General features: G+C 44.5%; 2 protein-coding genes across 3 annotated transcripts in view; both read right to left on the bottom strand.

The window, feature by feature from the left end:
- LOC311132374 (cell adhesion molecule CEACAM20-like) overlaps positions 1–15,349 on the bottom strand; it is a 23,603-nt gene extending 8,254 nt beyond the window's left edge. Inside the window, exons 1-7 of the mRNA XM_084165630.1 lie at positions 15,228–15,349; positions 14,618–14,947; positions 9,678–9,962; positions 8,772–9,038; positions 5,321–5,599; positions 4,789–5,043; positions 4,481–4,601 (exon numbers count right to left, since the gene is read on the bottom strand). Of these exons, the coding sequence (XP_084021756.1) occupies positions 4,481–4,601; positions 4,789–5,043; positions 5,321–5,599; positions 8,772–9,038; positions 9,678–9,962; positions 14,618–14,947; positions 15,228–15,276 (1,586 nt within the window). The 5' untranslated portion in view covers positions 15,277–15,349. The remainder of the gene's footprint in view (positions 1–4,480; positions 4,602–4,788; positions 5,044–5,320; positions 5,600–8,771; positions 9,039–9,677; positions 9,963–14,617; positions 14,948–15,227) is intronic.
- A 3,802-nt stretch (positions 15,350–19,151) lies between these two features.
- On the bottom strand, positions 19,152–57,152 carry LOC311132206 (glutamate receptor ionotropic, kainate 5-like; the record flags this gene model as incomplete). 2 transcript variants are annotated; one of them, XM_084165431.1, is made up of 19 exons in its annotated part: positions 57,029–57,152; positions 54,425–54,589; positions 52,986–53,083; positions 49,837–50,002; positions 47,866–48,044; positions 46,638–46,691; positions 45,670–45,831; positions 43,902–44,054; positions 42,487–42,591; positions 42,127–42,234; positions 41,254–41,457; positions 33,625–33,738; positions 29,409–29,518; positions 28,967–29,140; positions 25,208–25,373; positions 24,660–24,885; positions 22,830–22,958; positions 20,617–20,783; positions 19,152–19,805 (listed from the first exon to the last, which is right to left on the bottom strand). In XM_084165431.1, the coding sequence occupies exons 1-19, from the start codon at positions 57,135–57,137 to the stop codon at positions 19,152–19,154; spliced, it is 3,243 nt and encodes a 1,080-aa protein (XP_084021557.1). In that variant the 5' UTR covers positions 57,138–57,152. The 2 variants fall into 2 exon arrangements, with proteins under 2 accessions (XP_084021557.1, XP_084021558.1); XM_084165432.1 differs by having other exon boundaries at positions 20,662–20,783.
- Between the last annotated feature and the right edge of the window lie 14,937 nt (positions 57,153–72,089).

Genomic DNA, 72,089 nt, shown 5'->3' with positions numbered 1-72,089 from the left:
GGAGATGGACTGAAAGAGAGAGAGAGAGAGACCTGTGCAGACACGACGGTGACATTCCAACCATACTCTCAACTCAGCCTATCCCCAGTGACTACCCTGGGAAGGAGGAATTTCCCATTGACGACGATGAAGAGGAGCATAGCTTCCCCTTACCTAATCATTGTTCCACTGACTCCATCTATGTCCACCTCTCTAGTCCATCAGAAATGAGGAGAGGGGCTTAAGTTCAGCTGGAAGGGTCCGTTCCACTGCTCGAGGGCACCAGGCCCCGACAGCTTGTTATCTTAAAGGGGATTCAGAGAGGAGCGAAAAGAGGCGGACCCCACTGTTGAGATGGAATCTTCCGCTCCTGAGTGTGAGGCTAGAGAGTGTTGGAATGTGGGCCGACTGTTTTCAAAATACTGAAACCCACAGCGTTGATCCAGGCTGACAAGGCCGGGCAGAATGAATAGAGAGAGCCAGGATAAACACACACACATCTTTGGAAGTGGTTTATCTGTGACCTATAACACGTATCTACTGTATACATGTTGTCATGGTATTGCTCTAGCCAATATCAACAGAATCATATCTTAGTTGCTTAAATCAGTCTTGGATACTTTGAAAAAGTGTCCAGTAACGTATATGAGAACATAGTTAAGCAAATTGAAAAACCTGAGACAGACATCTATATCCTCTACCGGTAGAAAAAACTCTGCTCACTATAAAGACAGTGACCTTTACCAGAAACCTACACTATTGGCACCTGTAATCGCTAATCCTCATCTTACATAGGGGCCTACTGTGCACCCACTTGCCAGTCACAAATCACACTAATCAGGAAACAGTATCTGTGTTTGGGTCTTTGCACCCGCCAGTTCCTCTCCCAATTAAACAAGTGTGCAGCTGTGTGTGAACCCAGTTGTGCACACAAGGTGGTCTAAACCTAACCAACCAGGTATCTGCTTTCAACAACATACTGCATTCCCCTTGTTCACTGGCTGTCAACATGGCAAACTTTTTTATCTCTTGCTTTTTTATCTTTTGCTTTGTGTCAGCTTGTTAGTTCTCCGGTAGGAAGTCTGCACTTTTGGTGAAACAGAGCAAGAGGATAAAAATGCTTGCTATGCTGGTTGGTTATCTGGAGGCTTATCTTCCTGTCTGGATGAAGGCGGTTGGGCTCACATTTGCATCAGAAATCCATGTAGCTTTATTTCCCTTTCCTTGTTTTTAACCTTTACATACACCTCTATTCTTTATTTTCTACTGCCACAAACACAAGCTGATGTACTTAATGCTACTAATGAAACAACAACTATTTCAAGGAATGTATTTGCAGGCACGCTCTGGAAATCTGCAAGGTAAATGTGAAAAATTAAGTGAGCAATATAATAGTTCAACTTCACTTATATACAGTGGGGGAAAAAAGTATTTAGTCAGCCACCAATTGAGCAAGTTCTCCCACTTAAAAGATGAGAGAGGCCTGTAATTTTCATCATAGGTACTTGTCAACTATGACAGACAAATTGAGATTTTTTTTCTCCAGAAAATCACATTGTAGGATTTTTAATGAATTTATTTGCAAATTATGGTGGAAAATAAGTATTTGGTCACCTACAAACAAGCAAGATTTCTGGCTCTCACAGACCTGTAACTTCTTCTTAAAGAGGCTCCTCTGTCCTCCACTCGTTACCTGTATTAATGGCACCTGTTTGAACTTGTTATCAGTATAAAAGACACCTGTTCACAACTTCAAACAGTCACACTCCAAACTCCACTATGGCCAAGACCAAAGAGCTGTCAAAGGACACCAGAAACAAAATTGTAGACCTGCACCAGGCTGGGAAGACTGAATCTGCAATAGGTAAGCAGCTTGGTTTGAAGAAATCAACTGTGGGAGCAATTATTAGGAAATGGAAAACATACAAGACCACTGATAATCTCCCTCGATCTGGGGCTCCACGCAAGATCTCACCCCGTGGGGTCAAAATGATCACAAGAACGGTGAGCAAAAATCCCAGAACCACACAGGGGGACCTAGTGAATGACCTGCAGAGAGCTGGGACCAAAGTAACAAAGCCTACCATCAGTAACACACTACGCCGCCAGGGACTCAAATCCTGCAGTGCCAGACGTGTCCCCCTGCTTAAGCCAGTACATGTCCAGGCCCGTCTGAAGATTGCTAGAGTGCTTGGAGGACAAAGAATGCTGAGTTGCATCCAAAGAACACTATACCTACTGTGAAGCATGGGGGTGGAAACATCATGCTTTGGGGCTGTTTTTCTGCAAAGGGACCAGGACGACTGATCCGTGTAAAGGAAAGAATGAATGGGGCCATGTATCGTGAGATTTTGAGTGAAAACCTCCTTCCATCAGCAAGGGCATTGAAGATGAAACGTGGCTGGGTCTTTCAACATGACAATGATCCCAAACACACCGCCCGGGCAACGAAGGAGTGGCTTCGTAAGAAGCATTTCAAGGTCCTGGAGTGGCCTAGCCAGTCTCCAGATCTCAACCCCATAGAAAATCTTTGGAGGGAGATAAAAGTCTGTGTTGCCCAGCGATAGCCCCAAAACATCACTGCTCTAGAGGAGATCTGCATGGAGGAATGGGCCAAAATACCAGCAACAGTGTGTGAAAACCTTGTGAAGACTTACAGAAAACGTTTGACCTGTGTCATTGCCAACAAAGGGTATATAACAAAGTATTGAGTAACTTTTGTTATTGACCAAATACTTATTTTCCACCATAATTTGCAAATAAATTCATAAAAAATCCTACAATGTGATTTTCTGGATTTTTTTCCCTCATTTTGTCTGTCATAGTTGACGTGTACCTATGATGAAAATTACAGGCCTCTCTCATCTTTTTAAGTGGGAGAACTTGCACAATTGGTGGCTGACTAAATACTTTTTTCCCCCACTGTTTTTCCTGTTTTTCCACTGACAACCTTACAAAAATTGCCTGCCATTGATCCAAACCTGACATTTTTTGTCAATGGAGACAAACATTTTCCTGTCTAAGACATCCAGGAGTGCGAACGCCGTCAAGGAACAATATCCTCAAACATCCATTTCAAGGTTGGCAGATGATGACAATGAGGAGCAGGGAGACAAACTCTGAGCCTTGGAGCGGTGGTGGTAGACCATGCTCTCCAGGTAAGCTTGACCTCCAGTGACCTCTGTCACGTCAGGTTACTTTTTTGTCTGCTCTGTAGTGCTGAGCGATTAACTGAAATGTTGGTTATTTTTCGGTTTTTAAACAACTAATTGACCAATATCGGTTCAATTATTTAAATTCCATCTCCTTCTATTTTTTTCTGTGAGCTCAATGCGCACATTGTGTAGTTTCTCAAGAGATCAATCAGATCAAGCCGAACTGTGCGATGTAGTAAGGAATTGTAGTTTCCAACAGGACAAAATTCTACATAGTTTAGGGCAGCAAACGTGGTAATTAACTACAATGGCCATAATCCATTGCGACGTATCTGTACCTGAAAATACATGATCTAAGTGATTGATAGTTTGTATTCAGCAGTCATAAAAGTATGCCTTATTTACTTTGAAGATCTACTAAAATAGGGATTTTGTCAGACAGCATAGGCAGTAGCTCTATAGAGATGAGATGATGACTTGGAATGAAATAATAAAGTCATCAAAAAAACAAATGTAATATACACAACAACTGAAATATTTTATTAAAGTAAAGTAATGTGATGGTTAATAAGTGATAAGCAGTAATGGGCAGTCACTACCATCATGGGACTTTTATTAATTGTTTTATTCTGTGTTGTTACAGCATTCAACTCACATAATGCATAGTGCATTTAATGTTTAAAAACATAATCGAAAACAGTGATTATTTTTTAATAATTGAACCGAAACCGAACAAAAAGCACGAATCGCTCAGCACTACTGCTCTGCCTGACAACACTCTTATTAGGGGGGAATGAAAACATGAACGTGTACTACAACAAGCTGGAGTTCCAATGAGAAAAAGGGTTTTGATGCAAAATCATGAGCAAGGAAACCTGTGGTATATTTCTCCCTTTCTGGTTTGTTCAGAACTTCCATGACTCAAAAGGGGTGTTTTTTATTGATTTCGATTGCCAAATGCTGGAATGTACGAGGCATGTCAGCCAGTGTCTGCTTTAACTAAACTGTGTTCTTTGCTCTATGTCCAATACAATCAGTACATTTATCTGTGTTGATGCACATGAAAAGCTACAAAGAGTTTGCTGAAACAGGGCTTTGGAAGTGCAGAGAGTTTGGATGCTATGAATTGAGTAAAGACACTGTACTTGGTAACAACCGGGCGTACAAGTTCTAGGATGCCAAAGAATGAGAGAAATGAAGCGAGGACTGGAGATTCACAGGAAGGGCATTTAGAGACGATGACATATCGTGTATCATTACACACACCCGCTGTGTCTGCAAAGGGAACCATACCGGCTTCCATAGAATTGCATAAGTGGATCAAAAGTAAAACCAAGAAAACTCACGGTGTTTTTTTCTTTCTCATGTATCTGACTACTACGATGATGAGCACTAGGGCGATAAGCACGCCGATGACGATCCCAGCGATCTGCCCACCTGTCAGACCATCATCCGGTGTTCCCTCCTCTGCGGAAGCACAAGAACAATCAATAATTTATCATCAGAACATCTCAAAGTACTGCAACAGCTTCATATGAGATTGACGTGGACAGTTTTTATAAGTAGAAGATCCCTACAACAGTTAGGGTGAGAAGACATCCTATGAACCATGGTGCCAAATGGTAGAATACTCGTATAGCCTCCACAAGCAAACCTTTGACGAACAGCTTGTGGGCAACGGCAGTGCTCAGCCCGGTGACGGTGTTGCTGGCTTCACAGGTGTAAATTCCATTGTCCTTGTACACAGCGGCTTCAATTATGTACTCGGCTGTCGTCACACCGGTCAGCGTCCCATTGAATTTCCAGATGTAGGTGGCAGCAGGGAGAGAGACTGCGGCACACTTCAGCGTGACAGGTTCTTTCACCTTTACGACACTTTCCCCCTTCACGGACACAGTCTCAGGACCAACTGTGACATGGAAAGGAGAATTTTAGCTTTTCCTTTCTTTAAGCTTTATACCTGTAATTCACCTGGATTTGGCCATTCTGACCTAAATAATACTACACAGTAGCATACAGGCAGTTTATCATGGATTTGGGTAAAATACAAAGCTTTTCTTTTTGGATACTGTAACATTATGAACAAAGTAAACAGTAGAATATAACGTTAACTTGTTCAACCTTGATGGGTCAGGGTTGCGATTGGTGCTAATGGTCAGTGAAGAGGTCAGGAGGCCTATACTCACAGTTGACCACTATCTTGAGGCTGGCAGAGTCTGTGTTCACAGCATTCGTCAGCTTGCATTGGTACTCCCCACTGTCTTCCTTCTGCACTGGCTTTATCGTGACCGAGCTCTTGTCTGCCGAGACCATGACCCTGTTGCTAGGAGACAGTGCCACACCATTCTTCAGCCACACTCGGGTGTCGGCAGTGCCGGCGGTTGCCTGGCAGCTCAGGTTGGCCGTGCTGTTACCTGCGACAAGCGTTCCATTGGGGCCTGTGATCTTAGTGCCGGATATGGCCTCTACAAACACAGAGGACAAATGGAGTTAGGGTTTACACAGATCCAGATGATAACACTCTGAAAGGCAGCTTGTTTCACTTACAACTACCAGATTTCAGAGTACTATAACCACAAAATATTTAGAACATAAACACCATATGAAGCTTAATTAACTATTCATTCGATTTCAGTTGGATGGATTGGACGATGCCTACTAAATTAGAAGACATTGTACTTTCATTATACCTTAATGACATTACATCTAACCACTGGTCACACACTGGTTGAATCAACGTTGTTTCCACGTAATTTCAATGAAATTACGTTGAACCAACGTGGAATAGACGTTGAATTGACGTCTGTGCCCAGTGGATAGCTACAGTGGGGAAAAAAAGTATTTAGTCAGCCACCAATTGTGCAAGTTCTCCCACATAAAAAGATGAGAGAGGCCTGTAATTTTCATCATAGGTACACGTCAACTATGACAGACAAATTGAGGAGAAAAAATCCAGAAAATCACATTGTAGGATTTTTAATGAATTTATTTGCAAATTATGGTGGAAAATAAGTATTTGGTCACCTACAAACAAGCAAGATTTCTGGCTCTCACAGACCTGTAACTTCTTCTTTAAGAGGCTCCTCTGTCCTCCACTCGTTACCTGTATTAATGGCACCTGTTTGAACTTGTTATCAGTATAAAAGACACCTGTCCACAACCTCAAACAGTCACACTCCAAACTCCACTATGGCCAAGACCAAAGAGCTGTCAAAGGACACCAGAAACAAAATTGTAGACCTGCACCAGGCTGGGAAGACTGAATCTGCAATAGGTAAGCAGCTTGGTTTGAAGAAATCAACTGTGGGAGCAATTATTAGGAAATGGAAGACATACAAGACCACTGATAATCTCCCTCGATCTGGGGCTCCACGCAAGATCTCACCCTGTGGGGTCAAAATGATCACAAGAACGGTGAGCAAAAATCCCAGAACCACATGGGGGGACCTAGTGAATGACCTGCAGAGAGCTGGGACCAAAGTAACAAAGCCTACCATCAGTAACACACTACGCCGCCAGGGACTCAAATCCTGCAGTGCCAGACGTGTCCCCCTGCTTAAGCCAGTACATGTCCAGGCCCGTCTGAAGTTTACTAGAGTGCATTTGGATGATCCAGAAGAGGATTGGGAGAATGTCATATGGTCAGATGAAACCAAAATAGAACTTTTGGGTAAAAACTCAACTCGTCGTGTTTGGAGGACAAAGAATGCTGAGTTGCATCCAAAGAACACCATACCTACTGTGAAGCATGGGGGTGGAAACATCATGCTTTGGGGCTGTTTTTCTGCAAAGGGACCAGGACGACTGATCCGTGTAAAGGAAAGAATGAATGGGGCCATGTATCGTGAGATTTTGAGTGAAAACCTCCTTCCATCAGCAAGGGCATTGAAGATGAAACGTGGCTGGGTCTTTCAGCATGACAATGATCAAAAAAAAAAAAAATCTCATTTTGTCTGTCATAGTTGACGTGTACCTATGATGAAAATTACAGGCCTCTCTCATCTTTTTAAGTGGGAGAACTTGCACAATTGGTGGCTGACTAAATACTTTTTTCCCCCACTGTACTACATCACTGTCCAGCTTATATCAGGCCATGTTTCCGTAAAATGTGACATCAAATAAAAAGTTATTATTTTACAATGAGTCTTTGAATGCGCCGATGTACCAAAAACTTGTCAACCAAGCAAAACCAAATTACCTACATTAATAGAAAATGCAATTAACATGCTCACTGTCATGCTAGACCACTTTTAAGCGGGACTAAGGCCAAGCTTGCCTTTTTGTTTTGGACAACATGTGAAACCACTGTCTTGTTAATCTTGATATCTCCTTTCCAGACTAATGAGTGTTGGAAAACGAATGCCAAGATAATATATTTTAAACACAAAGTGAATGGCCCTCAATGGCGACTCACAACTGCCTAACCAATACTTTGGCCAATTATTGTCGTGTCAGGCTTGATGGCAAACATTTTCGGGGGCATATTCCTATTTCCTCAGCTTTAGTCAGTCATTAAAAGTAAAATGTGTAACTCTATGATTCATGATGGAATAATTGGACTTAAATTCAATACTGTTTACCAAGTACAGGGGAACATTCATAGAATAACTGAAAGGACTGCTAAATGGGCAACAATCACCACCCCATCCCCCAGCTCTCTTCTATAAAACAACACCCGACTCAAGGACTCCTGGCATTTTGAAAGACCATCCCCCAACTAAGCAGGTTTTAGTCACTCACAAAATGGTAGACTGTCTGTCTCCCGTTGTAAACAGTTTCAGTACACACAAGGGCCATGCACTCTTTGTACTGTATGGCATGCAGCACATATTTCACAAGCTTTAAAAACCTATGAGTGAACATACAAAGTTGCCATGATACGAGGTCACTGGGCTTGAAACTTGTACTGCATGCTTCAAAATCATATGAAATCCATTCAGTGTTCGGTGTTATGCCTTCGGGGCGCCAAGCCAGGAAACAGGTTTCAATCTGTCTGTTCATGGTATCACCTTAATAAGGATGATGCAATCTCTTTGAGACAGGGCTGTAGGTCTAACGGCAAATTCTTTATCTTACAGATAAAGAAACTGTGTTAAAACTGTTCTGTAGCTCAGCTGGTAGAGCACGGCGCTTGTAACGCCAAGATAGTGGGTTCGATCCCCGGGACCACCCATACACACAAAAAAAAATGTATGCACGCATGACTGTAAGTCGCTTTGGATAAAAGCGTCTGCTAAATGGCATATTATTATTATTATTATATTATATTATAAAAGTGTTTAATTGGCTGTAACAAACCTTTTCCAGGCAATATTCACCATTACATGTAGAAAGGGTAATAACTTGCAATTAGTACAACAGTTCAACAAGAACACGTCAGTCTATACGTCCCAAAAAATGTAATGAGTGTAACATCTAAAAAACATGTTACTTCAAGAACCTCTGTAGAATCCTGTAGCTTAATTGAATGCAACAACCAGTTTCACTATTTTGCATTCCATTAGAGCACTATTTGCCTCTAGGTCTCTCTACCAGTATACTGTACATGACTCCCTTTTGTATTCACTAAAGCACCCTTCCTATCCATGTATAAAACCTTGATTTCTCATTGGCTCTTGTGGTTCCTCTCCTACTCACCTACTACAGTGAACTTGGATGTGGTGGATTCCAGGTATCGCAAGGTTTTGGCGTTGCTGGCCATGCAGGAGTAGTTTCCACTCTGTGCCTCGACAACGTTGGCCAGTACCAGCTTGGGGCCAATCACATTGAGCGGGACTCCATTGTGGATCCACTGAAGCACAGCCGCAGGGCTAGACTGGGCTGAGCAGGTCAATGTAATGTTGGAACCCTGCTTTTGGACCTCAGCGGTGGGGGTGACTGTCATGGCGATGTTTTCTGGCCCATCTGCAAATATTTTGGAAAAGAGTTAGGTTCAGCTGTTTTTAATGTAGGCCTAAGGCTGCAAACCAAAATGTAGCAGTTCATTGAAATCTTAACGAAAACAAGCCTCGAGAGGTCTATCCCTTCCCAGGTGTTCTATTCAGAGGGGCTATGACGAAATGTGGATCTTATCTGAACTGCATTTTCCTGTTGCCTGCATTGTACCAGCCTGAGCTGGATGGCTGCAGCCGCTCACTGTTACAATATAGAAAATGGCTGGCATGACTTATTCTAAAGCCAGCACACAAAATAATTGATCTACTGCTCAATATCATATCTAAGTGTTGATCAAACTGAAGCTAGGAATGTTGGTGTGATTTCAGCATAACCATCAGACCACAGGCATGGCATAAACAGAAGAGGAGTTTGGGTGTAGAAACCCCTACAGGGAGTGTCCCATGTCACACAAAGCCTCCTAAGACTCTAAACTAAACTCTACCTGAACCTTTCAGATAGCCTGGCAGAGACGTGAGTGGAATCAATGGATAAGAATATTAGCCTGGTCCCAGATCTGTTTGTACTGTCTTTCTAACAATGACCATAGGAGTAGGCGAGACATCACAAACAGATGTCAGACCAGGCTATAAGAACATATGTACTTACAGGTGACAGTGAGGTTGAAGGGGGCACTGTTGTCGCTCTCTAGTTTGTTGAAGGCCGTGCAGTAGATGGGTCCGACCAGATCCTTCCTGAACACTCCAGCCACGGTCAGCACTGTGGAGTTTGCACTCAAGGTCACATGCTTCCCGTCGGCGACCAGCGGGGCGGTGCCGTTGAGCCACTTGTACATGAGGAAGGAGCCTTTGGCCGAACAGGTCAAGACCACAGTGCTGTTGAACTCGACCGCTTCGTTCAGGTTGGACGTGATGGTCACGACGGAGACCGGTTCTGAAGAGGGGAGGGCGGAGGTAGAGGAGGGTGAATGGGTGGATGAGGTGAAAGCATTAAACTCCTGAATAGTAAACAACAGGTTGTCAGCAAAGACTTTCTGAATATGTTGTGAACCGGACAAGTGCTCATTCAATGGCTGTGATGTTATAGACTAAACTGCAGTTTAACAGACCAAAAATACACAGGGGTCATTCTAATCTGACCTGATAAAATGGTATATGACCTTTTAGTGGTTTTACACTTTGCCATAACCTGAAAGACATTTTTCCCTAGTTACCTAGTTCTGACTCATCCTTCAAGCTTTGAATATGTGGCGCAGCACGTGAACGGGGGCGGATGACGGACGTTACTACTTTACAGGAGAGGCATTTCAAAGTAAAAAACAAACATTTTTGCATCAAAATGCTTATTTTTACATTGTTATGCCTTATTGAAACATGTGAAGTTTCATGTGCCATAATAACAAACCAGTGTGCGAAGTGTAACTACTAATAAAAATGTTAAATCACAAGCACAGAAAAAGATAGGAACCTTCCTACTAGCCATGATTGGTTGAAATAATGGAGGAGCTGGACATGCAAACGGATGAGTTCTGATTGGTCTGCCATGTCACAGGCTGCAACAAAACCAACGCGTGTCCAACTATGGAGCAAAACAGATGGGGCTGGCTTAGATTGTTGACAACATGTAAACTATATTTAGTTTACAAATGTTTATTGAAAACATAATTACATTTGCACAATGAACACTTGGTGTCTCTCATATACATTGTTTCAGTTGTTGGTTAGCTAGGTAGCACATTTTTTCCATATTAGGATTGACATGAAATCAGTAAAGAAAAACTCTAAACAACACATGGTATCAAGAACAAGATAAAACTATCTGAAATGAGCCACCTACGATTCCCCACATGGCAGCTTCTTGTCATTGTTGCTAGCTATCTGACCGTTCAGAATCACAACTTCATTTTTGTGACGTTGTCAGCCAACCGTCTGTAGACGGACACCTGTCCCTATGTGAATCCTTAATGCTGCAATATGTAACTTTTTGGGCGACCTGACCAAATTCACATAGAAATGTGAGTTATAGATTTGTCATCCTCATTGAAAGCAAGTCTATGAAGCAGTAGATCTGTTCTATGTGCGCTATTTCTATCTTCCCGTTAAGTTTAGTTTTTGCATCTTTTATATTCAGTTTTGTACACCAGCTTCAAACAGCTGAAAATGAAATATTTTTGGTTATGGAAAACATATTTTGCAGCAATTTAGATAGTACAATGATTCTCTACGTTATACATGCTTGTTTTGTCACATAAACTGAAATTAGGCAAACTATTAGAATTTGAGCAACCAGGAAATAGTGCAGCTTTAAAGAGATTGGTGGGGCTAAGGCTTAAGAGGGTGTGAACAATGCTGAATGGGCGTAAACAAAGAACAGCTCTCTAACAACTGTGAAAAACTTTGAAAGGCTTTACCTCAAAACTGGGTATACAAGATTATCAACTTTTAAAGCAGCATAGCTTTCCCATAGATTTCTCCAACTGTAGTTTATGGTACAGTGAGGGAAAAAAGTATTTGATCCCCTGCTGATTTTGTACGTTTGCCCACTGACAAAGAAATGATCAGTCTATAATTTTAATGGTAGGTTTATTTGAACAGTGAGAGACAGAATAACAACAAAAAAATCCAGAAAAACGCATGTCAAAAATGTTATAAATTGATGTGCATTTTAATGAGTTTAGAGGGAAATAAGTATTTGACCCCCTCTCAATAAGAAAGATTTCTGGTTGAGAGATTGTAGAAAGATTTTCTTTCTACAATCTTGTCCCTGACATCCTTGGAGAGCTCTGTGGTCTTGGCCATGGTGGAGAGTTTGGAATCTGATTGATTGATTGCTTCTGTGGACAGGTGTCTTTTATACAGTTAACGAGCTGAGATTAGGAGCACACTCTTAAAGGGAGTGCTCCTAATCTCAGCTTGTTACCTGTATAAAAGACACCTGTCCACAGAAGCAATCAATCAATTAGATTCCAAACTCTCCACCATGGCCAAGACCAAAGAGCTCTCCAAGGATGTCAGGGACAAGATTGTAGACCTACACAAGGCTGGAATGGGCTACAAGACCATCGCCAAGCAGCTTGGTGAGAAGGTGACAACAGTTGGTGTGATTATTCGCAAATGGAAGAAACACAAAATAACTGTCAATCTCCCTCGGCCTGGGGCTCCATGCAAGATCTCACCTCGTGGAGTTGCAATGATCATGAGAACGGTGAGGAATCAGCCCAGAACTACACGGGAGGATCTTGTCAATGATCTCAAGGCAGCTGGGACCATAGTCACCAAGAAAACAATTAGTAACACACTACGCCGTGAAGGACTGAAATCCTGCAGCGCCCGCAAGGTCCCCCTGCTCAAGAAAGCACATATACAGGCCCGTCTGAAGTTTGCCAATGAACATCTGAATGATTCAGAGGAGAACTGGGTGAAAGTGTTGTGGTCAGATGAGACCAAAATGGAGCTCTTTGGCATCAACTCAACTCGCCGTGTTTGGAGGAGGAGGAATGCTGCCTATGACCCCAAGAACACCATCCCCACCGTCAAACATGGAGGTGTAAACATTATGCTTTGGGGGTGTTTTTCTGCTAAGGGGACAGGACAACTTCCCCGCATCAAAGGGACGATGGACGGGGCCGTGTACCGTCAAATCTTGGGTGAGAACCTCCTTCCCTCAGCCAGGGCATTGAAAATGGGTCGTGGATGGGTATTCCAGCATGACAATGACCCAAAACACATGGCCAAGGCAACAAAGGAGTGGCTCAAGAAGAAGCACATTAAGGTCCTGGAGTGGCCTAGCCAGTCTCCAGACCTTAATCCCATAGAAAATCTGTGGAGGGAGCTGAAGGTTCGAGTTGCCAAACGTCAGCCTCGAAACCTTAATGACTTGGAGAAGATCTGCAAAGAGGAGTGGGACAAAATCCCGCCTGAGATGTGTGCAAACCTGGTGGCCAACTACAAGAAACATCTGACCTCTGTGATTGCCAACAAGGGTTTTGCCACCAAGTACTAAGTCATGTTTTGCAGAGGGGTCAAATACTTATTTCCCTCATTAAAATGCAAATCAATTTATAACATTTTTGACATCCGTTTTTCTGGATTTTTTTGTTGTTATTCGGTCTCTCACTGTTCAAATAAACCTACCATTAACATTATAGACTGATCATGTCTTTGTCAGTGGGCAAACGTACAAAATCAGCAGGGGATCAAATACTTTTTTCCCTCACTGTATACCATTACGAAGCTCTGTATTTTTAAGCAATGTAAAAAGAAAGCAAATTACTTAAAGCGGCAATCAATAACAAAGCATTCCCCCAGCCCCGTTTTGGTAAAAAGCTGAGGGATGGGGCTGGAGAAATGTAACCACTCTCAAATTCATAGACAGAGCTATGGATGCAAGGGCTATAATTTTAACAATGTTTTGTGCGTATATAGTGTTTGACATTTACTTTGTTTACAAACATTGTAGTACAACAAGCTTATATTTTCGATTCTGATGGGGAACAACAGTTAAACTAAGTTGTATTCTTCAAGAATCAATGGTACATATCATTAATATATGAGTCCAAAAAATGTACTGATTGCCCATTTAATTTGACATAGCCCACAAAGAGAAATTGCGTCACATAGTATATGTGTCTAGCTGAGATATGGCAAAACTCATTTGTGATCCTGGCATGGATAAGCATCAATCCAGGAAATGCCTTGTGACACCACGCACCCACGCACCCACGCACCCACGCACCCACGCACCCACGCACTGCTAAAGATAGGCCTAGCTCTGTAGCAGTTAGCCTAGCGGTTAAGAGTGTTGGGCCAATAACTGAAAGGTTGCTGATTCGAATCCCCGAGCTCACTAGGGTGAAAAATCTGTTGATGTGCCCTTGAGCAAAGCACTTAACTCGAATTGCTCCTGTAAGTCGCTCTGGATAAGAGCGTTTGCTAAATGACTAAAATGTAAATTATAAACTGGGCGGTTCGAGCCCTGAGTGCTGATTGGCTGACAGCCATGGTATGTCAGACCCTATACAATGGGTATGACAAAACATTTATTTTTACTACTCTAATCACATTGGTAACCAGTTAATAATAGTAATAAGGCACCTCGGGGGTTTGTTGTATATGGCCAATATCCCACGGCTAAGGGCTGTGTCCAGGCATTCTGCATTGAGTCGTGCATAAGAACAGTCCTTAGCCGTGGTATATTGGCCATATAGCACACCCCCTCTGGCCTTATTGCTTAAATGTAGCATGCTGGTGACATCACTCTATCCCATATTGCTAGCTGGAGCGTGGTAGTAGGTTAGAAGGTTCCTTTTCCAAGCTATAGGGCCACGCCCTAAAGATGGATATAAGACCCTGAGCCTATAATCTTTGTTAGGCAATTATACATCAAAAGGTATTTGTGCAGAGGGGCATACCTATCATCCAGGTAGGGCCTACTTGGGAATTAATAGAATAGACGAAAACAGTTGGTTGTAAATAACAATAAAGTTGATTTTGGCAAACATATGCCAAAATGTGTAGGGTACTTCGGGTCATTTACGCATTCAATTAACGTTTTACGCATACGTGCAATCAACGACTTTCTGTACTCACCTAGAACTCTGAGCGACGTTGTACCTGTGCGCTGTACTGCAGCACTAGTGACCAAAGTCACTGCATAGTCCCCGCTATCTTTTGCAGTCAATGGTCCCAGCTTCAATACGCCAGTGGATGAATTCAGTGAGACTCTTCCTGCGTAACCAACGCCAAATGTTTCTCCTTTGGGCGCATAAGTGACAACAGGTACAAGTCCGTTGAAATTCCAAGATACTGTGATAAAGTCGCCCACATCTGTGGGGATGATAATGGTTTCGAACGTGATGTTCTTTCCCTGTACTCCCTCCAAGGGGCCCGGTGGCAGTGCGCTCTGCCCCTTGCAGCAACCTGAGAGAAACCGGTTTGAATGCAGGTGTTCACTTCAATATACAAGTGTGTGATAGACATCAAGACAGAAGCAAGCTATATGCAATGGACTAGCGAACAGCTATAAATAATGTTTGTTATGGTAGCCTATTATTGGCCTGAAAAAGGCATTCTACTAGTACAACGTCAATGCACCTCCAGATGCAGCTACAAAAACAAACCCAGCCAACACATCTCAAACTATTTTGTATTCACTATTAAATGTAGACCTAACAATAATGAATATATTCATTAATCTTACCAACAGCTGACAGCAAAATGACAAGCGACCTCAAATTAAACAAATCCATTCCAGATATCTGGAACCCTTCTTGCGACAGAGAATAATGCGGGCTACCTGTCGCTTTAACGAACTGAATGAGTACACTCACTCCCTTAAGGGTACACACCCAGTAAAGGTGTCAACATCAGAAAACCCGCCTTTTTGAATGGATTTATACCCATTGACATACCACACTCTATTTTGACATACTACCAACTATTAGTACCACTGAGAATGAACAAATTGACTAAAGGATCGTGTCTAGTTATTTCAAATAGCCAAACAATGTATGACAAGTCATCATATCCGCTCATAGAGGCTACTATTGCTGTACGTTTAGCAATTCAACCATTAAGAAACTCTAAATACAATGTATTGCTCGAAAAGTAGGAATTACTATAGCTTTCCAATTTCTAAGACAAATTTATAGGAAAAAAAATGCATGCATTATTTCAAAAGATATTCACCCCAAACCCTAAAAAACTTTGTAGGCTAGTCTACTGTAATTGTTTTAGGTAAAGGTTGATTTGCCATCTGCCTTGACAGGGCTGACACCCAGTAGAATACGCTAGACAAGGTTTCAGCTTGATAGTTCAGTTGTACAGTGGGCAACATGTTTGGGTCTTTGATAGTCGCTTTAGGCAGACGGGTTGCCTCCCACATTAACCATGTTTCTAGGTCTGGAATTTCCGAGACTAGGTCTTGGAGGCATAATATCAGACAGAAATAAAGAAAAAGTCTGGAAAATAAAGTATATATTCTACTTTACACGGTACATCGTTGAGGTCTCTCATGGCCTGTATAGATGTGCCAGTACAGTGCACTACATCCTATGTAACAGATCACCAACACCACAGCTAGAGACAGCAGGAACTGGAATCTTTCAGATTCATATGAGTTGCGTTACACTAACCTAACAATTGGTGAAACGTCTTATAACCTGTGACTTAAAGGGGCAATCTGCAGTTGCTACATCCATGTTTGGACAAAATTAATTTATGTACCCATTTATTCTTGAAGAATATAACTTATAAATGCCTCATGAGCTTATCTAAACTGTCGTACCACATCAGAACCCCAAATACAAGCTTGTTTCACTCCAATGTTTGTAAACAAAGTAAGTGTTCACAAACACTGTATAGCCTCAAGACATGGTTAAAACTATACTTTTGATATCATGGATGGTCAGTCCTTGCATCCGTAGCCTGTCTATGAATTTGAGAGTGGTCACATTTCTCCAGCCCCATCCCTCAGTTTTTTCCTGAAACAGTATGCTTTGTTATTGTTTTAACTGTCGGTTGCCCCTTTAACCAGTCAGGTGAATAAAGAACACGTTTACATATAGAGTGCATTTCCCTGTTTGCCTCTAGGCCTTGACTATACTGACACCCTGTGGCAGAGGTTAGCATAACATACTCACCCTAGTGAGCTCGGGGATGTATTACACTGTTAGCTGATCCTGTGTCAGATTAGTATTGACCTCATACTGTGCGAGATTGTGGCTGTGGTAAGAGAAGTTGAAGGTTGACAAAGGGATGTTGGACAGTGAAAATCTATCAAATCTTTCTATCCCAAATAAAAATATTTTTGCACACAAAAACAAATATAGTACTTTGTCTATAGTTGTTTTTATTCCAAATACTTTAGTGTCTATGTTCTAAATAGTTCATAATTAAGTTATTAAGTTCATAATACTTTTAATAAGCACTGTAGTAAGGTAGTACAATAGTTCAGTTACAGTCTTTCTGTGTGTGTGTGCGTGTGTGTGTATGTGTGTCCCCTGAACATCTTCGGGACTTGTGGGATAGTGCCAGTGCAGTGCCCAACATCCTGTGTGACAGACCACCAACGACACAACTAGAGATAGCAGGAACTGGTAACTTTGCGATTTGAAATCACTTGTATGTCCATGCACACATAGGCACGGACATATGCAAAGACACCAGATTCAGAAGTTTGTATACAGTTTTTTATTCCAAATAACTTTGTGTGTCTATATATTTAACATAAGAGGGCTGCGACCCTCCCACAGTACCCCACACTTCAATAGTAATGATAATAACAATATAATCATAATAATATACATTTGTCATAATTTTCTTATTATAAACTGGGTGGTTCGAGCCCTGAATTCTGATTGGCTGACAGCCGTGGTATATCAGATCGTATACCATGGGTATGACAAAACATTTATTTTTACTGCTCTAATTACGTTGGTAACCAGTTTATAATAGCAATAAGGCACCTCAGTGGTTTGTGGTATATGGCCAATATTCCATGGCTAATGGCTGCATCCAGGCACTCGTTGTGTCGTCCATAAGAACAGCCCTTAGCCGTGGTATATTGGCCATATACCACACCCCCTCGGGCCTTATTGCTTAAATAATAAATTTAGCACTGGTATAGAAATAAAAAATTAAAATGAAAAGCACTCTGACCCATCCTTTCCTCTGTACGTACGCACTCACACACACAAACTTATGACACCCATATGAATCACACAGAACACACATTAACACAGGTTTCCTCTTAACATTGGCCAGACAGAACTGTGCATTACATTTCTCCTGTTCTGCTTTGTATAACTATATATAATCATCATTTTGTCTCTTTTGTCATTCCCTTAACCTTGCTCTTTATATCCAGTTTCTTAAATTCTGATCTGTTTGAAGGATTCACAACGTATCGTGCTGTTAAACTGTGCTCTGTGGCTCTGTTGCTCTGTAATGTGATGGGGCACCGATACACTAACTCTGTCGTTAAATCTCTGTGGCAAAACAGGCTTGTTGTTCAGTGGAAAGCAAAGTCACACACTGCTACTGTAACCAGCCAACATGGACTGTAATATTGAGTCATTTGATCTGGGGTGTACTGTCAATATATGTTTCAGAGATGGCCTCGGTTGACTATTGACCTTTGAACTTTGTTCCCGGGCTTGTGATTGGTGGGAAAGTGACCTCATTTGGTCATGATCTCCACATTGGCTTCTCGAGGATCTTTAATGACAAACCAAAAACATGAGTGAATAACTGCACAGTGACCAAGAAACCAATGTCGACAATAAAAATATATAACGAAAGAAAGAAAGATAGAAAATAAATTAGGCGAGTTAAACTCTGAGAGAAAGCAAATCGAGAACACAAAATCTTTTTTTTTTAATCCTCTGGTTTTACACGTCCCAGAATTCCAAAGTTCAATCTCTTACAGCAGCTCTGGGAAAAAAGATGCATCTTCTTGCGAGAACCAACTTCTCTAAGCGCAAGAGTTTCTGTGTACGTGTGTCTGTGTGTGAAGTTTCTATGGTCCCCTGAACCTCTCCGGCGCTTGTGGGATAGGTCAAGTCTTCCCACCAGATCCCAGTGAAAGAGAGAGGGGTCAAAAGCCAAACCGGGCAGCTTGAACACACCTATGCATACTGTGGAACGGTCACCACATGGTCTCTCAATGCACCGTAGGCAGCTAACGGTCATGTGTGGTCAAAAGTCATTTTCTACTCCATAGACAGCCTGTGGCATAGCACATCAAAGTGGAGACCATCGGTTGGTTTAGCATGCCCATCTCTCTACAGACTTGGAGCTGTGGCAGAAGAGCATAGACCAGCGAGGGAGCAACAAGAGGGCCTCTCCTGATGTCTCTCAGTGTCTGAATATACCATCTAGTCCAGTTTGAACCAGTCTCCTGTTTTAGCAGGACTCCTGGTTTAAGACGACTGTGTTGGTATCTGGAGAATAAACCCTTTGCCACCCCCTCAAACGGGTCAGTGTGGTTTGATCCTGACGTATCAATACACTACAAGCTCACAGCCCCCTCCGCTCCTTGTTCCTACGCGTTTCTCTGTAAATACCCTGACCTTCGACTTTTAACCCTGGACTCTTGTCACATGTCTGACCCCTCCGTCCCTCCTCAGTCTTGTTTCCCGAGCAGCAGGTCTGTGGTGGGCGTCTTGGCCGGGGGTAAGGGCCGCGGAGGGGGTGTAGGCTTAGGTTTGGGCCTCCTGGGGCTCACTGTGCCGCAGCCGCCACCCTCGCTGTCGGTGTTGGTGGAGGAGGGGGGCGGGGGTGGCGGGAGGCGGGGCAGGGACAGGGAAGAGTGTGGGCCGAGGTGGGGCGGGATGCGTGAGCAAGACGATGCAGACCTCAGGTTCTGGATGCGCCGGCACTCCTGGCAGATCCGCACGTGGGCACAGCTCCGGGAGGGTGGCGCCGTGGCAGCGGCGGGCGGGGGAGGGGGCGGCGTAGTGTTGGCGCCCAGATGGTCCTCCAGGAGGCGTGGTGGCCCCGAGCCCATGTCTGAGGCCCCGCCCCCTACGGCACCGCACGCCCCCCCTACTGCTCCACCTCCGCCCGTCAGGGGGCCCGAGCCACTGTAGAGCTTGCCGTTGCTGAGGCGCATCTCGCGGACTAGGCGGATGGGTCTTGGGACACCCAGCTGGAGGCGGGTGGGGTGGCGCAGGACGCCACCAGTGCTGGCCAAGGGCCGACGCCGCCGAGAGCGTGAGCTCTTCTTACAGGAGATGGCGTTGCAGAACTCGGTCATCATCTCCTGACACACTGACACCTAGGAGAGAGAGAAGAGAAGTGTTAGAGAGAGGAAAGAGAGAGAGCGACAGAGAGATGGAGAGGAGGGATAGGGAGATAGAGAGAAAAGGGGATGATAGTGTGAATGTGGTAGAGCAGAACGAAAGAGAGAACGAAAGAGAGAGAGAAATCGTCTGAGGTTAACTAAACCTGTTGCACTGTTCAAATGCAGTGTGACCTCTGGGCAATGGAAATATGACTCATGAGTAGCTACCTCCAGTGACACTGACACATATTCAAAAGGATCTCAAATAGAGAATGAAGATAAAGATGGAGAGAGGGAGACAACTGAAACGGGAACCACAAAAACAAACAAAGCAGCAAGCGGAGATAAAGCAGGAAAGTCACAAACAGCATTTTACCCAGACGCCAATGAAATAAAAACGACACAAAGGACTAGCGGGCGGAATAACAATGACAAACACAGAGAGAGAGAGAGAGAGAGGAGTGAGGGATAGAGAACGAAAGACATGGGGAGAGAGTACTGAATCACAGACGGCCTAGAGAGAAAAACAAGTGGAAAAGAAAGCTACACAGGCCCCATGGCGCTTGCAACGCCAGGGTTGTGGGTTCGCTTCCCACGGGGGGCCAGTATGAAAAAATAAAAAATAAATACAATGTATGCACTAACTGTAAGTCGCTCTGGATAAGAGCGTCTGCTAAATGACTAAAATGTAAAAAATGAAACGCAGACATCGACCATCACCCTCTGTTTGCTTGCAGCCATTTACACATCAACACGACGACGCCAAAGCACAACACCCGGGAGGTGTGTTGCCATAGTAACCTACTGGAGGCTTTCTGTGGTTTCGGCCGGGGCAGGAGTGAGGGCGTACCTCGTCTGTCTCTGCCGAGCGGCGGTTGGACCAAACAAACTCCATGATGGCCACGAACACGGCGATGATGAGGCCACAGATCAACACCACGAAAATACCCCCGATGTTCTCCATGCCCAGACCTGGGGAGGAACGGATGCATTATACACGCAGTTCTAACACACCGATAGAGGGGCAATGGTAGGGCTGTGTGTAGGCACATACACTGGCACACACATAGGGGAAGCACAGGCAAATGTGCACAAAGAAGCCTCCACAGGATCATCAGCTCCCTCTAATACTCTCTATTCAAAGCCTAAGGAGGAACCTTGCAGCATAATGTCCCCACAGAGAGTGGTGTGTGTGTGTGTGTGTGCAATTCAACGAGTCTGCATTAATTGACTTAATAAGCAACCACAAGAGTCACCTTTGGCTTTTCCTGTTCTATTTTTCAGACAGAATATTCAACATGAAGGTTTTATGTTTCTTATCTTCAAAATGTCTCATAAGGATGCTCTGAGCAAGTACCCTTGTTATGTCGAGTGTTTCAGACAAAGGCTCAAGTCTCACTGTTTTAACCTGAGGGCCCTTATTTATCCCATGGATGACTCAATATAAACTCGTACCACTGTGTCTACGTCCCAAATGGTGCCCTATTCACTATATAGTGCAATACTTTTGACCCATCGGCCATCTGGTTGAAAGTAGTGCACTATATAGGGAATAGGGCGCCATTTGGGATGCACTCTATGTCTTATTGTAGGCTGCCTACGGTGCAACACACAAACAACATATAGCGTGCTATGTCTTCTTCTGTATCGTCCAGTCTGTTGCTTGTAGCTATCTAAGCATTTTTTATGGGAGAAAGGGTTGCAGATGTCAAAATGAAACTGCAGAAATGAAAATAAGAAATATTTCGGAAAAGGGGAAATGTCTACCACACAGGCAAGGAAAATATGTTTTTATATTATATGCTTACACACACACACACACACACACACACAAACACACACACACACACAATGTAGACACTGATATCCCCCTGGTAAAAAGCAGTAATCATAACACTAATTAAATACATCTTCCAAATTTGGTTTGTTCTTAATGCCAAGTCCGTTTGCGATATTACAACAGCAAAGAAGTTATTGCAAACAACGAACACTGTTTTTTCCCCCTCAGATATCATTGCATGCGTGATAGAACAGGCGATTATGTACAGCACTTTTTTTTTCCCACGTAGCACTAGGCTCGTCACCTCTGCTTCGTCAACAAAACAAAAACAATAATAACGGTGGTGAGGTGGACAGTGACGCCGTTTCCCCCTACATCGGATTCCATCTTTAAAGTTGAGGCAAAATAAACCCGACATATTCACACACATAATCACAATTAGATCAAGTACACACATATCTAACAAATTGAATTTCCAACTGTGAGACATTGCGATGGGAATAGAATGGGCTACATTTACAGATTCACTTGTGTCCACTCTTCCGTGACACCAAAAAACATTGACTTTATCTAAGAAACAAGTGCTTACTACTACTTGAGGAAATGTTCACATTGTATTGTGTACAAATTGTATTTTGTACATAGTGTGCATTCTAATGTGACTGCATAGGAGCTGGTTTGGAACAAATGAACATTATCTCAGCAATTAGTATAGATTCTAATGGCAAAGTTTAAATGATGGTTGCTGGGAGTGCTGGGCGCTCATTAAAAAGATGAATGCGGGTGTCATTATAAATGTTTTAGAGCACCTCCAACACTAGGACCTGACGGAGATCCCTTCCTGGATGGAAATGTTGTGTATTTATTAGTCTAATTCAAGGTATGAATAATAATGCTGGGTTGTGAGGGTGTGTGAGGGTTAGTGTCCTACTTCCCCCCCAAGTGTTTCATTGGAGACCACTAGCCGTATGTATCAAGCGTCTCAGAGTAGCAGTGCTGATCTAGGATCAGGTGCTCCCTGTCCATGTCATCTTATTGTTTATGATCAAAAAGGAAAAACTGACCCTAGATGAGCAGTCCTACTCTGAAACGCTTAATACATAGGGCCCCTGATCATTAGCGCTGGTACTTTGACACGTCTCCCTTGCGAAAGAAGTCTTCTGACCTCAATGGGACTTCCTGGTTAAATAAAGGTTAAATCAAATAAAAACTACTGGCACAGGTGATGCTGTAACTACCCTTGGCTCGGTGGTCCTCCTCCTTGGGGCACTGCCCCCCCTCCCACCACCTCCTCTTCAGGATCTCCAGCCTGTTGTTCTCTGCCAGCTGCAACACTCCCAGAGTGATCTCCTCTTTAAACGGTGAGCCTGGGGAAGAGGTGGAGAGAGATAGAGGGTGGGAGGGAGAGAGAAAGCGAGAGAGGGCGGGAGGGAGGGAGAGAGAGAGAGTTACAGAGTGGGAGGAATGGAGAGAGGGAGAGAGAGAAACAGACAGATGAGGAAGAAGGGAGAGAAGGAGAGAAAGAGAGAGAGAACAATATTACTGTATTGTTAATTGTATTTACTATTAATTGTGTATCACCATGTCCTCATTATTGATTTAACTTCCTGTGTCCTTGCTTGGCAATAAAAGATAGTGACTTATCGTGACAATAAAGTTCATTGAATTGAATCAAATCGAATCAAGAAGGAGCGAGGAAGCAAAAGAGGATTGGGAGTAAAGAGGGCTTAACAAAGAAGTAGAGAGCAGGGTGATGGAGAAAGAAAGTGAGGGAGGGGGTGAGTGAGAGAGAGAGAGAGAGAGAGAGACATTTGTATAATTGGAACTCTGCACTACATGTGAGCCAACTGTAACCTTAGAAGATGGCATCCATGCTGTTGTGTCAATGCAGCAAAAACCAATTATGTAAGTAGGAGGTTGTAAGGTAGGCCAGCCAGATATACTGTTAATATGCAGTAATAGGCTAGTTAGCTGGGGTGGAACCTGGGGAAATCACTCTGGGAACTTCACAGATGGATCTCTGCTAACAAAGCTAACGAAATGTTAAATGTCAAAATGTTCCCCTTGAGATTTTGACTTTGGGACCTCTGTTCCAAAGCGTTCCACCCCAATTCCCCGCCTGGCTAATAGGGAAGGCGAAAGAGTTCACACATAGCTGGAGTAAAGACATATATATATATATATATTTAAAAAAAGGATCCAAGTCTGTCCTTGAGTCTATTGTTGAGAACCACCTGCTTGTGTAACATCAAGGTTGCAGAGGAAAAATCAACCGTAGCCATGGCGATGGTAGGTGATGAGATGTGTGTTATTTCTGACCTTTGGGCTGGAGGGCAACTTAAAGGCATGTTGATAAAAGAAAGAGGAAAAATGTATCCCTGGTCAGTCCTTGAGCGAAATGGAATATCTTTGAGGCCTACTTTGATGTTTGGAAATTCTGGGAATTCTTGGGGGAAAAAATTATTTTCTATGGATTGGAATTCTTTGATGATGGTTTAGAGGGCTTAACAGATGAAAGAGATGAGGGATATGGTGGGAGGCTAAAACAGAGTGACCTGTCTGGTCATTTGCCCCAAGGCTATAATATGTAGCCAGGATTCAATCTGGGCCATGTGGGTTTGATATTAAAGTGGGCCTCCAGCAAGAACATGCAAGGTTACATTTGATCATCAAAATGAAATGAGACAGCGGGGATAAAGTCAAGGTGTAATAACATGGTAAATTAGATGGAATTGCATCAAATAAGATGAGAGCTCTTGGTGGTTTGGGTCGTAGCCCTTGGAGTCCAGCATGCCTTCTATCTGGGTGAAATACTCTCTCTCTCCCAGATCTATAATATAATAATATAATATGCCATTTCGCAGACGCTTTTATCCAAAGCGACTTACAGTCATGCGTGCATACATTTTTGTGTATGGGTGGTCCCGGGGATCGAACCCACTACCTTGGCGTTACAAGCGCCGTGCTCTACCAGCTGAGCTACAGAGGACCACAAGACACCAAGATCTACCCCATCCCTCTCTCCTTCCCTCATTCTCCCCCCCCCACCACACTCCCTCTCCACTCACCCAGGGGCATGCCGATGCCGTAGCCCTTGGTGTCGAGCAGACCTCCTATTTGGGTGAGGTTACAGTTGAGGCGGCGGTGGTACTCGTTCATGGTGCTCTCCAGCAGGAAGGCGTATTTAGAGTTGACCACGCGGGCGATGCCTTCTTCCGTGCTCTTCACAAACACACTGGGCTGCTTGGAATGCATGTAGTTCCACATGCGCTGGTACGTCTGGTAGCGGGAGTTCTGTTTATATGTGTGTTGAAGGTTGCCATGGCAAGAAAAGAAGGGGAAAAGTCCAAACGTTTTGTGATCCAGTGCGTCACAAACACACGTACCCCCACCAAATACACATGAACCCCCATCTTTCCTGCACCTCTCTCACACACACACACACACACACACACACACTTCCTGCAATTCTACACATATCGCAATGGGGCAGAGAGAAAAAATGCAGTTTTATAACTAATATTATGCTATTCTTCACATTTTGCAATGAGGCTAAGAGAATTTTGCATTTTGAAAGGGGGGGTTGGGGGCGCCCACATACACACACAATCCCTACCATAAAGAAGGTCATGGTGGAGCCTCCTTGTATGGTCCCGTACTGGATGTTGGTCTGGTCAGCCAGGTCGTCAGGCGACTCGATGGGCACCTCCATCCTCTGAACTGTAAGGAAAGCTGCCAGGTTGGCCGTGTAGGAGGAGATGATGATTAGAGTGAACGCCCACCTGGGAGGGAGGGACAGAGGACAGGCATATTATTACAAGTTACACTATGGAAAAGTTAAGCCTACTCCTGGGCTAAAAAGCCTATATGGTCTTAGTTGTTAGTCCAGAATAGTGTGGCAGAATTACGGTAGCTTTCTCAAAATTTGCAGGTTTTCGAGAAATCATGGTTGCATTTCCTGCTTATTCACTCCTTATTCCCGACTGATTCTTGGAATCTTCCACCCAGGATTTCTGAAAAACCTAGGAAAATTGGGTAAGTTACCAGAATTTTGAAACCCTTGTCCAGAAATGGTCTTCATCTGTGTCCAGTATACCACCCCATTGTATTACACCTCAAAGTTTTGGTCTTGTTCTGAATCATTGTAAAGGTCAAATGTCAAATCGTTGAAATCTTTCCATTCACAGAGTGCTGTCTGATTCATGTTTTCATGTCAAAAGTTCCAGTTGAAAGCACTGATCTAATGGAACGTTTGTTGATTGTCTGAGCATCTACATAATTATCAAAAAAACGAACTTATTGTACTACTTTAACCTTTAGGTTGAACACAGTTTTATTCTGAACAGTGCATTGCAGTATCAAGACAATGTCACGATCGTCAAAAGGAGTGGACCAATGCGCAGCGTGGAATGCGAACATCTTTTATTATTATTCACCACACGAACAAAAACAACAAAACGATACGTGAAGTCCTTGGGTACATACACAAACCAACACGGAACAAGATCCCACCAACACAAATGCCCAAACGGCTGCCTAAGTATGGGTCCCAATCAGAGACAACAAGCAACAGCTGATTCACGTTGCCTCTGATTGAGAACCACCCCGGCCAACATAGAAACACATCAACTAGATCCTGAACATAGAAACACAAAACATAGACTCTACACACCCTGGCTCAACATAACAGAGTCCCAGAGCCAGGGCGTGACAGTACCCCCCCCCCCAAAGGCGCGGACTGCGACCGCGCCAAACATAAACCGAACAGGGGAGGGCCGGGTGGGCATTCCTCCTCGGAGGCGGATCCGGCTCCGGGCGTGACCACCACCCTCTAATAACCCCCCCGTAGTGCCCCTGGTCTGGTCTGGCTCCGCTGGCTGGAGCTGGACTGGACATCGGTGGAGCGGATTGCTTAGGCTCCGGTGTGGAGCAGCTGACCGGTACCTGACCAGGCATCGGTGAACCGGTGACGACACGCCGGTGACGACACGCACCCCAGGCTTGGTGCGGGAAGCAGGAATGGGCCGGACCGGGCTGACGACGCGCACCCCTGGCTTGGTGCGGGGAGCAGGAACGGGCTGGACCGGGCTGGCGACGCGCACCATAGGCTTGGTGCGGGGAGCAGGAACAGGCCGGGCTGGCGACGCGCACCATTGGCTTGGTGCGGGGAGCAGGAACAGGCCGGGCCGGGCTGGCGACGCGCACCATTGGCTTGGTGTGGGGAGCAGGAACAGGCCGGGCCGGGCTGGCGACACGCACCATAGGCTTGGTGCGGGGAGCAGGTACAGGCCGGGCCGGGCTGGCGACGCGCACCATAGGCTTGGTGCGGGGAGCAGGAACAGGCCGGGCCGGGCTGGCAACGCGCACCATTGGCTTGGTGCGGGGAGCAGGAACAGGCCAGGCCGGGCTGGCGACGCGCACCATTGGCTTGGTGCGAGGGGCAGGAACAGGCCGGACCGGGCTGGCGACGTGCACCATTGGCTTGGTGCGAGGGGCAGGAACAGGCCGGACCGGGCTGTGGAGATGGACTGGAGGTCTGGAGCGAAGAGCTGACACAACCCGTCCTGGCTGAATGCCTATCCTAACACACTCTGTGTGAGGCATCAGCACAGGACGTACAGGGCTGTGTACACGTGGCACAACAGCACGTGACACTGGCGCAGGATATCCGGGACCGAGGAGGGGTACTGGAGGCCATGAGCGTTGAGCCGGCACACTCCGTCCTGGCTGCATGCCCACCTTAGCACGACACGTGTGTGGTGCTCGCACAGGACGTACCGGACTGTGCCGGACCACTCGCGGTACAGTACGCAGCTCCGCATATCTCGGAACCTGCCCAGTCTCACGCTGCCTAGCCTGAGTACGGGGAGTTGGCTCTGCTCTACCTCTAGGCTCCGCCAACCTCCCTTCCGGCCCCCCAAACCCGGTGGCCTCCTCTCCTAATCCCCAAACTCACCCTGTAGCTGCCTCCAGCAGCCCCGTCGTCCATGCCGTGTGCCCCCCTCTAAACATTTCTTGGGGTTGCCTCTTGCGTGTCCGACGTCGGCCCGGTTGGCGCCGCTGCTCCTCTCTACGGCGCGCCTCCACCGTCTCCTCCCAAGGACGGCGATCCATACCGGCCTGGATCTCCTCCCAAGTCCAGGACCCTTTCCCGTCCAATATCTCCTCCCAAGTCCAGGCTGTCTGCTCCTGGACACGCTGCTTGGTCCTGTTATGGTGGGATCTTCTGTCACGATCATCAAAAGGAGTGGACCAATGCGCAGCGTGGAATGCGAACATCTTTTATTATTATTCACCACACAAACAAAAACAACAAAACGATACGTGAAGTCCTTGGGTACATACACAAACCAACACGGAACAAGATCCCACCAACACAAATGCCCAAATGGCTGCCTAAGTATGGGTCCCAATCAGAGACAACAAGCAACAGCTGATTCTCGTTGCCTCTGATTGAGAACCACCCCAGCCAACATAGAAACACAATGAACTAGATCCTGAACATAGAAACACAAAACATAGACTCTACACACCCTGGCTCAACATAACAGAGTCCCCAGAGCCAGGGCGTGACAGACAATTTAGAGTTAATGGAGCTAACTAACTAGAGTAAAAAGTGGTGAGGTTTGGTGAAATACACTTTTAGAAAAAATGTGTTATTCTGCTGTCCCCATAGGAGAACCTTTTGAAGAACCCTTTTTGGTTCCAGGTAGAACTATTTTGTGTTCTGTGTAGAACCCTTTCCACAGAGGGTTCTACATGGAACCCAAAAGGGTTCTACCTGGAACCCAAAAAGGTTCTACCTGGAACCAAAAAGTGTTCTCCTATGGGGACAGCCGAAGAACCCTTTTGGAACCCTTTTTTCTAAGAGTGTACTTAAGTGATAATGCCCGAGAAGCCTGTGTTTGGAATATATATTAGCATGATTAGGTTATAACATCAAGGTTATTACCAATGGGAGATAATGTCTAGATGCTTTTTACAGTGTAGATATAGTATATGAATTGCCTGGCTGGGCTGATGAGACAGTGGATTGTGCAGTCAGATGGAACAGAGTAAATAGGCATTTCAACGTCATAGATTTAGCCGGTGGTAACTTGTGTAATAGACACCGGCTGGAATGCAGTTTTAACCAATCAGCATCCAGGATTAGACCCACCCATTGTATAATGCGGTATAATATAATTCCCATCAGTATATGACTGCCATCTGGTTGATCTGATGAACAGTATCTTTGGGAAAAGAGTAAAGAGTAAAGTGGAGGAGGGGAGGAGGAAGGAATACAGAGGTTGATACTGTAGCTAGACACACACGCGCACGTGCACACCCCCCCCCCCCCCCAACCCACCCTCCCACACACCCCATACACACTCACCAGACCCCGGAGACGCAGCGTGTGGACAGGGCGCGGGGCATGATCTCAGAGCCCTGCTGCATGAAGCCTCCCACGGGGAACCACAGGCTGTTGCCCAGGGTGTACTGGTTCTCCAGCATGTCCTTGCGCCCCATCAGACATGGGTGGGGGTTGTACCACTCATACGGACTCAACCTGGGAGGTGGACAAAGAGAGAGAGGTGGACTATTTAATCTTCAACACATGATTTATACATCATCTCATCATGTCTAAATGAGTGAATAAGGATTCCCAAAATTGCCTTTCACTCCTCTCTATTACATAAGTAGATGAGGGAAAGGAGACTTAGAGCCACATTAGATATGTGATGCGACCTCTGTATAACCTGGTCCCAGTCTATTCTATCTAGAGTGTATGCAAGTTGAGGTGTCCCCCCAGCCCACTAGGTGGCATAATTAGTTACCTGGCGGCTAGAAAGAGCACACAGCTGACAGCCAGGTAGGCCAGCAGCATGAAGAGCCACACGGCTGGAGAGAACGGGTCCAGGAAGGAGAAATAACCTGGCTTCCGTCCCTGATTGGAGGACGAAGACAAAGATGGTGTTAATGAGGATCAATACCAGATGGTGCACTTCAGATTTCAAACACAAGTGGACAAGGTAATGGCATTGATTTCATTACAGACTGGGCAATGTGAGTACAGGACCATATCCATTAGGGCACAATGTAGCAATAGAAAATGAAAACAAGTGTTTCTTATTGGACAGGTTCAGGTAGTCCCTCCCTGTTTCAGTCCGTTTTCTTCCATTTGGTGCCTAATGAATACGACAGAGGACAGCTTGAGTAATTAAATTGATAATGGTTTTCCTGTATTCTCTGTAAACCCTTGGGGGATGGAATATACTTGACTACAGAGCAGGGTTTCCGTTAGCCAGTAATAGCCGGCTTTTGGCCTATAAAAAAATAGAAAAGCCTAAAAATAAAATCGCTGCTGTCCAATTGTCCAGGAGAAGAAGAAAAAATCCCATTGCAAAATAATGCTTTTTAGCCTATTCTTTGAAGGAAATACCAGTTGATGGAAATGCATTTGACTGGGCATGCTTATTGGTCTATAAGTTCATTTGCATAATTTTGTGGAATTAAATTGGCTCATTCGGAAAGTATTCAGACACCTTGACTTTTTCCACATTTTGTTAGGTTACAGCCTTATTCTAAAAATTTATAAAATCGTTTTTCCCCCCTCATCAATCTACACACAATACCCCATAATGACAAAGCAAAAACAGTAAAAAACAAAAACACAAAAAAACTGTAAAAAAAGAAAAGAAAATGGAAATATAACATTTACATAAGTATTTAGACCCTTTACTCAGTACTTTGTTGAAGCACCTTTGGCAGCGATTACAGCCTTGAGTCTTCTTGGGTATGACGCTACAAGCTTGGCACACCTGTATTTGGGGAGTTTCTCCCATTCTTCTCTGCAGATCCTCTCAAGCTCTATCAGGTTGGATGGGGAGCGTCGCCGCACAGCTATTTTCAGGTCTCTCCAGAGATATTAGATCGGGTTCAAGTCTGGGCTCTGGCTGGGCCACTCAAGGACATTCAGAGACTTTGTCCCGAAGCCACTCCTACGTTGTCTTGGCTGTGTGCTTAGGGTCGTTGTCCTGTTGGAAGGTGAACCTTCACCCCAATTTGAGGTCCTGAGCACTCTGGAGCAGGTTTTCATCAAGGATCTCTCTGTACTTTGCTCCATTAATCTTTCCCTCGGTCCTGACTAGTCTCCCAGTCCCTACCACTGAAAAACATCCCCACAGCATGATACTGCCACCACCACCATGATTCACCGTAGAGATGGTGCCTGGTTTCCTCCAGACGTGACGCTTGGCATTCAGGCCAAAGAGTTAAATCTTGGTTTCATCAGACCAGATCATCTTGTTTCTCATGGTACGAGAGTCCTTTAGGTGCCTTTTGGCAAACTCCAAGCGGGCTGTCATGTGCCTTTTACTGAGGAGTGTCTTCCGTCTGGCCACTCTACCATAAAGGCCTGATTGGTGGAGTGCTGCAGAAATGGTTGTCCTTCTGGAAGGTTCTCCCATCTCCACTGAGGAACTCTAGAGCTCTGTCAGAGTGACCATCAGGTTCTTGGTCACCTCCCTGACCAAGGCCCTTCTCCCTCAATTGCTCAGGTTGGCCGGGCGGCCAGCTCTAGGAAGAGTCTTCGTGGTTCCAAACTTCTCCCATTTAAGAATGATAGAGGCCACTGTGTTCTTGGGGACCTTCAATGCTGCAGACATTGTTTGGTACCCTTCCCCAGATCTGTGCCTCGACACAATCCTGTCTTGGAGCTCTACGGACAATTCCTTCGACCTCATGGCTTGGTTTTTGCTCTGACATGCACTGTCAACTGTGGGACCTTATATAGACAGGTGTGTGCCTTTCCAAATCATGTACAATCAATTGAATTTACCACAGGTGGACTCCAATCAAGTTGTAGAAACATCTCAAGGATGATCGTTGGAAACAGGATGCACCTGAGCTCAATTTCGAGTCTAATAGCAAAGGGTCTAAATACTTATGTAAATAAGGTGTTTTTTATTTTCAAGAAATAAGCAAAAAATTCTAAAAACATGTTTTTGCTTTGTCATTATGGGGTATTGTGTGTTGATTGATGAGGGGAAAAAGTAATTTAATCAATTTTAGAATAAGGCTGTAACAAAACAAAATGTAGATAAAGTCAAGGGGTCTGAATACTTTCCGAATGCAATGTATCTTATTTAACACACGCTTGCTTACAGCATACAGATACAGAGCCTTTGAGCTGAAAATCTGTCAGACAGTGCGAGAGATGCTAGTCAAAAGGCAACGGAAGGCAGGCTTGCATCATCAGCGTGTCACACACCACTTTGCAATGAGCTGGAGGCAGCTGCATTTTGAAAACGAATACTTAATTGTTTGAAACCTGAACGTTTTAATACATATTATTAGGCATGTCTTACCTTGCTTCAAAGTAGCATATTAGATCTCCTCTCTTTCTAAATTTCTAACGGATATTTTCATCTTTGTCACAAGAAACCACTTGCATGTGCCGTGCCCTTTTGACAACGGTGTTTTCCCGCTAATTGCATTATGGAACAAACATGGGCACGTAGTCTACTGCCTTGTGGGCATTGCTGCGCTTATAATGTGAAGAAATAATCGTTTATCAACATTTTAAGCTAAACGTTCTGATCTGTTGCATCAGACTCATTGCTTTCCTACGTTTTTTATGTAGCCTAGGCCTACTGGTTGGATGAATTTGGGAGCTATCATCCCACAACCGTCCCAGAGTCTGTTTGGAATAGGCTATTTCTTTCTCGACCAACTGACCAATAGAATAGGTCAATTTTTCTACTATGGGGGATAGTAGATTTACATAGGCTAGGGATTTTGCTGCTTGTTACTGGTCTTGTTGGCTGAGGAAAAGTAAATGTGGACAGTTATTCTAAAATCTTCAAAGTGTCCATCAGAATTCGGTAAGAAGGAACCGCACATTGTTGCATCCTCGATTTGCATATTCTGTTAAATATTAAAAACCATAATCTAAATGCAGTGGTGGAAAAAGTAACCAACTCATACTTTAGTTAAAGTAAAGATACCTTAATAGAAAATGACTCAAGTAAAAGTGAAAGTCACCCAGTAAAATACTACTTGAGTAAAAGTCTAAAAGTATTTGGTTTTAAATATATTTAAGTATCAAAAGTAAATGTAATCGCTAAAATGTAAAAGTAAAATTATAAATATTTTAAAATTCCTTATATTAAGCAAACCAGATGGCACCATTCTCTTGGGATGTTCTCTTGATAAGTGCGTGAATTGGACCATTTTCCTGTCCTGCTAAGCATTCAAAATGTAAAATGTACTTTTGGGTGTCAGGAAAATTGTATGGAGTAAAAAGTACATAATTGTCTTTAGGAATGTAGTGAAGTAAAAGTAAAAGTAGTCAAAAATATAAATAGTAAAGTAAAGTACAGATACCCCAAAAAACTACTTAAGTAGTACTTTAAAGTATTTTTACTTAAGTACTTCAAACCACTGTCTAAATGAAACCCTGCTACAGAGTAATGTGGCTTGTTTGTTGTCCATATATGATAATTGCTTTTTGGATGAATACGGTTGGGTGACACTTTAGTTTAAGGTCTGCTTATGAACTACTTATAATCATCATGCTATATTTTGAAAATAGCCTATTCATCGTATTGACTTGTATATGATTATGTGTCCTCATAAGAAATTATTTATACATGTACTGTACTCGCCAATGTTAGTAAATACATCCACAGCTGATAGACAGTTTACTACCAAACCATTTTTTAATGGTCTATAAACAGTTTATAGGCACACAACTAAAGTGTTACCCGACGTAGTAACAACTAAGCCATATAGGGAACAATGTACAAAAGTGTGCATTTTCCACTGCAGCCCTGGTCCAGCCTGAGGCTTTCCATGGCCTTCTGGTGTTATACTGGGGAAATTGCGTTTTCATAGCTAGGACTGACACTAAGGACTTGGGAAGAGCAGTGAAAACTCCCACAGTGGAAAAGCACCAACATAGTACAGCACACATAATCTGTAGTCAATGACAGTGCCTAACCCATAGTGGTAAATCATAACTAAATAGATTGGTCTCCGTGGTCATCTTACCAAATGGACTCTATACAGGATGCTGATGCCCAGAGACATGAAGGGTTTGGAGAAATCTATGACCTTCTCCCTCTCTGAGGTGATGGTGAACCCAGCTACCGCCAGATCTGCTTTCTGTAGGAGAGAGGGAGATGGATAGGGGGAAAGCGGGGAGGGGGGGGGGGGGGGGGGTGTAGACAGAGAGAGACAGAGAGAGAGAAAGAGCGAAAGGAGAGAGAGAGAGAGAGAGAGAGAAAGAGAGAAAGGAGAGAGAGAGAGAGAGCGAGAGAGAGAGAGAGAGAGAGAGAAAAGAGCGAGAGAGAGAGAGAGAGAGAGAAGGGGGAGAGAGAAAGAGAGACAGAGAAAGGAGAGACAGATAGAGAGAGAGAGAAAGGAGAGAGAGATAGAGAGAAAGAGAGAGAGAGAGAGAAGGGGGAGAGAGAGAGAGAAGGGTGAGAGAGAAGGGGGGGAGACAGAGAGAGAGAGACAGAGAAAGGAGAGACAGAGAGCGAGAGAAAGGAGAGAGAGAGAGAGAAAGAAAGAGAGAGATAAAGAGAAAGAGAAGGGGGAAGAGAGAGAGAGAGCGAGAGAGAGAGAGAGCGAGAGAGAGAGAGAGAGAGAGAGAGAGAGAGAGAAAGGAGAGTGAGATAAAGAGAGAGCAAGAGAGAGAGAGGGAGAGAGGGAGAGAAAATACAGAGAAAGAGAGAGAAAACAACAGATCGAGAGGAACATATAGAGGCCGACAGATATAAGACAGAGGGGAGTCGAAGAAAGAGGAAGAGAGAGCAGAGAGATGAAGAGATACAGATAAAAAAGGGGTCAATTGGGGTTATCAAGGAGGACTTGAAAGCAGTCTTGACATGTAGGAGCTCAGCAGGGGTGAGTGTAGACTCCGTAAGGTGTAAGAGGAGGAGGGGAAGATTCTTCAAGAGCGAGGTAGAGAGGAAGGAGAGGGGCGGGAAACACCATAGAGGACATAGAGTCACCATAGAGTGAATGGCTGATCCAACAAAAACAAGACCCCAGACACCTCTCTGTTCCTTAATTACAGATTCATTGATTAACGAGGACATACTCATTAACGAGTTTCACCCACTTTCATCAGGCAGTACCAGGAGAGAAGAGCGGGAGAGAGGGGGGTGGGTTAGTGTGTTATTCAATTAAGTGTTTAGGGAATGTTAGTTTGTGTGTGTGTGGTTATTGCATAACTATGCATATTTAAAAACCAAGTGAGAGAGTGTGTGTTTTCGTGGAATGTGTGTGTGTGAGGGCTCACTCTGCATATCCTTCGGTGTGTGTCTGTCCGTGTGCCACCAAGAGTGTGTGTGTGCGCGCTTACAGTGTTTATGCACACTTGTGTGCAACAGAGACATTAGATTAGCCTCTTAACGAGTTGGTTGGGTCACGCAAGGCTCCACTACCCCACCAACCCCACTCACACAAGGGGAAAGTAAGGCCATTACGGACGTCATTATCATTACCATTAAATATACCAGCATTATTAGACGCTATCGGGAGTCGAGATATGGCCAGCAATCACACAGATAGCATCAGTAATTGCAGTTGTCGTTTTGAGTTGTGGCAACATTAGCTCTAAACGATGTTATGGCAACAGCAATGGTGGTAGAAGTAACGGGTGGGTATATGGCTTTGTGGCGAAAATATCCTTCGCAGTCACAAACAAAATAGAAACAGTAGTGCTAGACGCTGTGTTGTTGTTACGGCAAGAGCAGTTGAAAGAGCATTGAGTGCCTTGCGGATTGCAGTACATTTTGCTTCGTCAGTTGCTATGACAAGGGAATATTTACGGGAGAGTTGTGTTTCATAAACAAACTATATGTTGTAAAAGCTGTGACTAGGGATGCAAAATTCCTCCGTTGTCCAGAAATTCTGGTTGGAAGATTCCTGGAATTACAAGGGAATAAGCAGGAAATCTGGGAATCCTCCAACCAGGATTTTTGGAAAAGGGGAATTTGGGGAAAGTTAACTGAATTTTGCAACCCTAGCTCTGACTGTGGTCTGAAAGCCACCAGCTCTGTATCCATACGTTCTTACCAGTAACAGCTACAGGTTAACCCGACTATTAGCAGACTTGAATTGATATGTAAAACTTCACACCCTTTGATCAGTGGTCACCAACCACAGTACTAGAGAGCTTAGCAGGTTTTTGTTCCATCCCAGAACTAACACCTGATTAAATTAATCAACTAATCCACATCTTAGATGAATTGTATCAGGTATTGTAGTGCAGAGCTGGGGCAAAGCCTGCACATCCCTATAGCTCTCCAAGACCAAGGATTTTAACCTGGCTTCTCCTTAGTTACCATGGCGATTATCTAAGGCTGACTTTGACTGATTGAAGACCCACCCTATTGACCCACTTTGACAGCCAGTCTTCTAGATGGTATTTGTGTGTGCGTGTGTGTGTTTGCGTGTGTCACGGTTTCGGCCGAGGCTGCTCCTTCTCCTTGTTCGGGCAGGCTTCGGCGGTCGTCGTCTCCGGAGTACTAGCTGCTACCGTTCTTTGTTTTCGATGTTTGTTTGGTTTGGTCTGTTTGGTACACCTGTTCTCGTTTAGTGTATATTATGTGTCCTTTAAGTTCTCGTTGTTTCTGTCATGTGTTTGTGTGTAGTTGTTCTTTTGTCAGCTGGAGCAGTCAGTACATTTTTCTCTATTTGTTTTGTTTATAGAAAGTCCGCACTTGTTGTGCGCGTTTGTTGCATTTTGCTCGTTTACGCAGTGTGCGTAATTTTCTCGTGCCTCCGGCTCTGTTTTGTAGCCGGGTCATTTTGTCTTGACTAAAGACTTTTGGACTAAGCCTCTGTGTCCTGCGATTGATTCCTACACCACATCCACGCCTTCTGACAGAACTACACACCAATCATGGAATCAGCAGGAGCAGCAGCAGCGACCGAGTCATGGGAGGAGCGCGTCTGCGGACAGGATGACAGGATAGCCCAAATCACAACCGCTCTGCAGGGAGTGATGAATACCCTGCATCGACTGGAGACCAGTTGGGTACCCGCGCCTCCTCCTACCTTACCACCATCACCGGTCAGTCCGTTCGTCCAAGCTCCGGAACACAGTGGGATTCGGCTCTCGCTCCCGAGGGCATATGATGGCACCGCTGCCGGGTGTCAGGGTTTTCTCCTACAAGTAGAACTCTACCTAGCCACCGTACACCCGGCGCTCTCGGGACACGAGAGTGTTTCCGCCCTCATCTCCTGTCTCACCGGCAAGGCGTTGGAATGGGCCAACGCCGAATGGAGGAGGATAGACGCCGCGGCGATCACCTATGCGGAGTTCTCCCGTCGCTTCAGGGCTGTGTTCGACCATCCACCTGAGGGGAAAGCGGCGGGAGAGCGTCTATTCTACCTCCGACAGGGGAGGAGGAGCGCCCAGAAGTTTGCACTGGAGTTCCGGACTCTAGCGGCAGATGCAGGGTGGAATGAGCGGGCCCTCATAGACCACTTCCGATGCAGCCTACGGGAGGACGTCCGTCGTGAGTTGGCTTGCAGGGACACCACCCTTACATTTGACCAGTTGGTGGACATGGCCATTCGTCTCGACACCCTGCTGGCTACCCGCGGACGTCCTGAGTGGGGGTCGTCCATTCCACCCTCCAGCACCTCCGAGCCGAGTCCTATGGAGCTCGGGGGTGCTGGCGCTAGAGAGGAGAGGAGAAGGAGTCCGAAGGGGGCCACCTCCTGTACCAACTGTGGCCGTGGAGGACACACTGCGGCTAGGTGCTGGGGGGGGTCTCCAAGGGGATGAGACGGCAGGCCACGCACTGGGGAGTCCTTCCAGGTGAGTAGGCGCCCCACTTACCCAGAGCTCTCTGTTGTGCACCTAAACATACCTGTTTGTTTTCCACAGGTTGCACCTCGTTCCCAGCATAAGGCGCTAGTAGATTCAGGCGCAGCCGGGAATTTTGTAGATCGGAAATTTTGTGTAGAGTTAGGGATTCCTCTCCTTCCTGTCAACAATCCTTTCCCTTTACATGCTCTAGATAGCCGTCCGTTGGGATCGGGGTTGATTAGGGAGGTCACAGCGCCACTTAGGATGGGGAGGGTCATGAGGAGACTATTCAGCTATATCTTATCGACTCTCCTGCGTATCCGGTGGTGCTGGGGCTTCCCTGGTTGATGACCCATAATCCCTCTATTTCGTGGCAACAGAGGGCTCTTAAGGAGTGGTCTGCCCAGTGTGTGGGGCGATGTCTGGGTGTTTCCGTGGGGGCGACCTCGGTGGAGAGTCCAAACCAAGTGCCCGCAATGCACGTTCCCCCCGAGTATGAGGATTTAGCACTTGTGTTTAGCAAGGCGAGGGCGACGCAATTGCCACCACATAGACAGGGGGATTGTGCGATAGACCTCCAGGTAGGAGCTGCGCTTCCGCGGAGCCATGTGTATCCTTTGTCTCAAGAGGAGAAGAGAGCTATGGAGACTTATATAGCCGAGTCTCTGAGACAGGGATACATACGGCCCTCCACTTCCCCTGCGTCCTCAAGCTTCTTTTTTGTGAAGAAAAAAGATGGGGGTTTGCGCCCGTGTATTGATTACCGCAGTCTCAATCAGATTACTGTGAAATATAGTTATCCACTCCCTCTGATTGCGACTATGACGGAGTCATTACACGGAGCGCGGTTCTTCACAAAGTTGGACCTCAGGAGCGCCTACAACTTGGTGCGCATTAGGGAGGGAGACGAATGGAAGACAGCATTTAGTACCACCTCGGGTCATTACGAGTATCTCGTCATGCCATACGGGTTAATGAATGCTCCTTCAGTCTTCCAATCCTTCGTAGATGAGATCTTCCGGAATATGCAGGGGCAAGGAGTGGTCGTGTACATTGACGACATTCTGGTGTACTCTTCTACCCAAGCCGAGCATGTAGCCCTGGTGCGCCGAGTGTTGAGGAGGTTGTTGGAGCATGACCTATATGTCAAGGCAGAGAAATGTCTGTTTTTCCAGGAGTCTGTCTCCTTTTTGGGTTATCAGTTGTCTGCGTCAGGGGTGAAGATGGAGGTTGACCGAGTGTCTGCCGTGCGTAATTGGCAAACCCCAACCACCGTTAAAGAGGTGCAGCGGTTCTTGGGGTTTGCGAATTTCTACAGGAGGTTTATCCGGGGTTTTGGACAGGTGGCAGCTCCCATAACGTCCCTTCTTAAGGGGCGTCCGGTGCGCTTGCAGTGGTCTGCTGAGGCTGATAGGGCTTTTGGGAGACTGAAGGACCTGTTTACTTCGGCTCCGGTGCTGGCGCATCCGGATCCCGCGCTACCATTCCAGGTCGAGGTGGACGCGTCTGAGGCCGGTATAGGGGCCATGCTCTCGCAACGGTCTGGCACGCCACCTAAACTCCGTCCCTGTGCTTTTTACTCTAAAAAGCTCAGCCCGGCGGAGCGAAATTATGACGTAGGGGACAGGGAGCTGCTAGCCCTGGTACAGGCCCTAAAGGTGTGGAGGCATTGGCTTGAGGGGGCTCAACACCCTTTCCTCATTTTGACTGACCACCAGAACCTGGAGTACATCCGGGCAGCTAGGAGACTGAACCCTCGCCAGGCTCGGTGGAACATGTTTCTGGCCCAGTTCGTATTTAAGATCACGTACATCCCTGGGTCCCAGAACGGTAAGGCAGACGCCCTGTCCCGGCGGTATGACACGGAGGAGAGGTCCGTTGAGCCCACACCCATACTACCGCCGTCTTGTCTGGTGGCACTGGTGGTGTGGGAAGTCGACTCCGAAATCGAGCGGGGGTTGCGTACCGATCCTAGTCCTCCCCAGTGTCCTGTGGGTCGGACGTACGTTCCGTTCGAGGTTCGGGATTGACTTATTTATTGGGCTCACACGTCACCCTCCTCTGGACATCCAGGTATTGGCCGGACAGTGCACTGCCTTAGCACTAAATACTGGTGGCCAACGTTAGCCAGGGATGTGAGGGTTTATGTTTCCTCATGCTCGGTGTGTGCCCAGTGTAAGGCACCCAGACACCTGCCCCGGGGTAAGTTACAACCCCTGCCCGTTCCACAACGACCCTGGTCTCACCTCTCGGTGGATTTTGTTACAGACCTTCCCCCCTCCCAGGGGAATACCACCATCCTGGTCGTTGTGGATCGGTTCTCGAAGGCCTGTCGTCTCCTTCCCATGCCAGGGCTCCCTACTGCCCTACAGACCGCTGAGGCTCTATTCACTCACGTCTTCCGGCATTACGGGGTACCCGAGGATATAGTGTCTGATCGAGGCCCCCAGTTTACCTCTCGAGTCTGGAGAGCGTTCATGGAGCGCTTGGGGGCCTCGGTGAGCCTTACCTCGGGGTACCACCCGGAGAGCAATGGGCAGGTCGAACGGGTAAACCAGGATGTGGGTAGGTTTCTGAGGTCGTATTGCCAGGGCCGGCCGGAGGAGTGGGCGAGGTATGTTCCCTGGGCCGAGATGGCACAGAACTCTCTTCGCCACTCCTCCACCAAACTAACTCCTTTCCAATGTGTATTAGGGTACCAACCGGCTCTGGCACCTTGGCATCAGAGCCAGATCGAGGCCCCTGCGGTGGATGAGTGGGTGCGGCGCTCGGAGGAGACGTGGAACGCTGCACACGTCCATCTGCAGCGGGCCATCCGTCGACACAAGGCGAGCGCCGATCTCCACCGCAGTGAGGGACCGGTGTACGCACCGGGAGATCGAGTCTGGCTCTCGACCAGAAACCTGCCCCTCCGCCTGCCCTGCCGGAAGCTGGGTCGGCGGTTTGTGGGGCCTTTTAAAGTCCTGAGGAGGTTGAACGAGGTGTGTTACAGGTTACAACTACCTATTGATTATAAGAATATTAACCCCTCGTTCCATGTGTCTCTCCTCAGGCCGGTGGTAGCTGGTCCACTCCAGGACTGTGAGATAGGAGAGACTCCTCCGCCCCCGCTGGACATCGAGGGGGCTCCGGCGTACACAGTTCGGTCCATCCTGGATTCGAGACATCGGATGGGGGGTCTCCAATATCTCGTGGAGTGGGAGGGGTACGGTCCAGAGGAGCGGTGCTGGGTGCCGAGGAGAGACATCTTAGACCCGTCTCTTCTGACTGAGTTCCATCGTGGTCATCCCACGCGCCCTGCTCCGCGTCCTCCTGGTCGTCCCCGAGGCCGCGGTCGGCGCACGGCTGGAGCCGCGCGTCAAGGGGGGGGTACTGTCACGGTTTCGGCCGAGGCTGCTCCTTCTCCTTGTTCGGGCAGGCTTCGGCGGTCGTCGTCTCCGGAGTACTAGCTGCTACCGTTCTTTGTTTTCGATGTTTGTTTGGTTTGGTCTGTTTGGTACACCTGTTCTCGTTTAGTGTTGATTATGTGTCCTTTAAGTTCTCGTTGTTTCTGTCATGTGTTTGTGTGTAGTTGTTCTTTTGTCAGCTGGAGCAGTCAGTACATTTTTCTCTATTTGTTTTGTTTATAGAGAGTCCGCACTTGTTGTGCGCGTTTGTTGCATTTTGCTCGTTTACGCAGTGTGCGTAATTTTCTCGTGCCTCCGGCTCTGTTTTGTAGCCGGGTCATTTTGTCTTGACTAAAGACTTTTAGACTAAGCCTCTGTGTCCTGCGATTGATTCCTACACCACATCCACGCCTTCTGACAGCGTGAGTGTGTGCATGCGTGAGTGTGTGAAATGTGTGTGCTTACCCTATCGATGAGCTCTCCCACCATGCCTGTCCAGGATCCATTTGGTTCAGGTGCTCCGTACAGCCCGTCATCCACCAACTTGATCCTGAAGGAGAACTTCAACATGTCCGACAGCTCTCTTAACATGTCCACACAGAAGCCCTGGTACCGGTCGTTTCCTTGCAGCTCCTGGTAGTTGGACTTGCGCATCACGTACGGGTTCTCCTGCAATAGAAGGAAAGCAAAAGGTCATTCAAGAGCTATAATTCAAAGACGGTGAAGGCATTTACCGAAACGTGTTGATTATATATACTCACACTTGTCTTTTGTTACTAGCACTGACTTTGCTGATAGCCACTTATTAAGGAAAACATTTGATTACTATGACTGAGATGCGGCTGTCTAACGTAGCTATCTTAAGATAAGTGCACTAACTTTAAGTCGCTCTGGATAAGAATGTCTGCTAAATGACTAAAATGTAAATCGTCCTACCAACAGTTGCTGAAAATCTCTTCATCATAATTCAAAGAAGGAACAGTGTACTGAAGAATTTAGTAAGGGCACATTTTTCACTTGGAATGCATGCACATACCAGCATTTACATATATTGTAATTTCTTGCATATAGGTCACTGGCAAAATGATTTGTCACTAAGTGGCAATAAGCGACCTATTATCCATGAATGACATTAACATCTACTTAGCACTTACTTGATCAGGTGTATAGAACTGATTTTAAAAGTTACCGTACAATAAAATGATTAGTGTACCCGACTGACTCTTTTTTTTTGTTCTTGGTAAATGAAATTCATCTTGTTTGACCCAAAATGGCCAACAGAAAACCAACAGTTTCACATTCTACCAATGCAAATTTGCGAAACCTTAATGTCTTTACCAATATGGTGGTGACGATGAGCGTCTTGTTAGCCAGCGCCTCCGACATGTTGATGTCCAGAGACGTCGAGTTCATCGCCAACGTGTTGTTAGAGTACCAGATCCCGATCTATACTCAGGGATGACGGAGGAAAGAAAGAGAAGATAAATGGATTGGGAGAAGAGGATGAAGAGGATGAAGAGGAAGAGATAGAGAATAGGGTTAAACCCATGATCAATGTGTATGCGTTAGTCAATACGTATAGTGTATCTAACTCCAGTGCTTGTCAAATCAGCTCATAAATAGAGCCATTCATCCCCGACCCCACCATGACCCAATGACCCAGTCATATTTGAGCCCATTACCCCTTGACCCCCTGACCTCTTTATGACCCCCATGGTGCTTCTCCAGGATCCTCAGGGTGTAGTTTGTCCTCTGGCCTTTGCTGTTGAACTCCACCCTGCCGGTCAACCCATCATACTCCACCTGAGAGAAAGAGAAAGAGAAAGAGAAAGAGAGAGAGAGAGGGAGAGGGAGGGAGGGAGAGACATAGAGGGGGGGGGGGGGGGGTTGAGGGAGAGAGAGAGGGGAAGCAAGAGAGATAAAAACAATTGATTCTTTCAAGGAGCCAGAGAGAGAGTGGCAAATAGAGAGAAAAATAATGTAAGACAGAAAGAGAGGGGAGGGACAGACAAACAGAGAGAGAGAGAGAGAGAGAGAGATTCAGCCCAGACAAACAGACAGGCGATAGCTAGGCTTGGCAGCAGTATATTAGATTGCTGAAAGTGGCGAGAGAGACAGAGAGATGTATGGCTAAAACAATAGGCAGGCAGAGAGACAGAGGGTGCAGCGTGGAGAGAAAGACTCAGGATGAATTATACCCTAAAAGAGAGGAAGAACGAGAGATGCCCAAACGAGGAACAACAGAGCGGGGGAAGGAGGGGGAAGAAAGGAGGAGAGGAGTGGAACCACTGCCAAAGAGAGTGTACGAATGATGGAATGATGCGCGGAGAGAGAGAAAACATTGTCTGAGACTGAAGAGAGATGAGGCGAGAAACAAATGGGGGAAGATAAGAAGTGACAGACTCCGATAGGAGAGGAGGAATGAAGGAGGAGGAGAGGATGGAGAGAAAATATGCTGCCCAGCAGAGCACTGCAATGAAGGTAGGAAAAAATACCATCAACACCACAACACACAACTACAACCCCCACAACAACAACCCCCACAAAACAAGAGCAGTAGTATACGTGGCAACAAACGAAAACCACGAAGGCGACAGGTAGGTTATAGGATAGTGCTTCAAGCACTAACGTTTTGCTAAGTGGAGCTGTGCTATTCACTAGTTAGCCTACTGGTAGGGTTGCGGTCAATTCCAATCCAACTCAGTCAATTCAGTTGGCTAAGGGGACAAATGCATAAATAGCTAGCCACTCTAGTTGGGGCAGTGTTCAGTAACAGGTGGATGTACCATGCCATATTGCATATTTCAACTAAGCTCTGCACCTAGTTGGCTTATATGCAGGTGGCACAATTGGCTAGTTGGGACACCATGCAGTAAAGAGAAACCACACAGGTGAACTAAAGGTTTCTGTAGTCAACAACATTACATTGTTGCCTTGGCCCCCCCAAAATGTTGGCTAATACAAAATGGGATAGTTGGGACAGCATTGGGACAGTGTTGGGACAGCATTGGGACAGTATTGAGACAGCATCGGGACAGTATTGAGACAGCATCGGGACAGTATTGAGACAGCATTGGGACAGCATCGAGTAAAGCAAGAGCAGGTGTTGGTACCATGCGCAGGTAGTTCATCAGGCTGGTGCCGTGCTGCCAGATCTGAGGAGTGGTGCAGCTGAGTGGCTTCACTCCAATCTCCTGACTCCGGTTGAGCTCACGCACCGCCCCCACCACCACATGCACCGCATCAAACATGAGAGCCGACGAGAGCTGTGGGCGAGAGAGAGGTAAGGGGAGAAGGGGATAGGGGAAGGGAGGGAGGGAGGGAAGGAAAGAGAGATGGAGAGAGGCACAATGGTAGAGAGAGATGGAGAGAGAAAGATGAGAGAGGCAGGCATAAAGATAGAAAGAGAGATGGAGAAAGAAAGACTAAAAGTGAGAAACATTGAGATAGATGTAACGTTACTCAATCAACAAGGTGGCACTGTGGTCTGTGCCAAAGCGGTGTGATTCAATCAAACCTTTAAGGATTACTTCTGGATTTTGGCAACGAGGCCCTTTATCTACTTCCCCAGAGTCCGATGAACTCATGGATACCATTTTTATGTCTCTGTGTCCAGTATGAAGGAAGTTAAGGATAGTTTCGCAAGCCAATGCTAACTAGCGTTAGCGCAATGACTGGAAGCATGCTAGCAGATACCAATAGACTTCCAGTCATTGCACTAACGCTAGATAGCAATTGTGCTAGCGCTAATTAGCAACTTCCTTCAAACTGCACGCAGAGACATAAAAATGGTATCCACAAGTTCATCTGACTCTGGGGAAGTAGATAAAGGGCCTCAATGCCAAAATCCCAAACTATCCTTTAAACATTAATGACATCTGGTCAGGCATCAGTCAACCTGACAGAGTGTAAATCACAATGATTGTGAGTGACAGCATGGCAATCTGTGTACTACGACTGGCAGTTTGATAGTGTAAAAAGGAATAGTGATAAAGTCTGTGTATGAGGCTGGTGGGAGGAGCTATAGGAGAACGGGCTCATTGTAATAGCTGGATTGGAATTAATGGAAGGGAGTCAAACATGTGGTTTCCATGTTTGATGTGTTTGATACCATTCCATGTATTCCATTACAGCCATTACCACCAGCCTCCTCTGCTGTGTATGACCTAGAATGTAGGAGTAAATGTGTGGCATTGGACATACGAGTAAGTGTATGAGTGAGAATGTATGAGGGAATGTGAAATTGGATGTCATGATACTGTTATAGTATAAAATATATAACGCTTGAGCAGTATAAGTTAGTATCGAGAGTATACGGGTAGTAGTCGAAATATACGGGTAACAGCATGTGGGTAACTTAGCAGTAGAGAGTACACAAGATAAATACTTGGCTGACAGTATATGAGTAAATTACTGTAGCAGTATATAAGTAAATTACTGTACCAGGATATGAGTAAGTTACTGTAGCAGGATATGAGTAAGTTACTGTAGCAGTATATGAGTAAGTTACTGTAGCAGTATATGAGTAAGTTACTGTAGCAGTATATGAGTAAGTTACTGTAGCAGTATATGAGTAAGTTACTGTAGCAGTATATGAGTGACAGTATAAGAGTAACAGTATGTGACAGTGTATGAGAAAAACGATTTGAGTAATGTATATGAGTATTAGTAAGTAATCAGTATACGAGTGACTGTAAGACTATTTAAACAGAATATAACAGTGTTTGAAGAAGATATGTGTTACAGTGAATGTAAATATGGAGGGAGAGTATTACAGTATATGAGAGTATATGAGTACAGTATATGAGAAAGAGTGAGTATGAGTAACAGTAACAGTAACAGTATATAAAGACAACCACATACAAGGTGTGCTGTTCTCACCGCTGGGCCGGGGTAGGGGCTGAGTTCACAGCCCTCCCTCCAAGACAGGTTGAGACTCCTGATGAACTCCAGGTAGAAGGGATGGCTGCTGTTGAGCATGGAGAAACCCACGATGTTGGACTGGTCATCCACCATGTCGTCCAATCGCAGCAGGGGAAAGTCCTGATTGACATAAGCGGGAGGGAGGGGCTTGGGATTTAACATTCTGAGAGAGCTAGCTAAACCATACAGGTGGGCAAAATGTTAGTTTAAATTTTTTATGTGTTCCTCCCACTCCCCCCAGTGATGTATATTATATTAAATGATTGTTCAACAGTGAGGTATGAGATAGCTGTGTGGAATAGGGGTAGAAGAGGGTAAGTACATTTTTCTTATTTGTAAACTTTTGAAATATTTTTGAAATACGCCTCTGAAAAAGTTCATTGCTGTTGGAGAGCAGTGGTAACAGTGTACCACAGCATCTCACAATAGCAGAGTGATACTGTATACTGTAAGGCCACAGTGTATCAGTACTATATAGGACCATGGTACAATACAGGGACAGTGTTTTGGTACCGGGAGGCAGGGCACCAATGGTTCCAGTTCCAGACAGTAGAGTGGCGTGCCATTCAGCTACTGTATGAAAATGAAAGGGTCATGATTTAGAGATTTCTGGTCCCTCTCCAATGTTCGGGGAACTGCCGTTTTGCTCTTGGGGGTGTGAGGCGCACACCCTTGTAAGTACCACGGTAAAAACGTCCTACACTGTAGACGGGACGGGATACGATGTCGAAAATATTATTAGCTATGTAAGTCACCTCACACAAGGGCATGCACCGGGCAGGGAAATAATGATGACAAACTGCGCACTCCCATCATGCATTTCAGATAAGATCCGCCGCGATAGCCATCCATAGGCCGGGCGGCCAGGGCCCGAGCAGAGAGGGTAGTGGGTAGGGTACGGAGAATTTTGATTGGTATGCTCTTACCATGGTGGTGAGGATGTATTTGTAAAACGCTGAAGTCATCCCCAGCTCCGATGCCTGAGAGGGTGGAAAAGGAGAGAGGCGGTCATTGGTAACAGTGCTGATACACTGAACTGTACTGCATTGTGGGTGATGCAGTAACTTGATCATACGGCATTCAGATAACAAGTTGGTTCACTTTATACACATGAGCAGGTGTATAACATGTACAACTGTGACCTCTCTGCTATTGAGACATAATGTAAAGTTAACAGCGCATGTCTGCTATTTTGACGTGCATCTACACTACTTACATGAAGACTACTTGTAGCATTTATATAGCTTACAGTACTTGTGCCACTGGTAGTGCCACCAGTAGAATACAGGACAGAATAATACATCCTTTAAAAGCATGCATAATGTGCCTTCTGGCTGCAATATAGAGTAGGATAAATGGTACTATGTGTTATACTGCAGAGAATGACATTGAGCTGGGCAAGGCAAACCTACAAAAAGATTTCATAGCACATTAATAAGTCATACATAACAGATTCATAAGTAGATATATTAATTATGTCTAAATAACATCATTATTCCGTTTCTGGAATGTTTATGTACTGCTTACAAATGTGTTATATATGAGTGATACATGTGTTATGATGTCCTCATACGGGCCTCCCGAGTGGCGCAATGGTCTAAGGCACTGCATCGCAGTGCTAGCTGTGCCACTAGAGATCCTGGTTCGAATCCAGGCTCTGTCGTAGCCGGCCGCGACCGGGAGACCCATGGGGCGGCGCACAATTGGCCCAGCGTCGTCCAGGGTAGGGGAGGGAATGGCCGGCAGGGATGTAGCTCAGTTGGTAGAGCATGGCATTTGCAACGCCAGGGTTGTGGGTTCGATTCCAGTATAAAAAAATAAAAATGTATGCACTCACTAACTGTAAGTCGCTCTGGATAAGAGCGTCTGATAAATGACTAAAATGTAAATGTAAAATGTCCTTATGTAGATCTAGGTAGCCTTCAAATAAAGTGTTACATAATTCTTTGAAAGTTTTGAAACAATAATATATAATAATAATATATGCCATTTAGCAGGCCTTTTATCAAAAGCAACTTAGTCACGCGTGCATTCATTTTACGTACGGGTGGCTCTGAGAATCAAACCCACTATGCCTTGCTCTACCACCTGAGCTACAGAGGACCACACTGTTGTCAGTTGTCTTTGTAACTGTAGCCCGGTTAGTGTCCTGACCTTCTGGAGGATGAGGTAAGAGATGGAGGCGTTGGCGTCGATGATGATAGTGGCCACTTTGTCGTCTCTGATCTCCTTCAGCAAGGGGGTGGGGTCCAGGCTTTCGTCCAGCATCCTGACAGACAGCGTTTCCCGGGAGATCAGGAAGCGCCGCACCAGCTCCTCCAATCGCAGCAGGCCTAAAGGGTGGAGGCGGAGCACGTCAAAGTTAGAGGCTGGGTATGTGTTGATGAACCACACATTTTGTGATACCTCAACCAAACATTTCAGAGTACTATAGCACTGTATTGCTGTTTCAAAACTCATTTTGATTACTGCTACCATTTTGATTACTTATATTTTGCTCTATTTCTCTGTCCCCCTCCCCCTTTATATTATACTGCGTAGTAACTCTAAAACTACTTTGGTAAATATATAATATTATATGCCATTTAACAGGTAATCAGAAGGTAACCAGATGGTAACTTTAAATGCCTAGAGGATCCTCTTAATATCGATTTTCACATTCTCTGTGTAACTAAGGAGGGTTTTTGAATATTTTTAATTGTTTCACTTTTTTCTAAAATTAATGACAAGTACACCTTTACTTCCTGCCCGTTTTTATCAAATTCAGTGACCACTGAGTTAAACTATCCAGGACTAGTAAAATCACATGCATGACCTTGATAATAGCAACAATAAACTCTCCATAGGGTAGCTGTAATTGGGCCGTGAGCAGGGAATAGAGAAACCAATACAGTGGCAGTGTAGCCGACTGTAAAAATGATTTTAAAAAGAAGAGAAAAAAAAACTACATATTTTGCGAGGGCACATTACACAGACCGCATACCAGTCCAGCCAAGTGGAAAACAGCGGGATCGATAAAGAGGGAGTGCGGCGCGGCCTGTAAAAAGATGCATTCAGTGCATGATCACACCCGACCTTGGCCCAGACCTGAGCAGTCAAGTGGAGAGGCAGCTCATATGTGGAAGGCATAATCCAATCTGGAGGGGAACTGGGCTAATCCACTGCCTGGACTGGCTGGGCGGCTGCACTCTGTGTGCAGGGGACCCTAGGATGTAGGGGGACCAATGGGAGGGTGATAGAGGGATGTACGAATAGCTCTGGGCTACTGGAATACACTTGTACAGTTCAGGGTCTTTGTTGGAGTTGGATTATTTGCGACGAGGAGCATCAGACCAATGCAAAATGATACGTTCTGCTGCTCTGCTGAAGTTTCAGGGGCATCGGCTGTATGTTGACAAGCCTAAAGCGTCAAAACATATACACAATACGTAAACCTCAACGGATAGCTATGTATTACTATAACCTTCTTGGCTAAATGAAGGATTACGTGAGCAGACACTTTGAGGAAAACACACAAAGCAACACAGCGCATGCAGGGCATCTCCAACCTCACACTCAGCCTTGGCACAGGTGATACTTTAACAATAGGCAAGAAGCAAAGTATAGAAGTACATGATAAATGTGGCATCAAATACCCTGCACTCAACTCAACCTTTGCGCAGATCAAACTGTAACCGTAGAAAGTTTGTGTATGGAAATACGGAGGTAAAGGAAATATAGGAGGACACGAATACAGTCGAGCTGAACACCCATACTCTGCCTTGGCATAAATGAGACTGTACACTCTTAGAAAAAAGGGTTCCAAAAGGGTTCTTCAGCTGTCCCCATAGGAGAACCCTTTTTGGTTTCAGGTAGAACCCTTTTTGGTTCCATGTAGAATCCTCTGTGGAAAAGGGTTCTACACGGAACCTAAAAGGGTTCTACCTAGAACCTAAAGGGTTCTACCTGGTACCAAAAATAGTTATTTCAAAGGGTTCTCCCATGGGGACAGCCGAATAACCATTTTAGGTTCTAGATAGCACTTTTTTTCTAAGAGCGTACGTAAGTATTGTAGTATGGAAATATAGAATTAGGGAAGTATAGGAACACGCATGCAGTATCAGACACCCTGAGGTGAACACTCACACTCTGCCTTGGCGCAGATGAGGCTGACGGTGGGATAGCTGAAGGAGCGGAGAATGGCCCCTATAGCCAGGCTCAGGTCCTCGTTGCTGGGGTAGAGGCTGACCGAGGCGAAGCGGAGGTATGGGAGTTTGGGCGTCTCCTCCGGGCCTATCTTCACATGAGGAATCTGAGACAGTAGGCAACATAAGGCGTTATAAATGCACTTTTAAACATTATGAATTGGTCAAGGGAAGTGTTCATACCTTTTTATGTGAGTGTGTTATAAAGGATGGATTATCATACATGTATAATACTATAATTAGCAAAAGAGGAAGGGAGATGACGGGCTGGGAGGTAAATTAAAGGCCCAGTGCAGTCAAAATTATGTTTTCCCTGTGTTTTGTATCATTTTGTACAACAGCTGATGAAACTAACACTGTAAAAGTGTGAAAACATTTGATCAGTGTTATAACCTGATAGTTGCTGGTTGAAAATACAATCTACACAGGACCTTCTAATCAGCAGGTTTTGCATAGGTGGAGTTTAGGCTTGCCTGGTGACAACACCAGGCAATATACGTTCATAACACAAAGAGAGTTTCAAACATCTGCCAATAATGTCACGGATACGGCCGAGGCTGCCCCTCCTCCTCGTTCGGGCAGGCTTCGGCGGTCGTCGTCACCGGAGTACTAGCTGCCACCGATCGATGTTTCTGTGTCTCACTAGTTCTGTCTTTATTGTTCACACCTGTTACTCATTAGGCTTATTAGTTTCCCTATATTACCTCTGTTTTCCCTCCTGGGTGTGTGCGTGATTGTTCTTTGTTACGTCGTCTGTTGAGCTGTTGTTTTGCTCTTCCCTGCGTGGAGGGTTTGCTATGGTTTACTTGGATTCTAGTAAAGCCATTTATCTCTCAGTTCTGTGTCCTGCGCCTGATTCCGTTTCCCCACTGCACCCAGACGCTGACAAATAACAGCTAGTTTTCAGATTACATAACCCTCCCTCTCCCCACCCAGAACACTCCCAGACAGTCCTGGCAAAATTCTTGCTTGAGAAATAGTTTTTTGCTTATAAGCTATTTTTTGTTCTTTTTGACCATTTTAATGGAAAACTATTACTTAATTGTTACCAGAAATGATTTGATATTAAAATAAAAACAGCTGCATTGGGCCTTTAAGCATTTAAGCTTTTACCCTGTACAGTAGTATCATGCTCTGTCCATATTCAACCCAATTGAAGTGCAACAAAACAAAAGGTGTTTTTATACTGGTATTTCATCCATGGACAACTCCAAGGCAAACAGGCTAAATTATTTTACATTTGCATTTTCTCCCTAGGGCGAGATTTTAAACCCTGTTTGACTCAACCTGCCTAGGGGCTAGGTCTGAAATGTTTTGCCCATGGGATTAAATGCTGCTCACCCCGTACTGAAATAAAGTCTAATGTGAAAATGCCTGAAGAAATGTCCATTGGTAGATGATTGACAGCATATATATTATATTATTATAATCAGTCCTGTTGCAGATTTAGACGACGAGAGATGTATAGAGATTGTAATCTAACCATGGAATAAGATTGTGATTCATTATCGTAGCTAGTGAAAGAAGGAGTATTAACCAGGTCAATTCTCTGCATGACCGAAGTGTGACCATGCAGGTTCACACTGAATGAACAACAGTTAACTCATTATAGAGTTCACTGAACTATGACCGAGGGAGAGAGATCAGAGAGGACATTTCCTAGAGCGACAATGGCTGTGTCCCAACATGAACTGTTTGCACGTCTCCTTTCCCTCACATCCACTAACCTGAAAGGACTTACAGTGGAGAAAAAAAGTATTTAGTCAGCCACCAATTGTGCAAGTTCTCCCACTTAAAGAGATGAGAGAGGCCTGTAATTTTCATCATAGGTACACGTCAACTATGACAGACAAAATGAGAAAAAAAATCCAGAAAGTCACATTGTAGGATTTTTTATGAATTTATTTGCAAATTATGGTGGAAAATAAGTATTTGGTCAATAACAAAAGTTTCTCAATACTTTGTTATATACCCTTTGTTGGCAATGACACAGGTCAAACGTTTTCTGTAAGTCTTCACAAGGTTTTCACACACTGTTGCTGGTATTTTGGCCCATTCCTCCATGCAGATCTCCTCTAGAGCAGTGATGTTTTGGGGCTGTCGCTGGGCAACACGGACTTTCAACTCCCTCCAAAGATTTTCTATGGGGTTGAGATCTGGAGACTGGCTAGGCCACTCCAGGACCTTGAAATGCTTCTTACGAAGCCACTCCTTCGTTGCCCGGGCGGTGTGTTTGGGATCATTGTCATGCTGAAAGACCCAGCCACGTTTCATCTTCAATGCCCTTGCTGATGGAAGGAGGTTTTCACTCAAAATCTCACGATACATGGCCCCATTCATTCTTTCCTTTACACGGATCAGTCGTCCTGGTCCCTTTGCAGAAAAACAGCCCCAAAGCATGATGTTTCCACCCCCATGCTTCACAGTAGGTATGGTGTTCTTTGGATGCAACTCAGCATTCTTTGTCCTCCAAACACGACGAGTTGAGTTTTTAGCAAAAAGTTATATTTTGGTTTCATCTGACCATATGACATTCTCCCAATCCTCTTCTGGATCATCCAAATGCACTCTAGCAAACTTCAGACGGGCCTGGACATGTACTGGCTTAAGCAGGGGGACACGTCTGGCACTGCAGGATTTGAGTCCCTGGCGGCGTAGTGTGTTACTGATGGTAGGCTTTGTTACTTTGGTCCCAGCTCTCTGCAGACCAAATACTTATTTTCCACCATAATTTGCAAATAAATTCATTAAAAATCCTACAATGTGATTTTCTGGATTTTTTTTCTCATTTTGTCTGTCATAGTTGACGTGTACCTATGATGAAAATTACAGGCCTCTCTCATCTTTTTAAGTGGGAGAACTTGCACAATTGGTGGCTGACTAAATACTTTTTTTCCCCACTGTATACATGTTCGCATTGGTGACCCCAGCAGGATTGTTATAAACAAAATGGCTGAAACCTATCCAGTCCTTACAATGATCGGTAATCATCCAGTAAGCAGACAAGTAGTGGAGTAGTGGTTTATGGGAGTTTGGGGATATAGTATGAGTAGCAGTGTGAATATGGTTTAGAGGACATAGCTAGCTCACCTCCTTCTCCCCACAGATGTGACTGACAGTTGAGCCTGAGGCGGGACTGGACGCGGGGCCAATCACAGAGACCACCCCCTTCGGCAATATCTGACACACTGAGAGAGAGGGGAGATAGAGAGGAGAGAGAGAAGGAGAGAGAGAAAGCGACAGAGAGAGGGTGAGGGATATAGAGGGCGAGAGAAAGAAAAGAGGAGAAGAGAGAGAGAGAGACAGACAGACAGTAAGGAGCGAGAGAGAGATGGGGGAATTAGTAAGGAGCGAGATGGAAGAGTCAATGTCTTGGATGAGGTCCAGTTCTGTCTGTGTCCTGTTCTTGGATGATTAATCAAATTAAGAGTCAATGCCAGACACTTTTGATTAATTGTAGCCATAACGGCAATCTGAATCCACACTCTGTCTAGTGGAGATTAGTGTTCTAATTCTGTCCAGAAAAACCTGTGCGGCACTCCCAGATCCGAGACAGATAAGCAATGTATGTGTGTCTGTGTGTGTATACAGTATGTGTGTATGCACGTGCATGCTTGCAGATCACTCACTGCTTAAAGAGCAACTGTTAAGACCCACTACAGTAGACCCTTTCCTGCTGTCAAAAGACCCAGTGGCCTCATGGGTGGAATGTTATTAATATTTTTCATAATTAATAATAAAAATAAACTAATACACAGAAAATCCAGTGTTTCGATGTCAAATGTTTTGTTATATTTCAGTCTTCTGTGATGTATATAAAGTGTAATATTGGGATGCAAACTCAAAATGGAATACATTTCAGCTCTATGTCTGACATGGTACAGGTGTCTTCTTTTTTTTCAAGCCCATAACCATGTGTGTGAGGTGTATACTTTTGTTTCAAAGTAGATTTGTTTAAGACTATCAAGAAACACTCTGTGTGACCCTGATTTAGCCCACTGCAGTAAAAGGATATTGCCTCCCTTTGTGATGGTGAGAGTACAAAACGCTATACCTTGTGAAAAATAATGATCTCGCATACACGCTTAGCTCGGTCGAGTCGTCCTTTTCCGAGACAATAACTTCTGTCAGTGGTACACTGCACTGTGTAAGTGTCTGTGGGTGTAACTCGTGTGATGAGTGACCTTGCCTGGGATCAGAAGACTTGCGTTAGCTCCTCTGAGATAATGCCTAGTGTTAGCTCAGATGGCTAACACAGTCTTGTGGCACTCAGGAGACCTGGGTTTCAAACCCAGTCCATCAAATTTGTATGAGTTAAGTGTCTATCCAGGAATATCCCACGTTGGTTCAACCAGTGTGTGCCCAGTGGGATTTGTCAATAGGTGTAGCATTCACATTAGCTTAGCGGGCTAACATTCTTGCAGTACCCAGGATTCGACCTGGGTTTGAAACCTGTCGGTCACATTTGTGTGAATAAAATGTCTATCCAGCTCTATTTGACAATACTGCTTTGTACTGATCATACTCACTGGTATCGGTGGTCTCGTACTGGGAGTCCTTCTGCAGCTCGAAGATGTCCACCTCCACGTGGGCTCTGGATGGGCCCTCAAACATACTGTTGATGTTCTCCCTGGCCAGAGCCAGCGCCAGCCGCTCCCCTCGACCACACACCGACTGGTCGTCCAAAATAGCCGCTGGGGGGATAAATAGAACAATAGAAGGATAGACGAGAAGATAAAGGAGCATGAAAAACCCAGACCCGGGGGTGGATGGATTCAAATCCACTGTTGTGTTTTGTCATTCCTTTCAAAACAAGTATATCTGATCTATGTTCCAATAAGGCTAACCTTTTGACTAACATTCAACCCATCTATGAAATGCGTCTAAGAGAATCACACAGACTACAGCCATTTTCAAGGAAAGGTTATTCTGGGGGGAAATTGGACGACCTGTCACCTGACATTTAGGATGATCACTGAATGATGATCACATCGATGAAGTCAACAAAATGTACATATGCAAATAGTTTAACCAATTAGTGGAGGAACCCATTAACACAGCCAATTATCATATCATCTTTATGGTAATGACACATGTTTACATTACAATTATTGAGGAATGAGGCATTCTCTGATCCAAGCCTTATCTTCCTGATCTTCAATTAGCTTACAGTATCCATGGAGACATTTATAGACTATTGTACTGTAAACTGTACTGTACTGCACTGCAGCTTTCTGTGCTGTATTGTTTTGTGTACAGTCGTGGTCAAAAGTTTTGAGCATGACACAAATATTATTTTTTTTAAATATAAAAACTGCTGCCTCAGTTTTTATGATGGCAATTTGCATATACTCCAGAGTGTTATGAAGAGTGATCAGATGAATTGCAATTAATTGCAAAGTCCCTCTTTGCCATGAAAATGAACTTAATCCCCCAAAAAACATTTCCACTGCATTTCAGCCCTGCCACAAAAGGACCAGCTGACATCATGTCAGTGATTCTCTCGTTAACACAGGTGAGAGTGTTGACGAGGACAAGGCTGGAGATCACTCTGTCATGCTGATTGAGTTAGAATAACAGCTTTAAAAGGAGGGTGGTGCTTGAAATCATTGTTCTTCCTCTGTTAACCATGGTTACCTGCAAGGAAACACGTGCCGTCATCATTGCTTTGCACAAAAAGGGCTTCACAGGCATGGATATTGCTGCTAGTAAGATTGCACCTAAATCAACCATTTATCGGATCATCAAGAACTTCAAGGAGAGAGGTTCAATTGTTGTTGAAGAAGGCTTCAGGGCGCCCAAGAAAGTCCAGCAAGCGCCAGGACTGTCTCCTAAAGTTCATTCAGCTGCGGGATCGGGGCACCACCAGTGCAGAGCTTGCTCAGGAATGCAGGCAGGTGTGAGTGCATCTGCACGCACAGTGAGGCGAAGCCTTTTGGAGGATGGCCTGGTGTCAAGAAGGGCAGCAAGGAAGCCACTTCTCTCCAGGAAAAACATCAGGGACAGACTGATATTCTGCAAATGGTACAGGGATTGGACTGCTGAGGACTGGGGTAAAGTAATTTTCTCTGATGAATCCCCTTTCCGATTGTTTGGGGCATCCGGAAAAAAGGCTTGTCCGGAGAAGACAAGGTGAGCGCTACCATCAGTCCTGTGTCATGCCAACAGTAAAGCATCCTGAGACCATTCATGTGTGGGGTTGCTTCTCAGCCAAGGGAGTGGGCTCACTCACAATTTTGCCTAAGAACACAGCCATGAATAAAGAATGGTACCAACACATCCTCCAAGAACAACTTCTCCCAACCATCCAAGAACAGTTTGGTGACGAACAATGCCTTTTCCAGCATGATGGAGCACCTTGCCATAATGCAAAAGTGATAACTAAGTGGCTCGGGGAACAAAACATCGACATTTTGGGTCCATGGCCAGGAAACTCCCCAGAACTTAATCCCATTGAGAACTTGTGGTCAATCCTCAAGAGGCGGGTGGAAAAACTCCAAGCATTGATTGTGCAAGAATGAGCTGCCATCAGTCAGGATGTGGCCCAGAAGTTAATTGACAGCATGCCAGGGCGGATTGCAGAGGTCTTGAAAAAGAAGGGTCAACACTGCAAATATTGACTCTTTACATAAACTTAATGTAATTGTCAATAAAAGCCTTTGACACTTATGGAATGCTTGTAATTATACTTCAGTATACCATAGTAACATCTGACAAAAATATCTAAAAACACTGAAGCAGCCAACTTTGTGAAGACCAATACTTGTGTCATTCTCAAAACTTTTGACCACGACTGTACTCTCATTGTACATATGGTGAACTACAATCCTATTCATCAAACCGGCAAGACATATGATTTTTTTTAAAGTGGGTAAAGACACTGAGGAGTATTTGTTCTTGTCGGTCATGACAGTGGGATCCCCATATTACCCATTCTGTCATCACTAGTTACCACAGCCACAAAGTCATAAACCGTGCTTATTTTTAACAATTGATCTTCTTAAAATGTGATTTTAAACCTAACCCTAACCACACTGCTAACCATATCCCTAACCCTAACCATAAATTGAGACCAAATAGCTAATTTTAGTTTTCTATAATTTTTACACTAGTGGTAACTAGTGGAAACCCACCCATTCTGACGGAGGAGAGCGCGGGAGCCTGGGTGAAAGAGAGCGGGGCCATGGTCAGCAAAAGGAAGAGGAAGTAAATCGACAGCAGCAGCGCTGGCAGAGCCGGCATCTTCCACTGCTCCTCATGGAGAATGGTCTTCTGGCTGCCTGGTCCACCACCTGCTGGACGGGAGGACTCATTACAACACACATAATATACATGACATAATAAACAGCTAAATTACATAATACCCACCTGACTAGAGGAGAATCTCAATTGCATACGAACTCGCGTCCTCGCTCCTCGCCTCCTTCTTAAAACCCATTGGATGAGAAAGCCAGAGGTCCCTCCCCTCTGACCTTCTCCAATAGGTTTTAAGAAGGAGGCGAGGAGAGTGGACGCAAGGAGTATGCAATTGAGCTTCTCCCTAGGACTTCATGTATTTCAGAGGTAAGGAGGCAGCACACATTCACATAGTTCACACTCACATAGAAACTCACATGGCTACCAGAATTAGTCACTCAAGGAAAACTTCTAGAGCACAAAGCGATTAAGAAATAGGGGAAGCAATGAGAGAGACAGAAAGAGAGAGAGAGAGAGAGAGAGAGAGAGAGAGAGAGAGAGAGAGAGAGAGAGAGAGAGAGAGAGAGAGAGAGAGAGAGAGAGAGAGAGAGAGAGAGAGAGAGAGAGAGAGAGAGAGAGAGAGAGAAAAAAAGGGAAAGAAAAAGAGAGAGAGAGCTTTAGGTATAGAAAATAATGTAATTGGCTGAGGAGGCATGACAAAATGAGTCAAAATCTTCAAAGTAGATTAAACTACAGTAGTGAGATTTAGGGAGGGCCAATATAACTGAACACAGGAAGTAGCCAAGGGGTAAAACAAATCGAATATAGTTCCATCACATCCCATAACTTCATCTGTACTCTGGACAGTGAGTTATTTTGTCAACTGTCTGATTTGTTACCCCTGCTAAATGTTTATCTTTCCTGCCAATGACAAATGTAATTTAAATTGAAAGAGTTGAGTAGGACAGGCTGACAAGGCAAGAGACTGAGGAGCGCAAGATAGTGTGAGATGAGCAGTAATAGATAAAAAAGAAGAATTGAGTTGATATTATAGGAAGAGAGAGAGAGAGAGAGAGAGAGAGAGAGAGAGAGAGAGAGAGAGAGAGAGAGAGAGAGAGAGAGAGAGAGAGAGAGAGAGAGAGAGAGAGAGCTGTACTGAGTGACAGAAAATGTAGTAGGAATAGACACAGTACAGACTGTAGGAGCAAATGGGAAATGGAGCCTGGTAGAAATAAACAACATAATGATCCTAATTAATTAGGAGCTTCCGGTAGGCTGTAAGTGGTGTCATGTAGCGAGTCTGCTGTTACAAAACACTGCACCTCTGGGTGCATTAGCTTAAAGAGGCAATCTGAGATTGCTACATACTTTTTTTTTAGTTTTAAATTAATTATACAGTGCCTTCGGAAAGTATTCAGACCCCTTGACTTTTTCCACATTTTGTTAGGTTAGAGCCTTATTCTAAAATTGATTAAATTGTTTTTTTCCGTCATCGATCTATACACAATACACCATAATGACAAAGCAAAAACAGGTTTTTACACATTTGTGCTAATTTATTCTTAAAGAATATAACTTCTAAACTCCTCATGAGCTTAGTTCAACTGTTGTACCCATCAGAACCCAACATATATGCTTGTTTTACAGAACATGGTAAAAACTATGATGTTGATCTCATCGGTGGTGAGTACTTGCACCCACAGCTCTGTCTATGAATTTGAGAGTGGTTACATTTCTCCAGCCCCATCCCTCAGCTGTTTACCAAAACAGTGGTGGGGTGTCTGCTTTGTTATTGTTTGAACTGCAGATTGCCCAAGAGGGGATTAGAAACAATTGTTATTTTCCTACAAATAAAATGAAAAATTATCAATTTTATCTGATAGCTTTTTACCGTGTTAAACAATATGGTCCTAATAAAATTCTACCTCACATTATTTCTGCTGCTTTGAAAGTGTTTTTGGTCCAGTTTGAAGATGTTTAAAAGGTGAAATTACAATTTCAACGAATGCTTGAGTCAACATTAGCTCCGCTCCATCTTTCAAGTAAAAGACAGTTTAAGTTGCCATTCGCTACTCTGATGTGGAGGAAGACAGCCCCCACAAATACTTAATGTTACAAAGGAAAGATCCGGATCAACTGTTAGTCTGTTGGGTAATGGGACTTAATACCTTCAATAAATATAGGATATTAGCATTATATTCCTGGGGGATAAGACTGTTTTGTTTTGCTTTGCCAGCATTATGGAGCCGTCTTGCTGACTCAAACGCTATAATGACATGGTAATCCTTTCATATAGCCCCAGACACATGACACATTTCTGCCTCCGAACAGCGGGATGGGTTCAACACAGGTACACACCCCTCCGCTGTGCTTTCTTCCGACAGCTAGCATGCCACTGTAGGCTACCATCATCGCATGCGGCACAAACAGAAATGACAGAGTGAGCCAAATTGATTTGGAATGGGTAGTGGACGGTAAATGGTGGCAACTAGCTATATTGTTTACATTGACTCCACTAATTGTGGTTTTGATGTCCCTGTGTCTTCTTGAATTTCATGCATGTAAACTGTGGTCCATTGTCTGATACAAATGGATAAGGAAAACCACCTGGACACTGAATTGTTTTGTTAATGCATTGCACATTCCGACAAACGGTTGTTCAACTATTGGTACCAGCTGTGTATATGTAAAGATGTCTGCACTGTACGCTGTACTGTATATACAGAGTTCATGAATAAATGTATCAAAGGCATGCACTGTGCTTTTTTCCCATGTTGCTTCAGCTGTTCATTCCAGGTTCACTCTTGTGGTAGGTGTGTTTCTCTACTCCAATCCTTGTCATAGCACTCGATCACAAACATGGAGGAAGGGAGGGAAGAAGGGAGGGAGGGATGGATAGGCGGAGGAGAGGGCACTGCTACTACAGTGTGAAGGTGAGGGCTGACCTCTGTGGCCTGACTGCGCTGAGCTGCAGATGAGCACATGAAACATCACACCAGCGGGGAACGAGTGAGAGTACAGTGTCAGTAAAGACAGAATGAGAGAGGGGGAGAAAGGTAGATGGGAAGGAGAGGAGGGGGTGGATATATTTTATATATTGGTAGGAGGGTAACTGCAATATAAAATGTGAATATAGAGAGTACAGAAAGCCATACAAATTGGTCAAGTTTGAGAAAAGTACTTAATTTGCTGTCCAACTTGACCAAGGTTACACATGTAACACAAGGTTCTAAGGATTGAACATACTGTTACACAACCTTGACTGGTTCCGAGAGCACGTTCTCAATTCTACGAGCTAAAGAACACAGAGAGCTAGCTAGCTACAAGGGATGTGCGTATCAAACAGATTCTAAGCCAGGTAAAAAAAAATATACAGTACAATCTATAACAAGAAAATACCTTACACAGAGACACATTCAATTTGTATTACATTTTTTAACCATTATTTAACCAAGTCAGTTAAGAACAAATTCTTATTTACAATGACTGCCTACCCCGGCCACCCCAGATGACGCTCGGCCAATAGTGTGCCACCCTACGGGACCCTGGAACCGAACCAGGGTCTGTAGTGACGCATCTAGCACTGAGACGCAGTGCCTTAGACCGCTGCACCACTCAGGAGCCAAATTAAGGTACATTTAACAGAGGTTTGACCAAAGAATAAAGATAGCTAACTGCAAGGGATGCACATAGTAAGTAGGCTCTAAGCCTGATAGAACATGCAGAGACACATTCAATTAAGGGAACACTAACTGATCTAGTCATTTGGATGCTCCTAGAGACTATTTGGGGTGCATTAAAATGCTGACCACAGTTTTGCAATTGCAAATTCAAGCATTAATACCCCCCCTATAAAATTAGGATCAAATGTTAGGTTAACCTACACCACGCAATATCAGCATCCCCTCTCCCCCTGCAGCTGTAGGCTCTCTGCCAGTCTTTCACTGTCAGCAGTGAGCCAAATGACAGTCTAACACCCCTAGGGCCTTCACCATCCACTGATCCTATAGAAAGTAGAGCCATGCTAAGTCAAATATGAGTTAATCAGAGTGCTGCTAAAATTAAACAAAATGGCCCCCGAGCTATGAGAGGATATTTTGCTCTATGGAGTTATACTCTACAGTGAGCAAGGAGGTTAATCCACTGTTCCCCGGGCGCCAAAGACGTGGACGTCGATTAAGGCAGCCCCCCGCACCTCTCTGATTCAGAGGGGTTGGGTTAAATGCGGAAGACCCATTTCAGTTTTTACATTTTTACATTTTAGTCATTTAGCAGACGCTCTTATCCAGAGCGACTTACAGTTAGTGAGTGCATACATTATTTTTTACATACAGGCCCCCCATGGGAATCTAACCCACAACCCTGCCATAGCAAACGCTATACTCTACCAACTGAGTCATTCCCTCCCCTACCCTGGACGACGCTGGGCCAATTGTGCGCCGCCCCATGGGTCTCCCAGTCACGGCCGGCTACGACAGAGCCTGGATTTGAACCAGGATCTCTAGTGGCACAGCTAGCACTGCGATGCAGTGCCTTAGACCACTGCGCCACTCGGGAGAATGCATTCAGTTGTACAACTGACTAGATATCCCCCTTTCCTTTTCCTTTCCCTACAGTATGTGACAGAGAACGCTCTCTCTCTTTATCTCTCTCAATCCTTCTAGTTGCATGATTTGACAGAGGACACAGTTCTTGGAATTGGTTGATGTAAGAGGAAGTGGGATTGAGACAGTTTTCGCAAAAGCAGGGAGCCCATAGCTAGCAGTGGGCTCCCGGTGAGGTAGCAGCATCATTGTTGTTTTCATTGCTGCATGCTTTATGAAAGCTGTTCTACATTAAAGTTTAACATTGAGAGTTAATTAGCGGAACTGGGAATGACTCCTCTGGAGTCGCTTAGGACACACTTCCTCTTAATTACCTCCATTGCTGCAGAAACACAGGGAACACTGGGTTGTCCCTATAGCGACCGAGTCACTCCATATGCCACTAGCTTCTGCCGCCAGCAACTTATGCCACCAGCTTTGCCATGCCCTCACAAAGCTGTGCAACAGATAAATAGAGGGAATGTTTTCAGTTTGATGTGCCAGGCAGCCAGGTTTAATTGAAAACTACCACGTCTCAGTAAACATACTTACTCACTACTTAGTATGCATAGCATGTCCATTACTTCATTCTATAGGCTTATATCGCCATGTGTGCCAGTATGGTTGAGTTTACACAGACAGCATAACTCTGATCTTTTTATCCACTAATTGGTCTTTTGACCAATCACATCAGATCTTTTCACATCAGATCTTTTTCCAACCTGTTCGTAATGGTCAAAAGACCAATTATTACATTATTTTTCTACGGAATTGGGCTGCCTGTGTAAACGCAGCCTCTGAATGTTCAGACTTGTCAGTTGGTAGAAGAACTGTAAGTACCATAGGGAAAAGAAACTAAAATGTTACAATTTCACACGAGCTACCTCAGTAAATTGCATATCCTCTGAGAGGCTGAGCAAGAGGAAAACATTTCCCTCTTGCTTTGTTACCTGTATTAATTCATTCAACATGTGTCAATTCAGATTCATTACAGGCTGGCTAGTGTTTGATGGAAATCTACTCAATGTAGACATACAGCTCCTCGCGTAACGCTATACAGAGCGGAGGGGAAGAGGTGGCCGGGATTTGTAATAAAAGAGAGATTCATCAAAACAAAGCAGTAGATTAACATAGATGGAACAGAGAACGAAGGAGAGAGAAATGGATGAAAAGTGGGGAGAGAGGGAGCAAGAGAGGTTTAGAGAAGGGGGGGATTTATTTGCGGCTAGTGGTGATTCGAGATCATTGTAACAAGCTCTTGTATGCTACAGTTTGACATACTGAAGTAATGACAATAAAGTGTTATATCCCTAACACTTACATTTTACATTCGTCAATAGCCTCATCTTCAACCATCATTGGTTTCTATCAACATCATTCTATACTTTGCTCAAAAAGATAATTAAAACCAGAATGTTGTGGCATATCTTGCCATCTACATTTATAAAACTACTGTAATCGGTCGGTAAGAGGCGATGCAAATCTTTGGGGATTTTGTTCAGTAATGGACAAGAAAGAGTTATCAAATTCAAATAGAGTTTGTATGAATCAGCCTCCCTCTTACTGTAATCCATATGCATACAACTTGAACTACTACAGTTGTGTCGGAAATTATTGACAACCTTGATAAACATGAGTACAATATTATTTTTATCTAATACAATTGCTCAGAGAAATACATTTTGTTTAACAAAAAGGTAGGGGTCAAAATGATTTTTTTCTAAAATGTTTTATGAGTTGGAGAACACATTGGGAGGGATCTTTGACACTGACATACCACACACCCAAGCAGCCCCCGCAAGGCGTGGGGGCCCACGGGCTCTCGGTGCCCCAAACCCCCTGGAGGTTGCCCCCCTTTCCCAGATAGTATATGAACACCACATAAGCCATAGCAAAAATGTTTAGAATAATTGGAAATTAGCAACATTTTCTCTCAGACTCATTGCAAAATGTGTAGAATAGAATGAGATAATCTATAAAAATGCAAATTTTTCTTGTCACGGTTTCGGCCGAGGCTGCTCCTCCTCCTTGTTCGGGCAGGTTTCGGCGGTCGTCGTCCCCGGAGTACTATCTGCCACCGATCTATGTTTCATGTTCGTTTGGTTTTGTCTTGATGTTGTACACCTGTGTCTAGTTAGTCCTTGTTAGTGTCTTATTTAGTTCTCGTTGTGTGTGTCTGGTGTTGTGTGTGATTGCTCCTCTGTTTGGTGTTCTGAGCTACGTATCTTCCCTCCATTGTTTGGAGAGGTTTTCGCACATGTTAGTGCGTCTTTTGTTTGACGCCTGTGTGCGCCTTTATTTCAATTGGCCCGGTGTTGTCCAGGGTAGGGGAGGGAATGGCCGGTAGGGATGTAGCTCAGTTGATAGAGCATGGCGTTTGCAACGCCAGGGTTGTGGGTTCGATTCCCACGGGGGGCCAGTATAAAAAAATATGTATTCACTAACTGTAAGTCGCTCTGGATAAGAGCGTCTGCTAAATGACTAAAATGTAAATGTAAATGACCTTTACCCAGCACCAGGAACTTTGACCCCAAAACCTGGTTGCCTCTGCCAGGAGGCTGAAACTTGGCCGCAAGTGGATCTTCCCCCAAGCACACATATAAATACACACTTAAAAAAATAATTGACCACAAAATCAATATTTTGCCATGGCCATCTCAGTCTCCGGACTTGAAACCCATTAAAAATATGTGGTTTGAATTGAAGAGGGCACTCCACAAATGCAGATGAAGGATATCAAGGATCTGGAAAGATTCTGTATGGAGGAATGGTCTAAGATCCAATCCAATGTGTTCTCCAATCTCATAAAACATTTTAGATAAAGGCTCAGTGCCATTATCCTCACAATGTGAGGTATTGAAAGGTATTGAAAACAGGGGTGCAAATAATTTTGACCCATATATTTGTGAGAGAAAAAAATAAGACTTGTTAAACAAATTTAAACAATTTCTCTGAGCAATTGTGTGTCTAAAATATTATATATTTTAAAAATGTGCATAGAATATAGCTCAGTATTTGTAGTATTTATTTTATACAGTCTTAAAAAAAAAAAATTGCCCAATAATTCTGGACCCGACTATATCCATTCCAGCCAGGTTACAGGGAGAAAAAGCAGATAAGAGGCATTTGAGATAGATTACCACCAAAATGCCTGCAGATGACAGGTACAAAGCCAGGTGCCAGACACAAAGCCGGATTACAGGTGTAAAGCAGCGTGGATACAGACGCAATTTCAGTACAGTAACACGGGCACAGTTGCTGAGACCCACAGACCAACAACCTGACTTCTCTACATTCCAGATCCGTCTTGGTATAAATTGTATTATAGGCTATTAAATCTCTCATGTCATCCTCTCTTATTACCTCCTTTTCTCTTGAATCTTGGTTTCTCGATTTTTGTCTGTAATGTGATTGAGGCATATCCCTTTGTAGCACACTGTGTAAAGCAAAGGACATGCAGAGCTTTCCCACACGGCCAAATGAAGTGCTTAATGCTATTGTTAGACTCTGCACGCTGTATGAAATGGCAGATCCAGTAGACTACTACTACTACTGCACTATAACAACTGCTATTACTACTACACTACAACATGTAATATTACTACTCCACTACAACAAGCACTATTACTACTACACTTTAACTACTGTATTGTCGAACCAGACAATCCTATTCACCTATTAGGAAATACTGTAAATTGTATTGATAATAGCACCTCTGTTTGATCCAATACGTTATTTCTAAGGCAACGTTTTATGATAGGTGGGGCTTTTGGTTAATCACATTTGGCAGGTTTCGAGTTCCCCTTAATCTCCTCCATTCTGAGAATATCTATTCTATATCAAAAGACGGCTGCAAACTGTGTCTTCTTTTCGGTCAAGAAAGACTGACTCTTTCTCTTACCCTCTGTCTCTCTTTCAAACCCTGTCTCCCAATGACTGTGTAGGCCTATGGACTCCCTCTCCCTTCTCCTCCCTCAGCCTTTCCCTCGATCTCTCTCTCTTTCTGCCTGTCTTTTGCCCTCTCTTTCTCTCTCTCTCTCTCGGCTGTCCCTGAGTAACGGAGGAGATGACAAGGTGTGAGCGGAGAGTCCTGGGGGCACTGAGCGACAGCTGGAGCGACACGGGCCAATGGAGACCATCCCGCCACCAGCCCCTCACTCGCATTTAGCCCTCAACCCAGCCATCTCCAGATGCCGTCTATAGCCAATCGTGCATTCAGTCTCATCACGACTGCTCTCCGAGACGCCCTGAGCCAAAAAAAAGGGTGATAGCCTAGCATCCCATTTTTTTCAAAACTGACAGTTATCCACATTTCAATCGAACGGAACACAACGATGAGTAACAACGAGGTGTTGAGTCGACAGAGAGATGGGATGAGTAATGTTTGGCACTCTTAGCCAGGATGTCTTTTGTAGCCTTCCCTCAACTAGAGGTCAAGAGAAGAAATGTACGGTTTAGGATCTGTTTTGATGTTTTGTTTGAAGTAGAAGACATTAGCTGGGAGGCAGATATAACCCGTTGACGTTAAGGCAGAGGTAGCTCTATGATCTATATTTCAACACGCTTTTTGGCAATGACCTCCTCCCTGGCTCCTCTTGTTCATGTAATCGGTCTAACTACCACGTGTGCTGAAGAACAAAATACGCTTTATATCCAACGCAATCCTCAGTGGTTAGCTAAATCTCCACTGACTGTTTACAGGCTAACTGACAAGTTGGTTTATAAAATGAGCGCAGGCAGAATGGAAATTACAACCAGTGATTCATAGGAATCTTGAATGGAAACACTTGAGTAAATGAGGGATACAAAGTATATTGAAAGCAGGTGCTTCCACACAGGTGTGGTTCCTGAGTTAATTAAGCAATTAACATACCATTATGCTTAGGGTCATATATAAAAATGCCCAGTTACCCATTATTTTGGTTATCATGGCTAGATGAAAAGATCTCAGTGACTTTGAAAGAGGGGTCTCAAAGGTTTAAAGTGTGTGTGTGTGTGTGTATGTGTCACCAGATCTCAACCCAATTGAACATATGGAAGATTCTGGAGTGGCACCTGAGACAGCGTTTTCCACCACCATCAACAAAACACCACCGTCACATCCCTCCAATAGAGTTCCAGACACTTGTAGAATCTATGCTAAGGTGCATTGAAGATGTTCTGGCGGCTCGTGGTGGCCCAACGCCCTATTAAGGCACTATGTTTGTGTTTCCTTTATTTTGGCAGTTACCTGTACAAGAATATACATACATTCATTTATAACTAGTTGATTCATGCAAAGGGCTAATTACTGTGGTGTCAGCCATAGCGATATCAAATTGAAGTAAAACTAAACTCTTTATTTAGTGATTCCCCTGACATGGCGACCGTCAGACAGTGATAGTTCAGACCTGGTGGAGTTCGGTGACCCTGTTCTGCCACGGTGTCTCCTGGGTGGCCTTTATCATAGTTAATCCATAATGACTCATCACATTAAAGGGTCCCCCCAGAGATTATAGAAGTATGGGTGCAGGGGGTACGGAAGCCTCTCCTCTGAACAAAAAATTAATATTTGGACACAGAAGTTTTAGCCTAATGTAGTAACAGAAATATGGACACTGACTGTAGGCCTATAACTCTCACATGTAGCCTAATATAATAGTATTTCTTGCAGTAAAATTATACAACAAATGTTAATTTGGAGAAATATTATTTATTTATTTCAGCATCTTGAGAGAATGCGAATGCGCGGTTAGTGACCGTGCAAACAGCGAAATAAAATCTGACAGTAGGCTATTTCCGCTGTTTTAGAGATAGGCTATTGCATTTACTCCCCGGGCCCTACACATCCTCGCTCTGTGAACACAAATGGAAGAGAAAATGGTCACACATTATATATCTATAGATGATCATACTATCAACAAACTATCTGTTGATAAGCAACTGCTTGCTGAGGTAAAGGTGAGGGTTACATGCTGACCAGACCAGGCGTTGCAAAATAAATGTACACATACATGTTATTCAATCATTGCACCCGCACTGCTCGCGCACGTCAGCGAGCGTCTGCGTGGCCAGGCGCTAAAATAGAACTTGGTTCTATTTGTGACGCTCGACGCGCTGCAAGTCCCACCTCTCCCATCTTTTCATTGGTTTTTAGGAGCATATACCCACGTGAGTGATTGAAAGATGAACTGAGGTCCACACTCCAGTCCAGTTGGTGGTGGTAATGCATCTTAAAGTTGGTTGCCAACCGACATATAAAGTCCAAAGAAGAAGAAGAAGCCTGAAGGAAGCCTGAACTTGGTTTACCGTTTTATCTGTGGATGAATTGTTGGATTAGAGGACCTTGTGCATTTCAGGTAAAATAACAACCCAATGTTTATATCCCAGGACAAATTAGCTAGCAACAGCAAGCTAGCTAGCTAAATTGCCATAAATGTTTAATGCTTTTCGACCTGTCCCCAAGTTAATATATTTGGTTCAGAGTTCAACCTGCGTGTCCTGCGCGTGTCTGGTTTGGCTAGGGTTAGTAGATAGTTAGTTGAAATATTACTGACTCAACTACTATTTGAGAAGGTCCAGTGACACAAATTTCCTAGGTGGCAAAGGTCCGGATGGACATCGTCCTTTATCGGCGCTGTGGTACAGCTTAGTAACAAACATAGTCGTCTATGACTTAGGAAACATGTTGTTATATAAAATGTACATTAAATACATTACATGAGACTAAGAATTTGAATTAATTACAACTTATTTTGAATGTAAACATGTGCAACATTGCATCAACATTGCTGAAGAACAAAAGTGGTTGCATAACTGTCTATACAAAAAGTGCACTGTGAACCATTGGGCCTTGAATTTCACAAAATGTATTTTATAAAAATAAAGTGCATGTTTTCTGGAGAACAAAGGAGAGTTTGACAATAATAATAATCTGAATGCACAGAACGTCACTGTGGGCCATGCAATATTCATGTATAAGTCACTCTGGGCCTTGCCCTGTATTGATGATAGAAATTACACTGCTGTGAACTTTGGCACAAATGGTGTGAGAGCAACTCTGAGACACTGGTGCAGGTGTTCATTGGTGAACCTGGTGCGGTATTTGTTTATAATAAAGTTCATTGTGGAGAAGGCTGATTCACAGCTGTATGTGGAGCCAAACATAGTCAGGATGTATAGTGCCAGTTTCTTGAGAACAGAGACATCAGCTGCAGGTACCATCTTTCCCCAGAAAGTGACAGGGTCACAATCACCAACTTGCTCCTTCAAAGACACATTTTCTTCCCTGAGCTCATCTTTTTGTTTACCTTCAAGCAAGGTGTCAGCAACTTCACACATGCAGTATTTTACCATCTCAGCATCTGAAAATGTTTTTTTGTGTTTTCCCAAAACCCAAGGGATCCTCAGTGAGCACGCCATTGCACGTTGTTGGGCTGTCAGGGAATTGAAAATGACTTTGGTGGACCTCTCTTATTGGGATTTGAGTTGGTTAATCTTGTTTGTTCTCACCTCCGTGTTCAGGGGATACGTCTGATCGAATTTCCTATGCCTGGTGTCATAATGGCGCTTAACATTGGCACTTTTCAAGAGAGCTACGGACTCACTGCCTATCAGGCACATTGGTTTTGTGCTAGTTGCAGGGAGAATGAATAAATACTGTTCCGTCCACTCGTCTTTGAATATATGGTTTTCAGAGTAAACTTTTCTTTTTTTTGAACAAGCCGTATTAACAATGTTACTGGGAACTTAGCTACTTCTATCTGTGACATTTACAGTTGAACCGCGGTCAAATCTTTCTGCCTGCTTGTCCCAAGGTTCCGCTGAGGATATTTGGATTAATGTGATTGGGTAAGACGCGGCCTCTTGTATTTCCATATAACCACGCAGTTGGATTAGACAGGGCACTAGTAGAGGTTGGCGTTGCTTCGAGAGAGAGCGAGAGGTTGCTGAGTTAAAGAGGCCACTGCGCCCGGTTTATTTTTTAAAGCTGTCTATAAATAATATATTGACTTTTATACAACGAAATGCGATGTTGTCTCGTCCGGATTGACCCTTCTCTGGGTCCGGACCCGGACCGCGGTCCGCCAATTGAGTTTGGCTGCTGTAGAGCATCTACAGATGGACAATCCAAATAAAGCGTTACAGAGGAAATTTTACCGATGTCAACTAGATTACGTTTATTATTGATGTATTCTATCAATTTATTACATTGTTCTGGTGAGCACCGCTTTTTTCTTCTTCTAGGGCAACAAGTAATGATAGAAGAGAAGCCACACGAAGGCCTATCTAATTATAGACAAGTTGGCTAACAAATAGCCTACCAAATGTCTGAAATTATGTGCAGAAAAATATCTAAAATAGGGGTGAAAGTAGCCTGAGTAGGCAGAGATGACTGGCCGGGACCGTGACGCACGCGGACAGCATTGGACGCATCAATAAATTCAGGCTACAAGTGTAATGACAATCCCCGAATGTCATTACACTTTCCATTCATCAAATTGCAGGTGCACAGTGCACCGTTTTATATGCGGGAATCGTTATAGAGTGGATCGAACGTGTGCAGGTAGCCTACTTTTTGAAGTGATTTGTTTGACAATCAGATGCCTGGTTGTGTTCATGCCAAATTAAAAGGTAATACATTTTTTACAGTTAAATTACAGAACATGTCTTTACTATTATACCCATAAAAGAAATGTGTGCATGCCCATAGGAGGTCCCGCACCACCTGTCAAAATATTGTTCCGCCGTCCCTGCGTCCCCCCTCTGTTACTGGTAATTACCCGTAATCAGACCAATCATACTGAGCAAGTGCACATGATGAAGTCACACAATGCGCTAGGATCACACTGAGCGTGTGCAGTACAATGATGCGAAGCGTGCTGTGCAGTATGGTTTTAGTTTCTATATCAAAGTACTGTATTAATACAGACATTTTGGCTCTCATGGCATTACATTTGATTATATTGTGTTGCTTATCTGAAAAATGAGGCGATATTATTCTGTGAAATGTATCGAATGCCACCGCTGTTGTTACTTATATTATCATTATGCTCAGTGACTTTCTTCTGATTTATCTTCGAAGGCCATTAACTAAGAGATCAAAGCCATGAAACCACTCTACTTCTTTAGATTACGCCTTACAAATGTAAAACAGCATGTACAAAGACATACAGTTAGGTTTTAAACACACATTTGATTAAATCTGTCTTTTTCATTAAACTACAAAAACAGGATAATCTTCTTTGTTACTTCATTCATGTTTTTTTATGCAGCAGGAGCCCCTACGTTGCCATAGAAACCAGAAGTGAGGTAGAACATCACCGACCATCATTCCATTTCATTGTTAGGAGTAATGAGAAACTACACATCAGTGTGAAAATAACTATAGTGTTAACGGAAGGCTTTCTTTGAAGTATTTTCTGAAGTCTTTTGAGGTCGCATTTTGATGTGATTCCAAAGAATTCACATATTCAACCTTTATTGAATCTCCAATATCCTTGGCACCTGTCTTTCAGATGTCATTAGCTAATTTGAAAAACATGTCATTTCAAAAAGAGGCAGTAGACAAAACAACGACAGGTGTTATATGGGTCACAATAACTGGCCACAACAGCTAGCAATTTCATAGCAATCCTTCTGAACAATTGTTTTCACTTGCTTATCTATTATCGCAGTCTTTCCCAGTTCTTTCATTCACTCCCCATCCTCCCTAAGGCTACCTACGCCTCCCATCCTATTATTTCTCTGCCCCCTCCCTTTCTGTCTACTTCTTTCATGTGAGCATATGGCAGCTGTGTGGCATAATGCTAACCCACCGGTCTGACAGGCAGAGCACTAGCCACCTCTGATCAAACAGGGTGAAGGGGGGAGGGGGTCCTCGGATGATGTCCCCAGGGAGCCTGCCTGTTGGGAGGCAGGACAGGGGGATGAGAAGGAAGAGGAGGGGGCTGAAATGCTGAATCATAGACACGGGCAACAGACGACTGTTCATTGAGATTCTGCACTGTCCCCCTCCATCCACCAGCTATTGTCAAACCAGGCGTAAAGTAGGACATTGTCTGCGATACATTCACACCGACTCAGGCATATAACCACAGAGCAGTCAGAAAGACACACATGGGACTAGCCTGCGGTGATGGATTTGCAAAGCAAATCAATAGGCTGATCCTGAAACGGGCCCTCTCTTCGGCAACGCTACTCGACTCACTGAATGGAGAGCAGTGTAGAGAGGGACCTGCCTAATAATTACCCCCTGGGGAGAACATGCAGTGCAGTGTAAGGGCAAGTATGCTTCGCCAATACACACTGTTCCTGCATAATACTCAACCAGTCAGTCATTCAGTGTACTATTTCTGCTTAGCTAGTGTATGAACTTGCATTTGGAAAAGGTCACAAATCAAGCAGATACTCACTTAAACACAACTACGTACTGTATATAACCAGATACTTAGAC

Source organism: Coregonus lavaretus (assembly GCF_964263955.1).
Source record: "Coregonus lavaretus genome assembly, chromosome: 7".
NCBI lineage: Eukaryota > Metazoa > Chordata > Actinopteri > Salmoniformes > Salmonidae > Coregonus > Coregonus lavaretus.
This window is presented reverse-complemented; position numbering and strand designations above follow the sequence as displayed.